At 47.2% G+C, this 60,948-nt stretch overlaps 3 protein-coding genes and 1 pseudogene across 5 annotated transcripts in view; 1 reads left to right on the forward strand and 3 right to left on the reverse strand.

The window, feature by feature from the left end:
* LOC144733134 (E3 ubiquitin/ISG15 ligase TRIM25-like) overlaps positions 1–1,763 on the reverse strand; it is a 14,547-nt pseudogene extending 12,784 nt beyond the window's left edge. Inside the window, exon 1 of the transcript XR_013588315.1 lies at positions 1,035–1,763. The product of XR_013588315.1 is annotated as an E3 ubiquitin/ISG15 ligase TRIM25-like (transcript). The remainder of the gene's footprint in view (positions 1–1,034) is intronic.
* An 11,315-nt stretch (positions 1,764–13,078) lies between these two features.
* Positions 13,079–21,017, forward strand: LOC144733118 (E3 ubiquitin/ISG15 ligase TRIM25-like). Its single transcript, XM_078614881.1, has 6 exons — positions 13,079–13,713; positions 14,177–14,272; positions 15,310–15,543; positions 15,664–15,686; positions 16,521–16,636; positions 19,832–21,017. Exons 1-6 carry the CDS (start codon positions 13,156–13,158, stop codon positions 20,374–20,376), a joined length of 1,572 nt encoding a protein of 523 aa, XP_078471007.1. The 5' UTR covers positions 13,079–13,155; the 3' UTR covers positions 20,377–21,017.
* A 5,066-nt stretch (positions 21,018–26,083) lies between these two features.
* On the reverse strand, positions 26,084–36,733 carry LOC144733121 (E3 ubiquitin/ISG15 ligase TRIM25-like). Of its 2 annotated transcripts, XM_078614885.1 has the most exons (6): positions 36,046–36,732; positions 35,459–35,554; positions 34,171–34,404; positions 34,031–34,053; positions 33,659–33,762; positions 26,084–27,309 (listed from the first exon to the last, which is right to left on the reverse strand). In XM_078614885.1, exons 1-6 carry the CDS (start codon positions 36,601–36,603, stop codon positions 26,759–26,761), a joined length of 1,566 nt encoding a protein of 521 aa, XP_078471011.1. In that variant the 5' UTR covers positions 36,604–36,732; the 3' UTR covers positions 26,084–26,758. The 2 variants fall into 2 exon arrangements, with proteins under 2 accessions (XP_078471011.1, XP_078471012.1); XM_078614886.1 differs by lacking the exon at positions 35,459–35,554 and having other exon boundaries at positions 36,046–36,733.
* Positions 36,734–40,515: 3,782 nt separating this feature from the next.
* Positions 40,516–48,217, reverse strand: LOC144733115 (E3 ubiquitin/ISG15 ligase TRIM25-like). Its single transcript, XM_078614879.1, has 6 exons — positions 47,377–48,217; positions 46,503–46,598; positions 44,418–44,651; positions 43,580–43,602; positions 43,121–43,224; positions 40,516–41,701 (listed from the first exon to the last, which is right to left on the reverse strand). The coding sequence occupies exons 1-6, from the start codon at positions 47,932–47,934 to the stop codon at positions 41,127–41,129; spliced, it is 1,590 nt and encodes a 529-aa protein (XP_078471005.1). The 5' UTR covers positions 47,935–48,217; the 3' UTR covers positions 40,516–41,126.
* Positions 48,218–60,948: the final 12,731 nt, after the last annotated feature.

Consider the following 60,948-nt stretch of genomic DNA (forward strand, 5'->3'; position numbering starts at 1 on the left):
CGGGAGTGACAGATGACGAGGCGGCGCGGAGTGAGTGGTGAGGCACGATGAGATGTGGGAAAAGAGGATCGTAGCCAGTACCCGGCGATTGGTCGAATAAGTGGGTGCTCGCAGCGACGTCCGCAGGTGGGGTATAAAGGGGGACGCGCGAGAGCACTCGGGGAGAGTTACCCAGTTGAAGACCCGAAGACGGAGCTGAAGACCTAGTGAAGCCGAGTAGCTCAGTGGCGTTAGTCGCCGAGTAGCTAAGTGGATGTTGGTCATCCGAGTAGCTCAGTGGGCGTTAGTCGCCAAGTAGCTAAGTGGGTGTTTGTCACCCGAGTACTAAGTGGATGTTGGTCATCCGAGTAGCTCAGTGGCGTTAGTCGCCAAGTAGCTAAGAGGATGTTGGTCATCCGAGTAGCTCAGTGGGCGTTAGTCGCCAAGTAGCTAAGTGGGTGTTTGTCACCCGAGTACTAAGTGGATGTTGGTCATCCGAGTAACTCAGTGGGCGTTAGTCGCCAAGTAGCTAAGTGGGTGTTTGTCACCCGAGTACTAAGTGGATGTTGGTCATCCGAGTAGCTCAGTGGGCGTTAGTCGCCAAGTAGCTAAGTGGGTGTTTGTCACCCGAGATACAAAGTAGGTGTTAGTCACCTGTAACCAAGTTTGATAAAATAAAGAGTGTGTTACCCGTGAAGTCGTCTCCCGTGGAGTTACTACATTACATCTGTACCGACTCGGACCCAAAGGCTCATGTGCCCACAGCTGTCTAGTTTAGAAGATAACTCAACTAGAATTGTCTATCAGGTGGCTGTGATATCGGTGTCAAATATCTATCCACTGAATTCCTTTACACCAGAATGATGTTTAGTGAGAACCTAGCGTTCAATACATCCTAAGGCTGTTTCCTAAACCAACAAGCAGAAGATGGCTACACAGGCAGAGACAGACAATCATAACAGAGAACATGAAAACACATTTTTTCACATGTTCCGCAGCCTAGTAACATAATTGGTGAGATCGTGTTGCGGTGTCTCACTCTAAGGGCATCATCTTCCGTGTCTCGTGCTCGTTCTTCAGCGTGGTGACATCATGTCCTGTGTGTTTTCCTGCGATGGTGCAAGTTGAGCAGACCAGGCTGCTGTCTACTGTGCAGTAAAATTCCAGCTCCCTGCTGTGCTCCCGGCACTGCCGCTCCTCCCGGATCGCGATGGGAGCCACCAGGACGTGGTCTCTCAGCCTGGGATTCTCCAAGTGAGGCCTCGCGTGCGTCGCACAGAAGGACATCTCACATCTCACGCAGGTCCTCACTGCAGGGGTCTGGCCGTCACCGCAGTGGTCACACACGACGGCCGCGCCCATCCCGTCTCCAACTCGGAGCTGCTACACCAGGTTGGCGAGGGCCACGTTCCTCCTCAGCTGGGGTCGCACAGGGAAGGTCGCTCGACACTGCGGGCAGCTGAAGCTGCTCGCCGTCTCTCAGGCGGCCTCCAGGCACCGCAGGCAGAACGAGTGTCCGCAGCTCAGCGTGGAGGGGCAGACGAACGTGCCCAGGCAGATGGAGCAGCGCATCCCACTGTCCACACTCTCACTGGGAGTCGCGCTCGCCATGACCCATGGCTTCGCTGAGATCGCTCGCTGTGTGGCTCAGAGAGACGCTGGACCAAGACCTCTCTCTTATAGCGACGGTGAAGAAGGAAGTAAAATACTTGAAATGCTTTCATTGTCGTCACTGACATCACGAGACACCGCCTGGAATGTGAACCCGCGCCCCGAGGTGCGCAAACAGCAGCCTCAAGGTGCAAGGCTACTCTACACACCCTGACATTTATAGAAATGAGTGCTGTTGTTAATATAAATCTGTGAGGCTCAGCTGCGGTGGCACATTCGTGCGATGAGTGTCGAGAGATGAACTCATCCCTCTACAGCAAGTTGGTGGCAAGATGTTATCTCCCTCGCCCGGTATATAGGAAGTCGTGGGTTCAATCCCGACCGTGACGCCTAATTTATATTTAAAGTTTGCATCTCTCTCTCTCTCTCCTTGGTCGCGTGAATTGTTCTCCTGTTTTTTCCTCTGCATTCATAATCAACATCACGCGTTTAGAGTAGTTGGCTGTAATAAGTTTCCACGTGATAAGCCACTTCATTGAGCTATCATTTGTGGCCATGTTGTTTCTGTTAAATAGCCACATTGCTCAGTGAGCCTAACCTGGTAAAATAAATAAATAGTTGATATAGTTGTAGATATCTCATGATGTCCTTTAACTCCATCTCAGTGTAATTACCCCATCATTATGAGTTGCTTGAATGTCATTGTAGCATCCTAGATGGAACTTGTCTGTAGACTCCTGTGACCCATCCTAGAATGTTGAGGCTTTTGCTACCAGTGTGAATCTATCACCAACTCTACCTGCTTCCATCACCCACTGTTGGCGATGATACTGCAGATCCCCGTGCCGACCATTCACAGCCGCACCCACCGCTTACTTCACCTGCGTTGTTTCACATTCACACGTACGGCCACTCAACACGCATGCACACGCAGCAACTCAAATGCCCGTTGGCGTTCACCATGATTGTAAAAAGAGAATGCCAATAAAACTAAACTATATTTATTTTACCAGGTAAAGCCCACTGAAATTTGAGCTTATTTTTCATTAGACCTCCTTTGCCAGTACCAAAATATAGGTTTTCCGCCGTTTTTCTGGCAACAAAATGGAAACTTTTTTACGTGGATTCATGTCTGTGTAATGCGAGCAAGGATTGAGGGGGGCGGAGTCTGGGTCACGCGAGGAGAAGGAGGAGTTAGGGTCACGTGAGGGAGAGGATTTAGGGGGAGAACCGGAAGGGATCGGGGAGTTGAGACGGAGTGGAAACGGGAGGAGGCCACGCCGGGCAGTGACGAGAGGGTGGCGCGATTGCCACGTGTTGGGAGGCCACGGCACCATCGGCCATCAGTGTCCGGGGCACAGAAGAGCTAGTGGAGTGTGGGAGGCTAGCCGGGAGCGAGGAGCGGAGCAGCGGTGTGGCTGCCGAGCGGAGCAGCGGTGTGGCTGCCGAGCGGAGCAGCGGCGTGGCTGCCGAGCGGAGGAGCGGCGTGGCTGCGGAGTGCTCGACGGAGGAGACGCGGGGCTGAGTGAGGACGCCGTAGGAGCGAGATTGACACGAACCCAAATAAAGGACAACGGAGATCTACACTGTGAAGGAGTCATTTTATTACATCTGCATTAACCACAATACTTGCAGTCACAATGCAAACAAAAACACACTATGATAATATATGCATTGTCTAATGATGTAGATGCTCACCCCGAGCACTCATTACTCTGATGGTGCATTGACTTTGAGCTGTACGCCTTTTTGCGTCCTCTGGTCGAGCACCAATTGGGTCGAAGCTCAAAAGAAAGCCGTCCCTTGTTGTGGACCAATCAGTTTCAAGGACAATGCATATATTATCATAGTGTGTTTTTGTTTGAAATTTGACTGCAAGTATTGTAGTTAATGCAGACATGAATCCTTGTAAAAGGTTTCAGTTTTGTTGCCAGGAAAAAGGGGAAAACACCTATTATTCGCGTTTTAATGCGTTTTTTCAAATATTTGCTGGTTTTTTCCAGGATATAGTAATAGGTTTTTACCCTTTCAACTGGTACAAAAACTGACACCTTTATACAAGACATCATGTTTGCAATAACCACAACACAAGCAGTCAAAATGCAAACAAAAATAAACAACTCTGATGATGATAATGATATGCACTGTCCTTGAAGATGATTGGTCCACACCCGAGACAGCTTTTCTTAGAGCCTAGTCTCCATTGGTGTTGGACCAGATGACGCCAAAAGGCATACAACTCAAAGACAGCGCACTATCAGAGTATTGAGAGCTCGGGGTAAGCATTTACACTATGAGACCTCTTTTACCAGTGGCAAAATATAGTAATAGGTTTTTACCCTTTCAACTGATACAAAAACTGACACCTTTATACAAGGCATCATGTTTGCAATAACCACAACACAAGCAGTCAAAATGCAAACAAAAATAAACAACTCTGATGATGATAATGATATGCACTGTCCTTGAAGATGATTGGTCCACACCCGAGACAGCTTTTCTTAGAGCCTAGTCTCCATTGGTGTTGGACCAGATGACGCCAAAAGGCATACAACTCAAAGACAGCGCACTATCAGAGTATTGAGAGCTCGGGGTAAGCATTTACACTATGAGACCTCTTTTACCAGTGGCAAAATATAGTAATAGGTTTTTACCCTTTCAACTGATACAAAAACTGACACCTTTATACAAGGCATCATGTTTGCAATAACCACAATACAAGCAGTCAAAATGCAAAAAAAAGAATAAACTCTGATGATGATAATGATATGCACTGTCCTTAAAGTTGATTGGTCCACACCCGAGACAGCTTTTCTTAGAGCCTAGTCTCCATTGGTGTTGGACCAGATGACGCCAAAAGGCGTACAACTCAAAGACAGCTCACTATCAGAGTATTGAGAGCTCGGGGTAAGCATTTACACTATGAGACCTCTTTTACCAGTGGCAAAATATAGTAATAGGTTCTTACCCTTTCGACTGGTACAAAAACTGACACCTTTATACAAGGCATCATGTTTGCAATAACCACAACACAAGCAGTCAAAATGCAAACAAAAAGAAACAACTCTGATGATGGTAATTTGGCGTCATCTGGTCCAACACCAATGGAGATTTGAAGCTTTCGTGACTGCAAGGATTCATACTCTTAGTTCTTTCGGTAAAGTCACGTAGGTAAAAAATGAAATAAAATCTAATAAAAATAAAACAATAAAATCACGACGTTTCGGAGGCAACACAAGTCTCCGTCATCAGGTGGGACCGTCACAGCCAGATTTGCTGCATCAAGTGAGGGAGGGATTCAAGATGCAAGCTCTTAAATACCAGTTAAGGGGGGAGGAGAGGGGGGGAGGAGCTTATCCGAATGTGGTAACCAATGAATGGAACGTATCGGGAGGGGGGGAGCTAAAAGAGGGCACGGGGTATTCGTGGGCATGGGCGTGGTCGTGTTTGTGCGCAAGTCACTGTGGATGCACATGATAGAAAAGAAACGAAAATGCCCATGTTTATACCAGTGTTGGCTGACAATAAATATAGTACTGTTAAACGCTAGGGATGTTAACACTCGGTAAAGTAAAAGAGTGCCTGTCAGATAAGATGGTCCAAAAATGTGTAGTTAAATCTCTTTTGCATGGTTGATAACATATTTCCAATGATTACTAAGTTTGTACCCATCATCACGGTTGAAATTATGTCTGTGTTTGTGTATCTGAATGGCTTCGTGTACAAACCTTTGATGGTAGCCAGAGGGTTTTGCAGAGCACGTTAGTCTCGGAAAAAACAATATCATGAGAGCCCACCGCGTTGTAGCAATGTTCGGCAACGGCAAAATTGAGTCTTCCATAGAGAAAATTCGGGTTATAGATCATTCTCTGGAACCTAACCCTTCCGTAACCCGGGGGATGCCTGTACTTTTGATATAATAAATGTCGTGTTGGAAATACTATCTAGCATAATCATTGCATTGTAAATTGTAGTCTGGATAGGTTATGTATTGAATATATCATAGAAGAACGGAAATATAAATGATAGCTAGAATAGGTGCAACATTATTAATGATAGTCAATTTAAGAAAAGCATACTATTATAAAGGATAGTTATGATTAGTATGACATTAATTATTGTTTAGATGATAATGGGGAATTGTGACTTAAAACTTTTGTGATTGCAGGAATCAATATTCAATGGTTCTTTCGGTAAAGTCACGTAGATAGAAAAAAATAACAATAAAATAATGAAAATGAAAATAAAGTGAATAAAAAATAATGAAAACTATCACGTTTCGATCGCAAAACAAGCGGTCGTTATCATATATATAAATAATGGGGAATTTTGATTATTATTAAAATATATATTTACATAATTTCTAGAGTCACGTGACCACTGGACGAGGATCTTGAAAAGAGGGCGGCCTGCGTCGGGGGGGCAATTGTGACGTCAGCACGTCGTGACGTCAGCACGTCGTCACTAGAGTGGGCCGTTGGCGTCCCTGTGTGCTGGGAGCCGGGCGAATAAACAGAGGCTGTTTTGGACCCTCGTCAACCCCTCAGAATGTCTTCGCTGTGAGTGTGTGGTGTGTGTGGTGTGTGTGTGGTGTGTGTGTGGTGTGTGGTGTGAGTGTGGTGTGTGGTGTGAGTGTGTGGTGCGTGTGGTGTGTGCGTGTGTGTGGTGTGTGTGGTGTGTGTGTGGTGTGAGTGTGGTGTATGGTGTGAGTGTGGTGTGTGTGTGTGGTGTGAGTGTGGTATGTGGTGTAAGTGTGGTGTGCGTGTGGAGTGTGTGTGGTGCGTGTGCGTGTGGTGTGAGTGTGTGTGGTGTGTGTGTGGTGTGTGTGTGGTGTAGTGTGTGTGTGGTGTGTGTGTGGTGTATGGTGTGAGTGTGGTGTGTGTGTGTGGTGTGAGTGTGGTATGTGGTGTAAGTGTGGTGTGCGTGTGGAGTGTGTGTGGTGCGTGTGCGTGTGGTGTGAGTGTGTGTGGTGTGTGTGTGGTGTGTGTGTGGTGTAGTGTGTGTGTGGTGTGTGTGTGGTGTGCGTGTGGTGTGTGTGTGTGGTGTGCGTGTGGTGTGTGTGTGTGGTGTGCGTGTGTGGTGCGTGTGTGCACGTGGCCAGCGTTGGGAGCGAGAGCGAGAGTCGTGTCGCAGTTGAAAAAGAGGAGGATCACGCAGCAGAGCCAAGGAAAATCTACGTTTCACTATGGGTCTTATATGTATATGGGTCTCTATGTATATTTGGCTGACTATCAGCCAATTTGCAGATCTTTCTTTTTGTGGTGGCCAGGTCGTTTCTGAAAAAAATAGCTCCATAGCTCAGTGGGGTCTTACCTGGTAAAATTAAAATAGTTGTTTTGTACAGTTTGTGTCTTGGGCACGGCTGTGTAGCTCTGTGCGATGTTTAAAGCTGTTGTTTAAAGGGCCAACTTTCACACCTCCATCACGTGATACAATACCACTCCAGTCGTCTTACGCGTGCTGAAGTTTAACGCGACAGGCGTGGTGCAGATATATTGCGACCTCATCCTCTTCTCCCCCCCCCCCCCCCATTTAATTATGTAAAATGTAATATATATTTTCAAGGAAGGTTGATTTAAAACATAAATTAATATACAAAGGAAAAAAATGTTAGGGGTCAATTAATTGGGGAGTCACCAGACATCTGGACCACCCCTGTGCCAGGCACGCAATGGGATGATCCCCACAATTTTGACGGCAGTGGCTCTCAACCTTTGTTGGCCACTGCTGTGCCCCCCTTGTTGCATTTAGTTTCAACCGCGTACCGCCCTTGCCTGACCCAACATGGTTCTGAGAAAAAAATGCATGAAGAATGAACGTCAATATTTTAACAAATTGTCAATTTTTAGAGGTATCCTAATTCGCCATTAACTGCAAGCGAATACAATCAATCCTTCTGCCACGCGACTTTCCCCATCGCGGTTTCGATATACCGCGGGGTCGGCATAAGAAATTAAATGGGAACTTTTTGGGGGAATTTTGCAAAATCCGCAGACGACACACAAAACGTCTAGTAACTCAGAAATGCATAAAATACATGTATAGTACTGTAACATAATAATATATTTTATCTTTTAATACCATACCTATACGCCATTTTTTGAAGGTAACATTTCGTAAAAAGTTTAAAATTTGCGAAAAGATCGTGAAGCCAGCAGACGACACGCAAAGGCTCACAGCCCCCCCCCCCCGAACCGCCCGGCTGGAGGTGCGCCCCTAACCCCCACGATGTGGAAGAGTCGACTGTACAAACATTATTGCGGACGCTCTGCATACGTGACGGCTTACGAACAGACTTCTGGAAATCTCACTCGTTCATAAGCAGAGGGGTCCCCGTTTTAGTTGTGTTATTGGCAACTTGCCTGGAAGAGCCATTGCTGAATGGTTCACCTCGGAGGAAGGAGTTTGCGAGTCTTTTTAGAACGACATTAGAAGAAGAAAAAAAGATGTATAAAGGATACAGCGTTGTTTGTTTTTAAAAATGCAGAAGTTTCGTCATGCGAGTGTCAAAATGAAACTCAGAACAAGAAGGTGAAATATTTTCTTCTACTATTTATTTACAAAGTCTTTTTTTTCCTGCTGTTAAAGATGCTGTGTACGTTATAGGAACACTGCTTACTACTTATCGTGTGCATATGACAACAACAACAATAATTGACACTTAGAGAGTTGCGAATTGCATCCGTCGGGTCCCACCACCAACGCGCCCCGCGTATGGAAAGCAGAAAATAGACAAAGCCTGCAGGGGAGACGGACAGGGCTTGGCAGGGGTGTGGGGGGGGGTAAAGGGTGATTTAGCCACTCACCCACTCACTCACCCACCCATTAATAAACTTACATACGGACATACCCACCCACTCACCCACTCAAGCACTTACTCAGCGACTCACCCATCCACACACTTACCCACTCACCCACTTCACTCACCGACCTCTCGCCTACAAACTCATTCCCTCACTCACTCACCAACAGGGTAAACAGGGTAAGGGCCAGTTTAAAGAGGTGAGTTTTCAAAACAGAAAAAAACAGCTCTAACGAATCAGATTATCTGATACGTAAAGATAAAGCGTTGTTTCAGTCTTGGGAGCTGCACATTGCAGGCAACAGCCCCATCACCCATTCACCCACTCACTCATCAACTCACCCACTCAACTCAACCACCCACTCACTCATTTACCCACCCACCCACTCACGCATCCCACCCACACATCCACGCACCCATTCACCCACCCACTCACGCATTCCACCCACCCATCCACTCACTCACCCACCTATTCTCCCATCTCCTCTCACCCACCCACGCACCCACTCACCCACCCACTCACCCACCTCCATTTATTCACTCACTCACCCACTCATCCACTTCCACCGACTCACCCAACCACTTACCCACCTCCACTCACCCACCCATCCACTCACTCACCCACTTACTCACTCACCCACTCTCCCACATCCACCCACTCACCCACGCACCCGCCCACCCTTGGACCCACCCACTCACTCACCCACCCACTCACTCACCCACGCATCCTCTCACCCACCCACTCACCCACCTTCAACCAACTCACCCACCCACTCACCTCCACTCACTCACCCACTCACTCACCCCACGAACAGAGCCTTGACCTCGGAGTTCTTAGAAGGAGGCGACCCGTAGGCCTCAGGGGTCTCGTTGGTTTATGAACGGAGACCGGTCCCTGTAGACAGTGGCTCTTAACCTGGCGTGCACGCAGCCCCTGGGGGTGCGAGATGCCCTTTCTGGGGGCTGTGAGACGTGGCCAGACTTGTTTAGAAGGTAAATCATCTAAACACAAATTAAGCACGGGCACGTAAGTACAACTCCTTTGTTTATCAAACCCTCAGGTATTTATTAACATTATTCAAAATGTTTACGATTGAGAACCAAAGGGGTGCAAGACTGCAGTCAACGTTGCGGGGGCCATCCCCATTGCGTGCCTTGTACAGGGGTGGTCCAGATATCTGGTGACCCCTGTTAAATATTTCGTGATTTAAAAAAAATCTTTTAATATTTTGATAAAACAGTTACAAAAAAAATACGTTCAATATGTTAACGTATGCAATTAATTGTGATTAACTAAAATGCGTGCTAAGTGTAATTAATAATGTGTGAGCGCAGATGTTCTTAATTGCCCCTGGTGTGGTGTGTGTCTCCAGCCTTGGTTATTGTGAAACGGCCTTCCCCCCTCTTTAGGTCGACTCAACCTTAATATGAATTCCTGCTGCAGCATGCAATGACAGCCACTGGGAAGACAAAGGCGGTTGGGCAGGCTCTGGTTACACCCCTGGAACACATATTATTCTGGTCGTGGAGAATTGACATAATTCGTATTATGCGTTTTTTCAGAATACGCTAAATCCAGACATTTGGAGAGAAAAACCCTTTACGTTAAAATAGGCAATATCACTCTTAATATTATTTTTTTGGAAAAGGCAAATATACAACGCAGACGGGACACAGAGGACTTTTTATAGAGATACACAGAATAGAGACACAGACGAGAGACAGATTTATGTACGGGAGTATACAGACGGGACATAGAGGGCTTTATTCAAGCGATGAATGAGAAAGAAAGAGACAGACCGTCGGCCCGTGTGTGAGTGTGTGAGTGACTGTGTGTGAGTGTGTGAGTGACTGTGTGTGAATGTGTATGAGTGTGAGGAGTGGTAGTGTAGCGGTTAGTGCACTGCGCTATGAACCTGGAAACCCCGGTTCGATTTCTGCTCACGGACCCAGTTACAATTATCTTGAACCGGTCCTGGGCCTCCCCTAGGTCGACTCAGCCGCAAATGAGTAAGTGTGTGAGTGTGTGAGTGTGTGAGTGTAACTGAACGCGCAGCCGGGTGTGGGCTGGTTGGCACCCGAGGGGGGTGCTGAGCTGTCACCTAACCAGCTCTCCCGAGACGCTGCGATGATTTTTTGGCTGCAAAACCCGCGGCGGATCGCGTTGCCTGCCTGGCCTGGAACCTCTGCACCTCACTGAGCCGTCGCTGCTGCTGCACCGAGGAATGAGCCGTGGACATCGTGGGAACCCCTTTCGCTCGCATTGGTGACCTTGTAGAAGGAAGCTTTCAAACGCAGTGGATGAGTCCAGGCCGTATTCAGTAGAATCCGGTTCTTGTTTTCCCACAAGTCGGACTTGGGTGGAGAGTCAAAGGCATTCGTTATCTGCTGTGAGTTTAATTTAATTTATTAGGTATAGCCCTGTGAGCTATGCGGCTTTTAAGTCGGGTGCAACCACAACAAACACAATATGAACACAGAACATCTTAATGCGACGACGAGTAACAGAAACATCCTGGAATAAACCAGCAAATATAAAAAAAACGTATTAAAACGCGAATAATAGGCGTTTTCCCCCTTTTTTCTGGCAACAAAACTGAAACCCTTTTTACAAGGATTCATGTCTGCTTTAACCACAATACTTGCAGTCAAAATGCAAACAAAAACACACTGATAAAAAAAGGGAAAAACCCTATTATTATATTTTGGTACTGGCAAAGGAGGTCTATTGATGTAGATGCTCACCCCGAGCCCTCGTTACTTTGCTAGTGGCGTTGACTTTGAGCTGTGCACGCCTTTTTGCGTCCTCTGGTCGAGCACGAATTGGGTCAAGGCTCAAAAGAAAGCCGTCCCTTGGTGTGGACCAATCAGTTTCAAGGACAATGCATATATTATCATAGTGTGTTTTTGTTTGCATTTTGACTGCAAGTATTCTGGTTAATGCAGACATGAATCCTTGTAAAAGGTTTCAGTTTTGTTGCCAGAAAAAATGGGGGAAACCCTATTCATATATTTTGGTACTTCCAATGGAGGTCTAATGATGTATTAAAACGCTGTGTGCAAAAATCCCCATGTGGTGCAAGTCAACAATAACGACCATAAGACAATTTAAATTAACCATATGTTTTCGAATCGCCAAAATAAAGCTATAAAAACAATAGCAACAATAATGATAGGAATTGTGATTCAAATTTAACAATAAACGATATGCATAGCACGTACGACCAAACTTGCAGCCATAGCTGGCAGCATGACACTCCCAGTGTATGATGTGTGAGTCTGGTAGTGCGAGTGAGTGTATGATGTGTGAGTCAGCGTATGATGTGTGAGTCAGCGTATGATGAGTGAGTCGGTGTATGATGTGTGAGTGAGTCAGTGGTAGTGTAAGTGAGTCAGTGTATGATGTGTGAGTGAGTCAGTGGTAGTGTGAGTGAGTTCAGTGTCGGCCACCTCTGCTCGCGCCTCTCGCCCACCACAAACGGCCCAGCCAGCCGCTGGGAGCGCGCGCCTCAGACGGCCATTTTTTTTCATCACGGCCTCCCCCCCCCCTGGCTCCGTCGCCCCCCCCGGCTCCGTTGGCCCCCCGCAGAGCCCAAGAGAGCGTCCCGGGTTCAAGCAAGCGTTTAGAGTTCAGTGTTTAGAGTATTTTGCTGCTATGCATTTCCAACATGATGAGCCGCTTTGTTGAGCTATCATTTGTGATGGGCAGGCCGCTTTGGAAAAATAAGCTAATAGCTCAGTGGTCAAATAAAAATAGTTTAGTTTTATTCGTATTCTCTTTTTACAGTCATGGTGAACGGCAATGGGCATTTGTGTTGCTGCGTGTGCATGCGTGTTGAGTAGCCGTGCGTGTAAATGTGAAACAACAACGCAGGTGAAGTAAGCGGTGGGTGCGGCTGTAAAAGGTCGGCACGGGGATCTGCAGTCTCGAACAAGGTGAGGGTGCTCTGAGACGGTGACATCGCCAGCAGTGGGTGATGGAGGCAGGTAGAGTTGGTGATAGATTCACACTGCTAGCAAATGGCTCATGATTCCAGGATCTTTCACGGGAGTCAACAGACAAATTCCATCTCAGATTCTACAATGACATTCAAGCAACTCGTCACGTTGGGGTAATTACACGGAGGTGGAATTACAGGACATCATGAGATATCTACAACTATTTATTTTATTTTACTAGGTAATGCTCACTGAGCAATGTTGCTATTTTCTGAAGCGACCTGGCCACAAATTATGGCTTATCGCCGTTAAATGTAGTTGGCCAACTACTCTAAACGCATGATGTTGATTGTAAATGTGGAAAGAAAAACCGGAGGGCCCGGAGAAAAATTCCCGCGACCACGAAGAGAGAGACGCAAACTTTAAATATAAAGCAGGCGTCAGGGTCGGGATCAAACCCCACCTCCTCCTGTACACCGGGCGAGGGAGATAACATCTTGCCACCAATTTGCTGTAGAAGGATGAGTTTATCTCTCGACATTCATCTCACTAATGAGCCACCGCAGCTGAGCCTCACCGATTTATATTAACAACAGCACTCATTTCTTAAAATGTCAACGTTTGTACAGTAGCAGTGTTCACCTTGAGGCTGTTTGCGCACCTCGGGGCGCGGGTTCACATTCCAGGCGGTGTCTCATGATGTCAGTGACGACAATGAAAATATTTTCAGCATTTTACTCCCTTCACCGTCGCTATAAGAGAGAGGTCCTGGTCCAGCGTCTCTCTGAGCCACACAGCGAGCGATCTCAGCGAAGCCATGGGCCATGGCGAGCGCGACTCCCAGTGAGAGTGTGGATAGTGAGCTGCGCTGCTCCATCTGCCTGGGCACGTTCGTCTGCCCCTCCACGCTGAGCTGCGGACACTCGTTCTGCCTGCGGTGCCTGGAGGCCGCCTGGGAGACGGCGAGCAGCTTCAGCTGCCCGCAGTGCCGAGCGACCTTCCCTGTGCGACCCCAGCTGAGGAGGAACGTGGCCCTCGCCAACCTGGCGGAGCAGCTCAGAGTTGGAGACGGGATGGCCGCGGCCGTTGTGTGTGACAACTGCAGTGACGGCCACACTCCTGCAGTGAAGACCTGCCTGAGATGCGAGATGTCCTACTGTTTTTCCCACTACAGGCCTCACGTGGAGAATCCCAGGTTGAGAGACCACGCCGTGGTGGATCCCACTGCGAGCTTGGATGAGCGAAGATGCCCTGAACACAGTGAGGAGCTGAAATTCTACTGCACAGCAGACAGCAGCCTGGTCTGCTCAACTTGCACCATCGCAGGAAAACACAAAGGACACAAGGTCCTGACGCTGAAGAAGGAGCACGAGACACGGAAGGTGAGGCCCTCAGAGTGAGACACCGTAACACGATCTGACCAATTCTGTCACTCGGCTACACAACATCTGATGAATTTTTTTTCGTGTGTTCATGCTCTCCCTTTTGAATCTGTCTCTCTGCCTATGTAGCTAAACTTCGGGTTTGCATTTCAGGAAAGAGCCACAGGATGTATTGAATCCTAGGCTTTCATTAAACAATATAAACCACATTATCTTATAAACTAGACAGCTGTGGTCACATGGGCCCATGTGTCCGAGTCGGTATGGACACCAAGCCAGCGCAGCTCCCACCGGCTGCTGCTACAATGAGGCATCAGCTTGCCCACTCCCCATTCGCCATATAAAGGCAGCGTGGAGATGAGGGCCTTCGCTCTGGGGGGGTCGGTGTGGAGGGAAGGGCAGTGTGAGGGGTGGCTCAGGGGGTTGGAGTCTCCACCAGGTGACGTCTTGACTCTCACTACAGACGCGTATAGAGGACGAGACGCGAGCGGTGGAGGAAAAGAGGAAGAAGGCGGAGGAGTGCGTGAAGCGGATGGAGGCCGCTCGCAAGGAGGCAGAGGTACCGTGTCCGGGTCTGGCTCTTTGACCCCGGCGACCTCCACCCAGCGTGGAAGTCGTGGAGGTCAAAATTAATTCAAGTGAAGTTCGTGCAGCTCCATAACTTTGCCTCCTAACTATATTTTTCACTTTCGAACTCAACATTAACTACAGGGGGGTGCACATTTACCGCATTCGATAACCGATTTAGCGAGTGAGGTTGGGTTACTCGGCATTGCGTCTTCCACTCCTGTGGAAAAAACAAATGTAGAGAGTGCCACGGATTGTCGAGGTAGAGCTGTGGTGGAGCTGTGGTGCAGCTGTTGCACTGCACGGGAGGTCACGCACCGGCAAGGAAGCAGAGGCACGAACACCCCACAGCTGCACCTTACGCCGTCCCTAATCACGTCACAGGAGTCTATTTAGACTACAACTATTTTTTATTTTATCAGGAAAGGCCCACTGAGCTATGTAGCTCTTTTTCAGAAGCGACCTGGAAATCACGAATTACAGATCAACCAAATTGCTGATATCATTATCACGTGGAAATGTATAGATAACCATTTTGATCAAAAGACACCCATATAGATACTAGACCCATAGAGATACCTAGACACCATAGAGACACACATTTATACAGAGATATATAGAGACCCCGAGAGAGGCTTAGAGACCCATAGAGACCCATAGACTAAACTAATTTTTATTTTACCAGGAATGGCTCCACTGAGCTATGTAGTCATTTTTTCAGAAGCGACCTGGCTATTACAAATTATAGCTCAATAAAGTGGCTAATTGTAACGTGGAATTTGATAGCAGCCAAATACTCTAAACGCGCGACGTTGACCCTAATTGTGGAGGCATAAACAGGGAGACCCAGAGACAAATCCATACGACTACAGAGAGAACAAACTCCAAATATACAGACGTCAGGATCGAACCCCGACCTGCAGTATACCAGGCGAGGGAGTCAACATCTCCTAGCCACCACGGCGCCCACACGCACACACGGAGTGACTCATGGCTCAAGGAGCAACCGTGGTGCCCGCGTCTCCGCAGGAATCGGTGGCCGGAATCAGGGGTCGCATCACGGGCAAGTTCGCCCGCCTAAAGAAGGCTCTGGACGAGGACGAGAGGGAGGCTCTCCAACGCGTGGCCGTGAAGGAGCGCGAGCTGCTGTCCCGGATAGACGAGGACATCGCTCGTCACAAGCGGGAGATCGGCGAGCTCCAGGCGGCGGCCGCTCGCCTGCGCGCTCTGCAGCACGAGAGGGACTCGCTCGCCTTCCTGCAGGTGGGGAGCGCCTCTGTGGAGAAGCCGTTTGGGTGTCCAGAACAACAGAGCGGCAGTGCAAATGAGACTCGTGGTGCAAGGTTAGAGACGTCACTCATGATCTATCTCTATCTTCCACAGGGGCACCTGGAGGTGACGCGCAGGTACAGATCCATAACGTCTCACGGTTAAACACTCACAACACAGGATGTGTGTGTTAGGCACACGAGCTCTGTGTGTTAGACACTGACTGTGTGTGAGACACTGGCTGTGTGTGAGACACGGGCTGTGTGTGAGACACTGGCTGTGTGTGAGACACTTGCTGTGTGTGAGACACTGACTGTGAGTGAGACACTGGCTGTGTGTGAGACACTGGCTGTGTGTGAGACACTGTGTGTGAGACACGGGCTGTGTGTGAGACACGGGCTGCGTGTGAGACACTGGCTGTGTGTGAGACACTGGCTGTGTGTGAGACATGGGCTGTGTGTGAGACATGGGCTGTGTGTGAGACACTGGCTGTGTGTGAGACACGGGCTGTGTGTGAGACACTGACTGTGTGTGAGACACTGGCTGTGTGTGAGACACTGACTGTGTGTGAGACACGGGCTGTGTGTGAGGCACTGGCTGTGTGTGAGACACGGGCTGTGTGTGAGACACTGACTGTGTGTGAGACACTGGCTGTGTGTGAGACACTGACTGTGTGTGAGACACGGGCTGTGTGTGAGGCACTGGCTGTGTGTGAGACACGGGCTGTGTGTGAGACACTGACTGTGTGTGAGACACTGACTGTGTGTGAGACACTGGCTGTGTGTGAGACACGGCCTGTGAGTGAGACACTGACTGTGTGTGAGACACTGGCTGTGTGTGAGACACTGGCTGTGCGTGAGACACGGGCTGCGTGTGAGACACTGGCTGTGTATGAGACACGTGCTGCGTGTGCTATGGATGCTGAGTGTTACAATGCTGTGGTTAAACGAGGCTGTGTGTGATTCTGTTAGTGGTTGTCCCAGGAGAGAGATCCCAGAGGAATCTGCACCTCCACCTCCCACTTCACTGGACGCCACCACGATCCGCTCCATTGAAAGGGCCATGCGCAGACTCCTGCCTCTCGTCTGTGAGTTCCTTAGTCTTGCACCCGCGTGTCCCGCTCTGTTGCACTGCACTTCTGTGCTCCCCACCTTCATAAACATTTTATTTTACCAGGTAAGGAACCCACTGAACCATGTCACTCTTTTTCGGAAGCAACATGACTATCACAAATGACAGCTCTACGAAGTGACTCATCACGTGGATATTTACAGCAGCAGCCAAATAATCAGAATGCAAATTGATTCTAAACGTGGAGGGAAAAACGCGAGGAACCAGGGAGAAATCCACGCCACCACGGGGAGAGAGACTCAGACTCTGAAAAAGAGCGACCTGGTGAAATAAAATGAGTTTAACAGTTTCAATATTCTACTGAACCCTACTGCTGGGTACTGGGGCAAGTGCTGTTAGCGAGCAGCAGCACCTATGAAGGCCGGCACGGCACACGAGGGAGTGGTTGTCTCCCTCGTGTCAAATGTTTACACATCACACCAGCTGAGGGTAGCGCAGCGTGAACCATTGTTGTACTGCACCTCTACGCTTCCACGTTCACGATCCCCACCATAGCCAACGAGCACCGACAAGAGCGGTGAAGTATGGTCAAATAACCCCCCCCCCCAGGATGCGCACGGCGTGGGGAGGCGCTCATCCAGCAGAGGAGTGACACACAATGTCTGTGTGTGGGTGTGAGAGTGTGCGAGGCTGTGACACACAATGTGTGTGTGTGGATGTGAGAGTGTGCGAGGCTGTGACACACAATGTGTGTGTGTGGGTGTGAGAGTGGCGTCAACATCGTGGTGCTGGCATCATCACCACTGTTCACTAACACTGCACACACACACATGCTCATATTAGTGTAGCACTATTGTTATTATTTATTAAAATTCACTAATTATTATTCAAAATTGATTAGCAGTATGTGTACATTTAAACTAACAATATTAGTATGTGTACAATAACACTAACTAATAGTAGTATGTGTACACTAACACTAACTAATATTAGTATGTGTACACTAATACTAACTAATATTAGTATGTGTACAAATTTCGATTTAAAGCTTTCGTGACTGCAGGGATTCATCTTCTTGGTTCTTTCGGTAAAGTCACGTAGAAGGGAAGTAATAAAATAATAAAAATAAAACATAATAAAACAATTCTCACGACGTTTCGGCCACAACGCAAGCAGCCGTCCTCAGGCGAAGAATGAGAACATTATCAAGCTAGGAGCTTATGTAGGTGTAGCGAGGAGGAGCGCCTTAACAAAAGAATGTGCATATGAAGAGGAATTTAGCATACCAATGGGCAATGAGTAGGAGGTGGGCGGAGGGGTTTCAAAGTCCCATTATGCCCATGCATTATGCAGGATAAACAGCACCACGGGGGGGCGCAAGGAACAACGTTAATAAAGGAAAGGAATGTTAATGATATGTAGCTGCATTTACCCAACAACCACGTAGAAAACCAAAGTAAAAACTACATAAAAAAACTAAAATATAAACTGATACTTACTATACTCTACAATAAGCTGAGTTGCTAACAACAAATAATAACTTACAATTCTACGTCGTAAGAAGTATATAATATACTTCCATCTAAACTTTATTCTCTTAGCATATACAGTACTATATACTGCCATAGATAAACCCAACATTAAATTATATACTGTATTGCTGTAAACCACCCTATACTTTATACATTTTAATATAACACTATGTATTATTCAACTCACCCTAATGTGTATCGAAATGGTTTATTACGTCCTTCCAATGATTGCTAAGCCTGAATCCATCTTCTCGGGTAAAATTGTCTCTGTGTTTGTATATGTGGATCGCCTCATGAACGAATCTCTCATGATAGCCAGATGGCTTGCAGAGAACCTCCGTCTTGGAGAAGTCAATGTCATGTGAGCCCACTGAGTTGTAACAGTGGTCTGCCACGGCTGAGGTGTTTGTCCTACCGTGTTTTAGATCAGCTTTATGTTCACGAATGCGGTCTGAGACGTGTCGTTTGGTTTCCCCAATGTAGCTGCTACCACAGAGGCAACTTAGTTTGTAGACGCCAGGGTACTGTATGTCTGGAATCACATCTTTTACAGACGGTACCAGATCACGGATTTTATGTACTGTGTTGAATCGGACCTGGATCTTGTGTTTAATCAGGATTTTGGAGATCTTTTTTGTGACCCCAGCAATGTAGGGTAAGGTGATGGTCTTGAAAGGCTCCTCAACAGGATCTTTCTTGATGGTTGGAGTGATGGCTTTGCGGATTGTGTAGTCGGAGTAACCATTAGCCTTAAGAGCTTGGCGTACGTGTTTGAGTTCACTGGAAATGTGTTCATGGTCGGAGATGCATTGGGCTCTATGATATAGAGTCTTGATGAGAGAATTCTTCTGGGATGGATGGTGGTGGGAATCCGGTTTTAGATAAGCATCCGTGTGGGTGGCTTTCCTGTAGACAGAGTGGCTCATTGAACCATCAGGTCTCCTTTTGATTAGGACATCCAAAAAGGGTAGCTTGCCATCATTTTCGACTTCCATGGTGAATCTGATGGCTGGGTGTATGGAATTGATGTGGTCGAGAAATTGGTCTAGAGCAGGCCGGCCATGTGGCCATATCATTAACATTCCTTTCCTTTATTAACGTTGTTCCTTGCGCCCCCCCGTGGTGCTGTTTATCCTGCATAATGCATGGGCATAATGGGACTTTGAAACCCCTCCGCCCACCTCCTACTCATTGCCCATTGGTATGCTAAATTCCTCTTCATATGCACATTCTTTTGTTAAGGCGCTCCTCCTCGCTACACCTACATAAGCTCCTAGCTTGATAATGTTCTCATTCTTCGCCTGAGGACGGCTGCTTGCGTTGTGGCCGAATACGTCGTGAGAATTGTTTTATTATGTTTTATTTTTATTATTTTATTACTTCCCTTCTACGTGACTTTACCGAAAGAACCAAGAAGATTAGTATGTGTACACCAACACTAACTAATATTAGTATGTGTACACTAATACTAACTAATATTAGTATGTTTACACTAATATTAACTAATATTAGTATGCGAACACTAATACTAACTAATATTAGTGTGTGTAAACTAATACTAACTAATATTAGTGTGTGTACACTAACACTAACTAATATTAGTATGTGTACACTAATACTAACTAATATTAGTATGTGTACACTATTACTCAGAGGTGTGCTGCTATTACTCACCACAGATGGACGCTCACCGACTCTGGACACAAACTCAGCCTTCGACCGCCTCCAGATTTCCTCGGATCTCAGGACGGCGACGCTGAGCGATGTCCCCCAGGGTCGCCCCCATCACCCACACCGCTTTGAGTGCTGGTCACAAGCGCTGTGCTCTGAGAGCTTCTCGTCGGGTCAGCACTACTGGGAGGTGGACGTGGGGAGCGCGAGGTGGTGTCGGGTTGGAGTCGCGTACGGGACGATCCCACGGAGAGGGGGTGGTGATGAGTGCCGCCTGGGAGGGAGCGACGTCTCCTGGTGTCTACGGAAAGATTTCGACATCTTCTCAGTGTGGCATGGCGGGGTAGAGACGTCACTGTCGGTGCCGCAGCCTCCGCGGAGAGTCGGGGTCCACCTGGACTGGGACGCGGGGCTGCTGTCGTTTTACAGCGCCGACTCCATGGCACTGTTACACTCGTTTAATAAAACTTTCACTCAGCCCCTACACCCTGGGCTGGGTGTGGGGTGGGATGGTGACTCAGTGAGGATCGTGGATCTGAGTGGCGCGTCCTGAGAGAGGTGAACGTGAACAGCGCAGAGGGCAGACGCCACCACGACGCGCGGCGCTCGCCACCCTCGTCACCGCCACGCGCAGCGCCACGCCCGTGACTGGCTGGTGGCTGTCGGTGGCTAGGCGCTGCGTGGCTCTCCATCACAACCGGGGAGCTGAGCGTCAACAATCCTCACAACATTCATGGGGGGGGGGGTGATAAAATAGGTACCGCTCTGTGTGTGTGTGTGAAGCCAACGTGGATGTATTCACCCTGCCAGAGGAGTGTGACTGTGGTGTAGGGTGCAGTGATTAGCAATGGTGAACTGGGATGTGTTTATACACTGGTGGTGTCATGGGTTGTGGGAGAGATACAAAAACAATAATATTATATTCTTTACGTTCTTTCGGTAAAGTCACGTAGATAGAAAAAAGAAAAAATAAGAAAAATGTAATAATAAACATTAAATAACAATGTAAAATGTGAAACCAAAAATTAATTACGTTTTAATTGCAACACACGCGGCCGTCATCAGACAAGAAAAGTTTTACGTCAAAACAATAATATTATTGATTTTAAAAAGTATAAATGTCCGCGTACGACAGTGGCAATGTAACGCTTGTATCATCGATTCTACAATAAAAATACAGAATACAAACAACAACAACAATGTAGTTGTGTACAGCGTCATTCGTGCTCACTGCAGCCCGCAGCGCCGTTCATTAATTAAACACGAGCACCAAATCCTCTACACAGCCACTGCGAAGCAAATTAAATCTACAAATTAATAAACAAATAAAGAGACGGCGCCAAACACAAGGCGCCAACAATGTCCGATCTGTTCGTGTTGTCTGCTGCTGCTGCGACATGGACGTGGTGACGTCACCACGCACACCCCCCAACGCGGTGATGTCACCACAGACGCTCCCCTAACGCGGTGACGTCACCACGCACGCTCCCCCAACGTTTTGACGTCGTCACGCACGTCACCCCCCCCCCCCCCCATCGTGGTGACGTCACGCACGCAGCCCCAACGTGGTGATGTCACCACGTCACCCCTCCCCCTCTCTCCCCCCACGCCCGCCCCTCACCACTGCATCATCTGTGAACACAAAGAGCTTCACAGCTCATCGGATTCCTCCTGCACCACAAACACAGATTCTGACGTTCTGGATTCCCGCTACTGGGGGAGTCCCTCGCTGTGACGTCACCACGTCACCACGTTGGCGACAACAAAAACAGAGGCACTGAGGGGCACCCTGCAGCCTCGCTGCTGTGACCCAGCACTGTGGGGGGGGAGGGGGTTGGTGACGTCACCTCGCTGCTGTGACCCAGCACTGTGGGGGGCGGGGGGGTTGGAGACGTCACCTCGCTGCTGTGACCCAGCACTGTGGGGGGGGGGGGGGGTGACGTCACCACTGACGACTCCCTGCACACAGAGACAAACACATACTAGAAACGCAGAGAAACATCGACATTACTATACACAGACTAGAGAGACACACACACTACACCGATATACACACAGACTAGAGACACAGATACACATCCTACACAGAGACTCACAGACTACAGACACGCAGAATCACGTACAGTCCTACACACAAAGACACACAGACGACACGAGGCATGCACTGTACTACGCACACCGACACAGACTGGGGACACAGAGAATCATATACAGGACTACACACAGAGGCTGTACATACACAGAGAGACTTATATGCAAACAGATTACACACAAATTCCGCCGTATAGCCTCAGTAGATCGTGTGGACAAGTCCCGCTAGCGAGTGGCAGCAGTGCCTAGGGAGGCCGTGACGGCTCACGAGTTGGTGACTGTCAGCACCACAGCCGCCTGGCTTCGCCTCTGCCCAGCAGCGATGTTCACTGCACAGCGCACCAGGCAGGATGCATTTGGTGCTGAGTCGACCTAGGGGAGGCCCAGGGCCGCTTCAGGTCATTGCCAACACTGCTGCTGCTGCTGGTGGTGGTGGCCGTGTACAGTGGCCATGTACAGACAGGACACAGAGGGCTTTATACAGAGACACAAAAGTATATATATATAGTGTACAGTACTCCGTTGGTGGGCATGGAGCGGGGTGGTGGTGGTGATGGTAGTGGTGTTGGTGGTGATGGTAGTGGTGTTGGTGGTGTTAATGGTGCTGGTCTGTGGCCGTTTGGGTCGATGCGGTGTCTCTTGGCCAGCGGTGACGGTGCGAGAAGTTCACTTTCAGCGTGGGCCCAGTTTGGGTGGGGAGGGGAGAGAGGAGGGGGCACGGGGGACAACGCCCCCCCCCCCCCCCCCCAAAAAAAAAACTGGGCACCTTTATTAATTTATTTTCATGATTTACAAATAAAAATAAATTAAATACTCCCGCGATTCCTAATGTGAGGGACAAATATGAAAGTCAAACTCCGCCAATGATTTAAAGTCTTCAACGTTGCCTCATTCGCCGCTTCATTTTTTGGCGCCAAAAGTGTAAATACAAAATGGCGTCGCAGACTCCATTTTTTGCATTTATTTATTTATTTACAATTAACGAGATTTGATAACTTTGTTATGGAAATTCTGAGGTAAATTAATGCGCATATAGCGATCGGAATGCGGTTAAAACGTTCTGAATGGTACGAAAATATAAATAGAGGCAGTTGTTTGTGTAGATTGTTCAATTTAATGTTTTTTTTTAAGTGTTAATGGTTAAAACGTACAAAATGGCTGCCTTCGGGTTGAGCGTTTGTCACGAGCCGAGTTGGTTCCGCGTCTTGGTCGAGATGACTGCAGTGGCTGATTCGGATAGGAGAAGCTTTTTTGTTTTAAATATTCACGATTAGCACGGTATGATGAGATATTAAGATGTATTTATTCATCCAAACTGCACCGGGATTGTCCACCCGACGTCCACAACGCGCCCAGTGTCTCTCAACTCCGTGCTCTGTACAATACGCAGCTACTCACACTCACCTGCCCCTAACAGCCACCATTTAACAAGGCGAAGGGGGGGACCGGTGTTTTATTATTCTTTTAATTTGCTTGTTGTTTATTTTATTATTCACTAGCATAAGTACCCGGCGTTGCCCGGGTGAAAAATATATTTCTTAATAACCTTACATATATACACAGATGGGCTGCTACCCCTGCCCCCCCCCCCGCCACGATCTCCTCGGCCGCTGTGCAGTAATATGTACGGCCTATAGTGTGGTGGGGTGTCGAGGCCTAGTACCGTGCAGAGCCTCCGGCCTCGCCTAAATTGCCCACCCGGCTGAGGCTGGGTACGGGTGCCGTTCCCCCCCCCCCCCCCGCGCTACAATAATACTGTCTAATCGCTATAATTTTATTATCTACCGACCCTATAATAGTAATTGCACACATTGGGGTGGGGGGGGGGGGAGTGAAGAGGACGTGAAACTTTGATGAATTTACCTCAGAGTCGCGTGTTAATGCGTGCGCATATTTTTAACGGGAATTAAAAATGGCGTCCATCCCGCAGCGAATGCGTCGCTACTAGTTGCCAGGGGCAACCACCGCCCAATGAAACTGCGTATGGTCCGGCGACACACAGACAGACAGACAGATTTGCGATTTTATATATATAGATGTATTATTCATGCATAATTTATTTTATTTAAATGATCACATATTTCATAAATATTACTTTCTAATATTATTTATCTAAATTATTACGTTCATTGAAATTATTCATTCCATTATTTAATTTATTATTCATACCTAATTAACGTTATTAAAATTATGAAAACTAAAATTAGTTTTTATGTTATTTTATTTAAATTTGTTAATTCATATAACTTATAAATTGTCTTTATATATATATTTTTCATTTTATTATTTATTCATCTTATAAATGTTATTATTTATTTCCTTAACTTTTTATTCATTTTCTTTACTTATTATTCACTTTATTTGGTACTTTATGTTCTTCTGTTATTCGTTGTGTGCAGTTGCAAATTAACCCGCTGAAGTCGTGACGGGTTTCTTTTGTTCCAATCCTGTTGCTCTGTGGCCCCGGTACCCTTCCCGTGCTGCTGCGATGTGCACCGATGCCCACTTTAGTGAGGGCGACGTTGGCACGCAGACTGAAGATCGATTGAAGATGACAAAAGCGAGTCCCTTCATGTCCAGTCAATGTCGCTTTACTTGAACAAATATGCAAAACATTACCCCATTGCTCGAGGAGTATCCTGAAGCTCATCAAATAACTTAATAATTATGATTAGAATCTCAGCTCCACCGTAACGAAGAATGAAAGCTGTCAATGCTCCTCACATTTCCACGTTCAACTGAAGAAGCTTCAAATCTTGACGATGCTCCCAGCACGTGGAGGGAACGTCACAGACATCGCGCTGATCAACAAGGGGCAGAACCTGAAAGCGCATCGGAGAGAGGCACAACGCGTAATCTGCACACCGCACTCCGACGTGCACGCCGCTCATCAATCCCAGCGCCACAGTCCAGGCTCAACCTTGCGGAGCTTCCGAGATCTGGAAAAAAAAATTCGGCGACATTCCGGGTGGATTTGGCCACAGCCTCTTGTGAAATCTCCCGTGCACTTTCATTGTTCAGCGCGTCCCGCGAATCCCTGCGGTGGAGTGGCAGCGCCCTCGCGTGGCGCGCACCAACACCGCTCCAGGCAGCGTAGGGACCCAAACGGCGTCTGGGAATCGGTCGCGATTCTTGACTCGGTCCGCAACTCTGGACCAACGCCGGCAGTGAAACGATGAACCCCACGTGACCCCCAACATCCCCATCTCCCCCACCCCCTAGGGGTCCTTCCTCTCACGTGACAACCCCCAAGCCCCCCCCCCCAGACAACCCCCCCCCACCTCTACCCCTCCCCCTGGTGGCTGTTGTTGTGGTGGTGGTTGTTGTGGTGGTGGCTGTTGTTGTGGTGGTTGTTGTTGTGGTTATTGTTGTGGTGGTTGTCGTAGTGGTGGTTGTTGTGGTGGTGGTTGTTGTTGCTGCTCTACCACTTTCTCCTGGCGAGCACCACGTGGTCACGTGGCGCCCTCGCGAAAAGTTCCCAGCAGCGTCAGCGGTGACGTCCCCCCCCCAGAGTGCCAGGTCACAGCAGCGAGGTGACGTCACAAACCCCACCCCCCCCCCCACAGTGCTGGGTCACAGCAGCGAGGTGACGTCACCAACCCCCCCCCCCCACAGTGCTGGGTCACAGCAGCGAGGCTGCAGGGTGCCCCTCAGGGCCTCTGTTTGTTTTTGTTGTCGCCAACGCGGTGACGTGGTGACGTCACAGCGCGGGACTCCCCGAGTGGCGGGAATCCAGAACGTCAGAATCTGTGTTTGTGGAGCGCGTGGGGGGTGGGGGGAGAGGTCACGTGGTGACGTCAGCGCGTTGAGGGAGCGTGCGTGGTGACGTCACCGCGTTGTGGGAGTGTGCGTGGTGACATCACCACGTTGTGGGAGCGTGTGGTTACGTCACCGCGTTGGGGAGCGTGTGTGGTGACGTCACTGCGTTGGGGGCGTGAGCGTGGTCACGTCACCGAATTGTGGGAGCGTGCGTGGTGACGTCACCACGTCCATGACGCAGCAGAAGATAACTTGAACAGCTCGGACATTGTTGGCTCCTTTTGTGTTTGGCGCCGTCTCTTTATTTGTTTATTAATTTGTAGATTTAATTTGCTTGGCAGTGGCTGTGTAGAGGATGTGCTCCTCGTGTTTAATTAATGAACGGCGTTGCGGGATGCAGTGAGCACGAATGACGCTGCACACAACAACAACTACATTGTTGTTGTTGTGTTCGGTATTTTTATTTTAGAATCGACGATACAAGCGTTACATTGCCACAGTCATACGCGGACATTTATACTTTTAAAAATCAATAATATTATTGTTTTGACGTAAAACTTTTCTTGACTGATGACGGCCGCGTGTGTTGCGATCAAAACGTCATGAATTTTTGGTTTTACATTTTAAATTTAGATTTAATGTTTATTATTTAATTAATCATGTTTTTCTTATTTTTTTTTATCTACGTGACTTTACCGAAAGAACGTAAAGAATATAATATTATTGTTGTTGTGTCTCTCCCACAACCCATGACACCACCAGTGTATAAACACATCCCAGTTCACCATTGCTAATCACTGCACCCTACACCACAGTCACACTCCTCTGGCAGGGTGAATACATCCACGCTGGCTTCACACACACACAGAGCGGTACTTATTTTATCACCCCCAGCCCCCGTAATGAAGGTTGTGAGGATTATTTACGCTCAGCCCCCCCCGTTGTGATGGAGAGCCACGCAGCCCCGAGCCACCGACAGCCACCAGCCAGTCACGGGCGTGGCGCTGCGCGTGATGGTGACGAGGGTGGCGAGCGCCGTGCGTCGTGGTGGCGTCTGCCCTCTGCGCTGTTCACGTTCACCTCTCTCAGGACGCGCCACTCAGATCCACAATCCTCACTGAGTCACCAACTTTACCCCCCCCCACCAGCAGCCCAGGGTGTAGGGGCTGAGTGAAAGTTTTATTAAACGAGTGCAACAGCACCATGGAGTCGGCGCTGTAAAACGACAGCAGCCCCGCGTCCCAGTCCAGGTGGACCCCGACTCTCCGCGGAGGCTGCGGCACCGACAGTGACGTCACTACCCCGCCATGCCACACTGAGAAGCTGTCGTCAAGTTTCTGTAGACACCAGGAGACGTCGCTCCCTCCCAGGAGGCACTCAGCACCACGCCCTCTCCGTGGGATCGTCCCGTACGCGACTCCAACCAGACACCACCTCGCGCTCCCCACGTCCACCTCCCAGTAGTGCTGACCCGACGAGAAGCTCTCAGAGCACAGGGCTTGTCGCCAGTAATCAAAGCGGTGTGGGTGATGGGGGCGACCCTGGGGGACAGCGCTCCACGTCACCGTCCTGAGATCCGAGGAAATCTGGAGGTGGTCGTGGGCTGAGTTTGTGTCCAGAGTCGGTGAGCGTCCATCTGTGGTGAGTATGAGTGTACACATACTAATATTAGTTAGTATTAGTGTACACATACTCATATTAGTTAGTGTTAGTGTACACATACTCATATTAGTTAGTGTTAGTGTACACATACTAATATTAGTTAGTATGAGTGTACACACACTAATATTAGTTAGTATTAGTGTACACATACTAATATTAGTTAGTATTAGTGCGCACATACTAATATTAGTTAGTATTAGTGTACACATACTAATATTAGTTAGTGTTAGTGTACACATACTAATATTAGTTAGTATTAGTGTACACACACTAATATGAGTTAGTGTTCGTGTACACATACTAATATTAGTTAGTATTAGTGTACACACACTAATATGAGTTAGTGTTCGTGTACACACACTAATATTAGTTAGTATTAGTGTACACACACTAATATTAGTTAGTATTAGTGTACACATACTAATATTCGTTAGTATTAGTGTACACAAACTAATATTCGTTAGTATTAGAGTACACTTACTAATATTCGTTAGTATAAGTGTACACATACTAATATTAGTTAGTATTTGTGGACACACACTAATATTAGTTAGTATTAGTGAACACACTAATATTAGTTAGTATTTGTGTACACACACTAATATTAGTTAGTATTAGTGTACATCTTCTTGGTTCTTTCGGTAAAGTCACGTAGAAGGGAAGTAATAAAATAATAAAAATAAAACATAATAAAACAATTCTCACGACGTTTCGGCCACAACGCAAGCAGCCGTCCTCAGGCGAAGAATGAGAACATTATCAAGCTAGGAGCTTATATAGGTGTAGCGAGTAGGAGCGCCTTAACAAAAGAATGTGCATATGAAGAGGAATTTAGCATACCAATGGGCAATGCATAGGAGGTGGGCGGAGGGGTTTCAAAGTCCCATTATGCCCATGCATTATGCAGGATCAAACAGCACCACGGGGGGGCGCAAGGAACAGCGTTAATAAAGGAAAGGGATGTTAGTGATATGTAGCTGCATTTGCCCAACAACCACGTAGAAACCAAAGTAAAAACTACATAAAAAACTAAAATATAAACTGATACTTACTATACTCTACAATAAGCTGAGTTACTAACAACAAATAATAAATTACAATTCTACGTCGTAAGAAGTATATAATATACTTCCATCTAAACTTTATTCTCTTAGCATATACAGTACTATATACTGCCATAGATAAACCCAACATTAAATTATATACTGTATTGCTGTAAACCACCCTATACTTTATACATTTTAATATAACACTATGTATTATTCAACTCATCCTAATGTGTATCGAAGTGGTTTATTACGTCCTTCCAATGATTGCTAAGCCTGAATCCATCTTCTCGGTTAAAATTGTCTCTGTGTTTGTATATGTGGATCGCCTCATGAACGAATCTCTCATGATAGCCAGATGGCTTGCAGAGAACCTCCGTCTTGGAGAAGTCAATGTCATGTGAGCCCACTGAGTTGTAACAGTGGTCTGCCACGGCTGAGGTGTTTGTCCTACCGTGTTTTAGATCAGCTTTATGTTCACGAATGCGGTCTGAGACGTGTCGTTTGGTTTCCCCAATGTAACTGCTACCACAGAGGCAACTTAGTTTGTAGACGCCAGGGTACTGTATGTCTGGAATCACATCTTTTACAGACGGTACCAGATCACGGATTTTATGTACTGTGTTGAATCGGACCTGGATCTTGTGTTTAATCAGGATTTTGGAGATCTTTTTTGTGACCCCAGCAATGTAGGGTAAGGTGATGGTCTTGACAGGCTCCTCAACAGGATCTTTCTTGATGGTTGGAGTGATGGCTTTGCGGATTGTGTAGTCGGAGTAACCATTAGCTTTAAGAGCTTGGCGTACGTGTTTGAGTTCACTGGAAATGTGTTCATGGTCGGAGATGCATTGGGCTCTATGATATAGAGTCTTGATGAGGGAATTCTTCTGGGATGGATGGTGGTGGGAATCCGGTTTTAGATAAGCATCCGTGTGGGTGGCTTTCCTGTAGACAGAGTGGCTCATTGAACCATCAGGTCTCCTTTTGATTAGGACATCCAAAAAGGGTAGCTTGCCATCATTTTCGACTTCCATGGTGAATCTGATGGCTGGGTGTATGGAATTGATGTGGTCGAGAAATTGGTCTAGAGCAGGCCGGCCATGTGGCCAGATGACAAAAGTGTCGTCTACGTACCTCTTCCATAAGGTCGGGCGTAGAGTGGCAGTCTGGATGGCGTCCGTCTCAAATTTCTCCATGAAGATGTTGGCTACAACCGGAGATAGGGGGGAGCCCATTGGGGTGCCCTCAATTTGCTTGTAGAAGGTTCCATTCCAGGTGAAGTATGTATTGGTTAAGCAGTGTCTCACCAGGGGGGGTACCCCAGCATTTAGTCCTTGATGAACCAAGTCTTCCATGATTGCGATGGTGTCAGGCACAGGCACCTTGGTGAACAAGGAAACCACATCAAAACTGACAAGCAGGTCGTCTGGGGACAGGGCAATCCCCTTGATTGTCGATACCAGGTCAGTAGAGTTTAGTACTGCAGAGGTGGTTTTTCCAGTGAAAGGCCGTAGGATTTCGGACAAAAAACGAGCCAGTTTGTAAGTGGGGGAGTTGATAGTAGAGACAATGGGACGAAGAGGTGTATCTTCTTTATGTATCTTTGGCAAGCCGTACAATCTTGGTGGCCTGGCTGCAGAAGGTTTCAACGAGAACTGTTTGGTCTGATCAATTAATGCGGTTGAAGCAGAAATGATGTTGTTGGTTTTGGAGACGAGGCTGTTGGTGGGGTCTCTTTTTATTTTTGTATAGCTGCCATCGTTGAGTAGTTCTTGAATTTTGTTGTTGTATTCTATTTTGTCCATGATGACAGTGGCATTGCCTTTGTCGGCTGAGAGGATGACAATGTCATCCCTCTTTTTTAATTGAGCTAATTCAAAACGCTCATCTTTGCTGATGTTGCTAGCTGGCATCTTAGCGTTTTTGAGGGTTACAGAGATTTCAGATCTTGCTACGTCTGCAGCGATGTGACTCAAGCCCTTGAGAGCTACATCTACTCGAGCAATTATATCATTAACTGGTATGTGTCTAGGTGTGACTGCAAAGTTTAGTCCTTTAGCTAAAACGGATTTCAAACCTTCAGAAATAGGACTGTTACTGCGATTAATTACGACTTTGTTAACATCTAGCTTTTCAATGTGTGGGTCCGGTTTCTTGTTTGAGAGGCGGTTGAATTTGGAAATCAAGTTGTCCTTACATTTAGTCGACATAGCGGCAGCTGAAGAGGCAGTCATTTTTTCCACGTGTTCCCAATCCGATGTGGACATTGTTGCACTCAAAGATAAGTGTGATTTGTAGAGTGTCTTGTCTAACTGATCTAGTTCGGTGCGCGTAAGTCTGATTTTCTCTGAGATAAGAGCTAAGCTAGTTCTAGACAGAATTCGTTTCGCATTAGAAGAAGTTACAGCAGCAGATGTTAGTGTAAATGCGTTTGGTATTACCTTAGAGTCGCGGCATCTCTTCAGAAAGGTGAGAGACTCGATTAGCTGAGCCTTCTTATCCCGGAGCTTGTTGAAGGATCTCAAAGTTATGTGGAAACCCTCCCCGTAGAGGCGGTTAAATTTCGATTTAAAGCTTTCGTGACTGCAGGGATTCATCTTCTTGGTTCTTTCGGTAAAGTCACGTAGAAGGGAAGTAATAAAATAATAAAAATAAAACATAATAAAACAATTCTCACGACGTTTCGGCCACAACGCAAGCAGCCGTCCTCAGGCGAAGAATGAGAACATTATCAAGCTAGGAGCTTATATAGGTGTAGCGAGTAGGAGCGCCTTAACAAAAGAATGTGCATATGAAGAGGAATTTAGCATACCAATGGGCAATGCATAGGAGGTGGGCGGAGGGGTTTCAAAGTCCCATTATGCCCATGCATTATGCAGGATCAAACAGCACCACGGGGGGGCGCAAGGAACAGCGTTAATAAAGGAAAGGGATGTTAGTGATATGTAGCTGCATTTGCCCAACAACCACGTAGAAACCAAAGTAAAAACTACATAAAAAACTAAAATATAAACTGATACTTACTATACTCTACAATAAGCTGAGTTACTAACAACAAATAATAAATTACAATTCTACGTCGTAAGAAGTATATAATATACTTCCATCTAAACTTTATTCTCTTAGCATATACAGTACTATATACTGCCATAGATAAACCCAACATTAAATTATATACTGTATTGCTGTAAACCACCCTATACTTTATACATTTTAATATAACACTATGTATTATTCAACTCATCCTAATGTGTATCGAAGTGGTTTATTACGTCCTTCCAATGATTGCTAAGCCTGAATCCATCTTCTCGGTTAAAATTGTCTCTGTGTTTGTATATGTGGATCGCCTCATGAACGAATCTCTCATGATAGCCAGATGGCTTGCAAAATGTATAAAGTATAGGGTGGTTTACAGCAATACAGTATATAATTTAATGTTGGGTTTATCTATGGCAGTATATAGTACTGTATATGCTAAGAGAATAAAGTTTAGATGGAAGTATATTATATACTTCTTACGACGTAGAATTGTAATTTATTATTTGTTGTTAGTAACTCAGCTTATTGTAGAGTATAGTAAGTATCAGTTTATATTTTAGTTTTTTATGTAGTTTTTACTTTGGTTTCTACGTGGTTGTTGGGCAAATGCAGCTACATATCACTAACATCCCTTTCCTTTATTAACGCTGTTCCTTGCGCCCCCCCGTGGTGCTGTTTGATCCTGCATAATGCATGGGCATAATGGGACTTTGAAACCCCTCCGCCCACCTCCTATGCATTGCCCATTGGTATGCTAAATTCCTCTTCATATGCACATTCTTTTGTTAAGGCGCTCCTACTCGCTACACCTATATAAGCTCCTAGCTTGATAATGTTCTCATTCTTCGCCTGAGGACGGCTGCTTGCGTTGTGGCCGAAACGTCGTGAGAATTGTTTTATTATGTTTTATTTTTATTATTTTATTACTTCCCTTCTACGTGACTTTACCGAAAGAACCAAGAAGATGAATCCCTGCAGTCACGAAAGCTTTAAATCGAAATTTATTAGTGTACACATACTAATTTTAGATAGTGTTCGTGTACACAAACTAATATTAGTTAGTATTAGTGTACACATATTAATATTAGTTAGTATTAGTGTACACATACTAATATCGTTAGTATTAGTGTACACAGACTAATATTAGTTAGCATAAATGTACACATAATGCTAAATCACTTGTGAATAATAATTAGTGAATTATAATTAATAATAACAATAGTGCTAAACTAACATGACCATGTGTGTGTGAACAGTGGCAGTGAACAGTGGTGATGATGCCAGCACCACGATGTTGACGCCACTCTCACACCCACACACAGACATTGTGTGTCACAACCTCGCACACTCTCACATCCACACACAGACATTCTGTGTCACAGCCTCGCACACTCTCACATCCACACACAGACATTCTGTGTCACAGCCTCGCACTCTCACACCCACACACAGACATTGTGTGACACAGCCTCGCACACTCTCACATCCACACACAGACATTCTGTGTCACAGCCTCGCACACTCTCACATCCACACACAGACATTGTGTGTCACTCCGCTGATTGATGAGCGCCTCCCCACGCTGTGCGCATCCTGGGGGGGGGGGTTATTTGACCATACTTCACCACTCTCGTCGGTGCTCGTTGGCGATGGTGGGGATCGTGAACGTGGAAGCGTAGAGGTGCAGTACAACAATGGTTCACGCTGCGCTGCCCTCAGCTGGTGTGATGTGTAAACATTTGACACGAGGGAGACAAAGGCGGCCGGGCGTGGTGCTAGCCACCCACTCCCTCGTATGCCGTACCGGCCTTCATAGGTGCTGCTACTCGTGAACAGCACTTGCTTCAGTAAGCAGCAGTAGGGTTTAGTAGAATATTGAAACTGTTAAACTAATTTAATTTCACCAGGTAGAGCCCACTGATCCATGTCGCTCTCTTCCAGAGTCTGCGTCTCTCTCCCCGTGGTGGCGTGGATTTTCCGCTGGTTCCTCGCGTTTATCCCTCCACGTTTAGAATCAATTTGTATTCAGAGGATTTGGCTGATGCTATAAATATCCACGTAATGAGCCACTTCGTAGAGCTGTCATTTGTGATAGTCAGGTCGCTTGCCACAAAAGAGCGACATGCTTCAGTGGGTTCCTTACCTGGTTAATTAGAATGAAATGTTGATGAAGATGGGGAGCACAGAATTGCAGTGCAACACAGAGGGACATTGCGGGTGCAAGACTGAGGAACTCACAAGCGAAAGGCAGGAATCTGTTCACGACCCTTTCAAGGGAGCAGATCGTCGTGGCGTCCAGTGAAGTGGGAGGTGGGGGTGCAGATTCCTTTGGCATCTCTCTCCTGGGACAACCACGAACAACATCACACACAGCCTCGTTTAACCACATCATTGGAACACTCAGTAACCATAGCATACACAGCCCGTGTCTCACACACAGCCCGTGTCTCACACACAGCCCGAGTCTCACGCACAGCCCGTGTCTCACATACAGCCAGCATGTCTAACACACACACAAACACACCCTGTGTCTAAAATGCACAGCCCGTGTGTCTAACACACACATCATGAGTTGTGAGTGTTAAACCGTGAAACGTTAAGTATCTGTACCTGCACGTCTCCTCCAGGTGCCCCTGTGGAAGAAAGAGGAGACAGAGAGGGATCATGACCTTGCACCACGAGCCCCTCTGCCACTGCCCGCTCTGTTGTTCTGGACACCCAAACGGCGTCTCCACAGAGGCACTCCCCACCTGCAGGAAGGCGAGCGAGTCCCTCTCGTGCTGCAGAGCGCGCAGGCGAGTGGCCACTGCCTGGAGCTCCCCGATCTCCAGCTTGTGACGAGCGATGTCCTCGTCTATCCGGGACAGCAGCTCACGCTCCTTCACGGCCACGCGTTGGAGAGCCTCCTTCTCGTCCTCGTCCAGAGCCTTCCTTAGGCGGGCGAACTTGCCCGTGATGCGACCCCTGATCCCGGCCACCGATTCCTGCGGAGACGCGGGCACCACGGTTGGCTCCTTGAGCCATGAGTCACTCCGTGTGTGCGTGTGGGCGCCGTGGTGGCTAGGAGATGTGGACTCCCTCGCCTGGTATACAGCAGGTCGGGGTTCGATCCTGATCCTGACGCCTGTGTATTTGGAGTGTGTTTCCTCTGTAGTCGTATGGATTTTTCTCTGGGTCTCCCTTTTTTGCCTCCACATTTAGGATCAACGTCGCACGTTTAGAGTATTTGGCTGCTATCAAGTTCCACGTTACAATTAGCCACTTTGTTGAGCTATAATTTGCAATAGCCAGGTCGCTTCTGAAAAAATGACTACATAGCTCAGTGGAGCCATTCCTGGTAAAATAAAAATGAGTTTAGTCTATGGGTCTCTATGGGTCTCTAAGCCTCTCTCGGGGTCTCTATATATCTCTGTATATCTGTGTGTCTCTATGATGTCTAGGTATCTCTATGGGTCTAGTATCTATATGGGTGTCTTTGAATCAAAATGGTTATCTATGTATATTTTGCTGCTGCTATACATTTCCACGTGATAATGATATCAGCAATTTGGTTGATCTGTAATTCGTGATTTCCAGGTCGCTTCTGAAAAAGAGCTACATAGCTCAGTGGGGCCTTACCTGGTAAAATAAAAATAGTTGTAGTTTAAATAAACTCCGGGGACGCGATTAGGGATGGCGTGAGATGCAGCTGTGGGGTGTTCGTGCCTCTGCTTCCTTGCCGGTGCGCGACCTCCAGTGCAGTGCAACAGCTGCACCACAGCTCCACCCCGACAATCCGTGGCACTCTCTACATTTGTTTTTTTTCCACAGGAGTGGAAGACGCAATGCCGATTAACCCAACCTTACTCGCTAAATCGGTTATCGAATGCGGTAAATGTGCACCCCCCTGTAGTTAATGTTGAGTTAGAAAGTGAAAAATATAGTTAGGAGGCAAAGTTATGGAGCTGCACGAAGTTCGCTTGAATTAATTTTGACCTCCACGACTTCCACGCTGGGTGGAGGTCGCCGGGGTCAAAGAGCCAGACCCGGACACGATACCTCTGCCTCCTTGCGAGCGGCCTCCATCCGCTTCACGCACTCCTCCGCCTTCTTCCTCTTTTCCTCCACCGCTCGCGTCTCCTCCCCTACGCGCGTCTGTAGTGAGAGTCAAGACGTCACCTGGTGGAGACTCCAGCCCCCTGAGCCACCCCTCACACCGCCCTTCCCTCATCTCCATGCTGCCTCTCTACGGCCACTGAGATGGGGGGACTCGGAGTGGGCAAGCTGATGCCTCGTTGTAGCAGCAGCCGGTGGGAGCCGTGCTGACTTGGTGTCCGTACCGACTCGGACCCAAGATCCCATGTGCCCACAGCTGTCTCGTTTAGAAAATACATTTCATAGAATTGTCCATCAGGTGGCTGTGGTATCATTCTCACATCTCTATTCACTTAATTCATTTACACGGGAATTATGTTTAGTGAGAGCCTGGCATGCAACACATCCTGAGGCTGTATCCTAAGACACCAAGCAGGAGATGAAAGGAGAGAGCATGAACACATAATTCAGTTTTTTTTCATAAGATGTTGTGTAGTTGAGTGACAGAATTGGTCAGATCGTGTTGCAGTGTCTCACTATGAGGGCCTCACCTTCCGTGTCTCATACTCCTTCTTCAGCGTGGTGACATCATGTCCTTTGTGTTCACCTGCGATGGTGCAAGTTGAGCAGACCAGGCTCCTGTCTACTGTGCAGTAGAATTTCAGCTCCTCACTGTGCTCCCGGCACCGTCGCTCCTCCAGGTTCGCGATAGGAGCAACCAGGACGTGGTCTCTCAACCTGGGATTCTTCAAGTGAGGCTTCAAGTGTCTCGCACAGTAGGACGTCTCGCATCTCACGCAGGTTTTCACTGCAGGAGTATGGCCATCACCGCAGTTGTCACACATGACGGCCGCGGCCATCCCGTCTCCAACTCTGAGTTGCTCCACCAGGTTGGCGAGGGCCACGTTCCTCCTCAGCTGGGGTCGCACAGGGAAGGTCGCTCGGCACTGCGGGCAGCTGAAGCTGCTCGCCGTCTCCCAGGCGGCCTCCAGGCACCGCAGGCAGAACGAGTGTCCGCAGCTCAGCGTGGCGGGGCAGACGAACGTGCCCAGGCAGATGGAGCAGCGCAGCTCACTGTCCACACTCTCACTGGGAGTCGCGCTCGCCATGACCCATGGCTTCGCTGGGATCGCTCGCTGTGTGTCTCTAAAAGACGCTGGACCAGGACCTCTCTCTTATAGCGACGGTGAAGAAGGAAGTAAAATACTTGAAATGCTTTCATTGTCGTCACTGACATCACGAGACACCGCCTGGAATGTGAACCCCGCCCCAAGGTGCGCAAACAGCAGCCTCAAGGTGAACAAGGCTACTGTACACACGTTGACATTTAAAGAAATGAGTGCAGTTGTTAATATAAATCGGTGAGGCTCAGCTGCGTTGGCTTATTCTTGAGATGAGTGCCGAGAGATATACTCATCCTTCTACAGCAAGTTGGTGGAAAGATGTTATCTCTCTCTCCCGGTGTACAGGAGGTGGTGGAATTTGATCCCGATCCTGACGCCTGCTTTATATTTAAAGTTTGCGTCTCTCTCTCTGTGGTCGCGTGAATTTTTCTCCGGGCCCTCCGGTTTTTACCTCCACATTTACAATCAACATCACGCGTTTAGAGTAGTTGCCTGCAATTCATTTCCACGTGATAAGCCATCATTTGTGGCCAGGTCGTTTCTGAAGAATAGCTACACAGCTCAGTGAGCCTTACCTGCTAAAATTAAAATAAATAGTTGGTGTAGTTGTAGATATCTCATGATGTCCTGTAACTCCATCTCCGTGTAATTATCCCAACGTGACGAGTTGCTTGAAGGTCATCGTGGCATCAGAAAAATAAGTAATATTTAAAAATACTTTTTTTTAAACACGCTTTTATGAAATGTACTAGTAATGGCAGAACAACACGACTCCAGGAAGTGGCCCCGAAGCTTGCCATGACGTAAGGACCGTGGCCAATTACAGCCAATGTCAGTTGACTGTGGACAATTAGACCCAAGCCGAAACATAACATATAAAAATAATGTTTAAAAATATAGATTTTTTTATGATAGAATATAGCATTGTCATCAGTGTGACATAGGTATACCAAGTTTGCAGTCGATACCACATTGGGAAGTGGGTTAAAATTGAGTTACAATATTTGAGGATACAACAACGACAACAGACAGAGCGAGTTAAAAGAAAGCGCGTATTAATAATAAAAAATGTGCGTGTAGCCTCCCGAGACGGATCCTGGAATCTTGAGCCGTTTGCTAGCAGTGTGAATCTATCACCAACTCTACCTGCCTCCATCACCCACTGCTGGCGATGTCGCCGTCTCTCACTCTCACCTTGTCTGAGACTGCAGATCCCCGTGCCGGCCATTCACAGCCGCACCCACCGCTTACTTCACCTGCGTTGTTGTTTCACATTCACACGCACGGCTACTCAACACGCATGCACACGCAGCAACACAGATGCCCATCGGCGTTCACCATGATTGCAAAAAAATACCAATAAAACTAAACTATGTTTACGTAACCAGGTGTAATGCCCCACTGAGCTGTTAGCTTATTTTTCAGAAGCGACCTGCCCATCACAAATGACAGCTCAACAAAGTGGCTCATCATGTTGGATTTGCATAGCAGCCAAATCATCTAAATACTGAACTCTAAACGCTGCAAGAACCCGGAGACGCTCTCTTGGACTCTGCGGGTTGTTCACAGCAGATAACGAATGCCTTGGACTCTACACTCGAGTCGGACTCGTGGGAAAACGCGAACTGGATTTCACTGAACACACGGCCTGGACTCGTCTGATTAGCTTACTAACGGATAAAAACGCGGCACTGCATTTGAAAGCTTCCTTCTACCAGGTCACCAATGCGAGTGAAGGGGGTTCCCACGATGTCCACGGCTCATTCCTCGATGCAGCAGCAGCAGCGACGGCTCAGTGCTGAGTGAGGCGCAGTGGCTCCAGGCCAGACAGCCAACGTGATCCGCCGCGGGTTTTGCTGCCAAAAAAATCCTCGCAGCGTCCTGGGAGAGCCGGTTTGGTGACGGCTCAAGCACCCCTCGGGTGCCGCGCAGCCCACACCCGGCTACGCATTCGGTTACGCTCACTAACTCACTCACACACACTTACACACTCACTCACTTGCACACTTACACACTCACTCACTTGGACACTTACTTTTTATTTTTTTATTTTATTATTTTCCTTGACTTTACCGAAAGAACCAAGAAGATGAATCCCTGCAGTCACGAAAGCTTTAAATCGAAATTACCCCATTGCTCGAGTATCCTGATGCTCATTAAATGACTTAACAATTATGATTGGAATCTCAGCTCCACCGTAATGAAGAATGAAAGCTGTCAATGCTCCCCACATTTCCCCTTACAACTGAAGAAGCTTCAAATCTTGACGATGCTCCCAGCACGTGGAGGGAACGTCACAGACATCGCGCTGATCAACAAGGGGCAGAACCTGAAAGCGCATCGGAGAGAGGCACAACGCGTCATCTGCACACCGCACTCCGACGTGCACGCCGCTCACCAATCCAAGCGCCACAGTCCAGGCTCAACCTTGCGTAGCTTCCGAGATCTGGAAAAAAAATAATCGGCGACATTCCGGGTTGATTTGGCCACAGTCTCTTGTGAAATCTCCCGTGCACTTTCATCGCTCAGCGCGCCCCGCGAATCCCTGCGGTGGAGTGGCAGCGCCCTCGCGTGGCGCGCACCAACACCGCTCCAGGCACCGCAGGGACCCAAACGGCGTCTGGGAATCGGTCGCGATTCGTGACTCGGTCCGCAACTCTGGAGCAGTGCCGGCAGTGAAACAATGAACCCCACGTGACCCCCAACATCCCCCCATCTCCCCCACCCCCAAGGGGTCCCTCCTCTCACGTGACAACCCCCAAGCCCCCCCCCCCCCCCCCAGACAACCCCCCCTACCTCTACTGGTAATTGTTGTGGTTGTTGTGGTGGTGGTTATCGTAGTGGTGGTTGTTGTGGTTGTGGTGGTGGTTGTTGTTGCTGCTCTACCACTTTCTCCTGACGAGCACCACGTGGTCACGTGGTGCCATCGCTGGAAGTTCTCAGCAACGTCAGCGGTGACGTCACCCCCCCCCCCCCCACAGTGCTGGGTCACAGCAGCGAGGTGACGTCACCAACCCCCCCCCCCCCCACGGTGCTGGGTCACAGCAGCGAGGTGACGTCACCAACCACCCCCCCCCACAGTCCTGGGTCACAGCAGCGAGGTGACGTCACCAACCCCACCCCCCCCCACAGTGCTGGGTCACAGCAGCGAGGTGACGTCACCAACCCCCCCCCCCCACAGTGCTGGGTCACAGCAACGAGGTGACGTCACCAACCCCCCCCCCCCCCACAGTGCTGGGTCACAGCAGCGAGGCTGCAGGGTGCCCCTCAGGGCCTCTGTTTGTTTTTGTTGTCGCCAACGCGGTGACGTGGTGACGTCACAGCGAGGGACTCCCCCAGTGGCGGGAATCCAGAACGTCAGAATCTGTGTTTGTGGTGCAGGAGGAATCCGATGAGCTGTGAAGCTCTTTGTGTTCACAGATGGTGCAGTGGTGAGGGGCGGGCGTGGGGGGAGCGCATTGGGGGTGGGGGTGAGGGTGGTGACGTCACTGCGTTGGGGGAGTGTGCGTGGAGACGTCACCAATTTGGGGGAGCGTTCGTGGTGACGTCATCACGTTGGGGGGGGAGCTTGGCCGGTGACGTCACCACGTTGGGGTGGAGCGTGTGTGGTGACGTTTCCACGTTGGGTGCGCGTTTGTGATGACGTCACCACGTTGGGGGAGCGTGCGTGGTGACGTCACCACGTCCATGACGCAGCAGCAGCAGACAACTTGAACAGCTCGGACATTGTTGGCGCCTTTTGTGTTTGGCGCCGTCTCTTTATTTGTTTATTAATTTGTAGATTTAATTTGCTTGGCAGTGGCTGTGTAGAGGATTTGCTCCTCGTGTTTAATTAATGAACGGCGTTGCGGGATGCAGTGAGCACGAATGACGCTGTACACAACTACATTGTTGTTGTTCTGTATTTTTATTGTAGAATCGATGATAAAAGCGTTACATTGCCACAGTCGTACACGGACATTTATACTTTAAAAAAATTAACCCGTAAAAACAAAGTTTTTCACTATAAATCCTTTATATGCGTGGCGGCTCGAGTCCTCTCGTCCTCTGGCTTGAGATGGCTGCCACCTATGGGTCAGATGAATGCCTGCCACCATTAAGCAATTGGTAATAAAATATAAAAAAAAATTCCTAAAAAGTGTAAAATTTTGGAAATTATAAGCACGCAAGCAAGCAAGTGAACTTAATATAAAGGATTTAAAAATCAATATTATTGTTTTGACGTAAAAAATTTCTTGACTGATGACGGCCGCGTGTGTTGCGATACATCCACGCTGGCTTCACACACACACAGAGCGGTACTTATTTTATCACCCCCCCCCCCCATGCAGGTTGTGAGCATTGTTTACGCTCAGCCCCCCCCGTTGTGATGGAGAGCCACGCAGCCCCTAGCCACCGACAGCCACGAGCCAGTCACTGGCGTGGCGCTGCGCGTGGCGGTGACGAGGGTGGCGAGCGCCGTGCGTCGTGATGGCGTCTGCCCTCTGCGCTGTTCACGTTCACCTCTCTCAGGAAGCACCACTCAGATCCACAATCCTCACTGAGTCACAAATTTTACCGTAAAACAACCTCCCAAACCACCCCAACCCCACCAGCAGCCCAGGGTGTAGGGGCTGAGTGAAAGTTTTATTAAACGAGTGTAACAGCGCCATGGAGTCGGCGCTGTAAAACGACAGCAGCCCCGCGTCCCAGTCCAGGTGGACCCCGACTCTCTGCGGAGGCTCCGGCACCGACAGTGACGTCACTACCCCGCCATGCCGCACTGAGAAGCTGTCACCATGTTTCTGTAGACACCAGGAGACATCGCTCCCTCCCAGGAGGCACTCAGCACCATCCCCTCTCCGTTGGATCGTCCCGTACGCGACTCCAACCCGACACCACCTCGCGCTCCCCACGTCCACCTCCCAGTAGTGCTGACCCGACGAGAAGCTCTCAGAGCACAGGGCTTGGCCCCAGAAATCAAAGCGGTGTGGGAGATGTGGGCGACACTGGGGGTCATCGCTCCACGTCACCGTCCTGAGATCCGAGGAAATCTGGAGGCGGTCGTGGGCTGAGTTTGTGTCCAGAGTCGGTGAGCGTCCATCTGTGGTGAGTATTAGTGTACACAAACTAATATTAGTTAGTATTTGTGTACACACACTAATATTAGTTAGTATTAGTGTACACATGCTAATAATAGTTAGTATTAGTGTACACACACTAATATTAGTTAGTGTTAGTGTACACATACTAATATTAGTTAGTATTAGTGTACACACACTAATATTAGTTAGCATTAGTGTACACATACTAATATTAGTTAGTATTAGTGTACACATACTAATATTAGTTAGTATTAGTGTACACACACTAATATTAGTTAGTATTAGTGTACACATACTAATATTAGTTAGTATTAGTGTACACATACTAATATTACTTAGTGTTAGTGTACACATACCAATATCGTTAGTTTAAATGTACACATACTGCTAACCACTTGTGAATAATAATTAGTGAATTAAAAAATAACAATAGTGCTACACTAACATGAGCATGTGTGTGTGTACAGTGGCAGTGAACAGTGGTGATGATGCCAGCACCACGATGTTGACGCCACTCTCCCAGCGTATCTCTAGAAACACGACGCTTGTACCACAGCCACCACAGCCTCGCACACTCTCACATCCACACACAGACATTGTGTGTCACAACCTCGCAGACTCTCACATCCACACACAGACAGTGTGTCACAGCCTCGCAGACTCTCACATCCACACACAGACAGTGTCACAGCCTCGCAGACTCTCACATCCACACACAGCCATTGTGTGTCACTCCGCTGCTGGATGAGCGCCTCCCCACGCCGTGCGCATCCTGGGGGGGGGGGGGTTATTTGACCATACTTCACCGCTCTCGTCAGTGCTCGTTGGCGATGGTGGGGATCGTGAACGTGGAAGCGTAGAGGTGCAGTACAACAATGGTTCACGCTGCGCTGCCCTCAGCTGGTGTGATATGTAAACATTTGACACGAGGGAGACAAAGATGGCCGGGCGTTGTGTTGACCACCCACTCCCACGTGTGCCGTGCCGGCTTTCATAGGTGATGCTGCTCGCTAACAGCACTTGCCCCAGTACCCAGCAATACGGTTTAGTAGAATATTGAAACTGTTAAACTAATTTTATTTCACCAGGTAAAGCCCACTGATCCATGTCGCTCTCTTTCAGAGTCTGCGTCTCTCTCCCCGTGGTGGCGTGGATTTTCCGCTGGTTCCTCGCGTTTTTCCCTCCACGTTTATAATCAATCTGCATTCTGAGGATTTGGCTGCTGCTATAAATATCCACGTGATGAGCCACTTCGTAGAGCTGTCATTTGTGATAGTCAGGTCGCTTCCGAAAAAAGAGTGACATGGTTCAGTGGGTTGCTTACCTGGTAAAATAAAATGAAATGTTCATGAAGGTGGGGAGCAAAGAAGTGCAGTGCAACACAGCGGGACACGCGGGTGCAAGACTGAAGAACTCACAGACGAGAGGCAGGAGTCTTTGCATGGCCCTTTCAAGGTAGCGGATCGTGGTGACGTCCAGTGAAGTGGGAGGTGGGGGTGCAGATTCCTTTGGGATCTCTCTCCTGGGACAACCACCAACAGCATCACACAGCCTCGTTTAACCACAGCATTGTCACACTCAGCATCTATAGCACATGCAGCACGTGTCTGACGCACAGCCCGTGTCTCACGCACAGCCCATGTCTCACACACAGTCAGTGTCTCACGCACAGCCCGTGTCTCACACACAGTCAGTGTCTCACACACAGCCCGTGTCTCACACACAGTCAGTGTCTCACGCACAGCCCGTGTCTCACACACAGCCAGAATGTCTAACACACACACAACACACCCTGTGTCTAAGACACACAGCCCGTGTGTCTAACACACACATACTGTGTTGTGAGTGTTTAACCGTGAAACGTTAAGTATCTGTACCTGCGCGTCTCCTCCAGGTGCCCCTGTGGAAGAGAGAGGAGACAGAGAGGGATCATGAGTGACATCTCTAACCTTGCACCACGAGCCCCTCTGCCACTGCCCGCTCTTATTCTTTGGTTCTTTCGGTAAAGTCACGTATAAAGAAAAAATAATAAATTAAATAATAGCATGCGACGTTTCGATTGCAACACAAGCAATCATCATCAGGTATAATGAAATAGCGACATAAAATCTAACCAGACAAAATTATAGACAGACATATGAGCAGACAGATATCACCAAGATACACAGAGTGGGCAACACAGGTACAGAGAGGGGTGATCGTCTCTGTGGGGTGGCCTTAAATAGACAGAGGGGGGCGGAGGCAGGGAGAGGGAGGGGTTAGAGACAAAATTTACATGTCAATGAGTACAAAAAGAAGTGAGCAGGCTTAGGGAGAGAAAGAAACACACTAAAATTAAATAACCTAGCAAAGTATCGAAATGTTATGTAAAACGACACAGAGAGTTGGTCAATACACAATTAACGCATAGCCTGGTCGATTACGTATTTCAAAGATTGCTAAGTTAGAATTTAAGTGTGAAAATTTCAAAGAAAGACAAAACATAAAAACAAGAGGGACGGAGACACACAGACAGAGCAGAACCTAAGAACGACAAAAAACGAATGTAGACAGAAACGTCGTATGCTATTATTTAATTTATTATTTTTTCTTTATACGTGACTTTACCGAAAGAACCAAAGAATAATTCCTGCAGTCACGAAAGCTCCAAAGTTAAGACTGCCCGCTCTGTTGTTCTGAACACCCAAACGGCGTCTCCACAGAGCCGCTCCCCACCTGCAGGAAGGCGAGCGAGTCCCTCTCGTGCTGCAGAGCGCTCAGGCGAGCGGCCACCACCTGGAGCTCCCCGATCTCCCGCTTGTGACGAGCGATGGCCTCGTCTATCCGGGACAGCAGCTCGCGCTCCTTCACGGCCACGCGTTGGAGAGCCTCCCTCTCGTCCTCATCCAGAGCCTTCTTTAGGTGGGCGAACTTGCCCGTGATGCGACCCCTGATCCCGGCCACCGATTCCTGCGGAGACGCGGGCACCACGGTTGGCTCCTTGAGCCATGAGTCACTCCGTGTGTGCGTGTGGGCGCCGTGGTGGCTAGGAGATGTTGGCTCCCTCGCCTGGTATACCGCAGGTCGGAGTTTCGATCCCGACGCTGACGCCTGTATATTTGGAGTTTGTTCTCTCTGTAGTCGTATGGATTTTTCTCTGGGTCATCTGGTTTTTCACTCCACATTTAGAATCAATGTCACGCGTTAGGAGTATTTGGCTGCTATAACTTTCAATATTACAATCAGCCACTTTATTGAGCTATCATTTGTCGTAGTCAGGTTGCTTCTGAAAAAGAGCTACATAGCTCAGTGGGGCCTTACCTGATAAAAAAACGTATCTGGGTCTCTATTTATATCTGTGTCTTATATATATCTATGGGTCTCCAACGGTCTCTAAGGGTCTCTCTCTATCCTATGAGTCTCTTTGTATCTCTATGTGTCCCTATGTATCTATAGGCATTTAGATTATTTGGCTGCTGCTATAAATTTCCACGTTATGATGATGTCGGCCATTTGGTTGATCTATCATTCGTGATTGCCAGGTCGCTTTTAAAAAAGAGCGACACAGCTCAGTGGTGAATCATGCCCCAGTGACGAGGCGCCCATGGGACTGAGTGGATCCATGCCAAGGGGGCAAGAGGGGCGCCGCTCTCTTCTTGTTTCTCCCCTAGAGGGCGCTGGGGTCATGGATGTTGAGACTCGGGCACTCGGAGGCGGTGGGGGCCCCCTCGTGGGTCCGACGTGATGTGGCGAGATGTTAACTGTCTCGCCTGGTGTACAGGGGTTCGTAGGTTTGACAACGACTCTGATGCCAGCGTGGATTTTTCTCCGAGACCTCTGGCTTTTCCCTCCACATTTAGAATCGGCGTAATCCAGGTCGGGTTTTCCCACAAGTCTGACTCGGTTTTATAATCCAAGGCATTCGTTATCTGCTGTGAACAATCCGCAGGGCCCAAGAGAGCATCTCCGGGTACAAGCAAGCGTTTAGAGTACAGTATTTAGAGTATTTGGCTGCTATCAATTTCCACCTGATATGCCATTTTATTGAGCTATCATTGTGATATTCAGGTTCCTTCTGCAAAAGAGCTACATGGCTCAGTGGGGCCTTACCTGGTAAAATAAACATAGTTGAGTCGATGGGTCTCTATGTATCTATATTTGTCTCTATGTATATCTATGGGTCTCCATATATATCTATGTATCTCTATAGTTCTGTAGGTAAATTTTTGGGTATCTTTGTACCTCTCTTTGTCCCTATGTATCTCTATGGGTCTGCTGCTATATATTTCTACGTGATGATGATGTCAGCCACTTTGTTAACCTGCAATTTTTTGTAACAGCCAGGGTCGCTTCTGAATAAATCTACATATCTCAGTGGGGCTTTACCTGGTAAAATTAAAATGTTGAAGTTAAAATAAACTCCTGTGACGCAATTAGGGATGGCGTGAGATGCTGATGTGTGGTTTTCGTGCCTCTGCGTCCGTGCCAGTGCGCGACCTCCCGTGCAGTGCAACAGCTGCACCACAGCTCTACCCCGACAATCCGTGGCACTCTCTACAGTTTTTTTTTATGCCACAGGAGTGGAAGACGCGATCCCGAGTAACCCGACCTCGCGGCAGACTCGCCAATGCGGCTATCTAATGCGGTAAATGTGCAACCCCCTTGTAATTAATGTTGAGTTTGAAAGTGGATTATTTAGTTATAGTGAATACATCAAAGTTATGAAGCTGCACGAAGTTCGCTCGAATTAATTTTGACCGCCAAGACTTCCACACTGGGTGGAGGTCACGGGGGTCAAAGAGCCAGACCAGGACACGGTACCTGCGCCTCCTTGCGAGCGGCCTCCATCCGCTTCACGGACTCCTCCGCCTTCTTCCTCTTCTCCTCCACCGCTCGCGTCTCCTCCCCTACGCGCGTCTGTAGTGAGAGACGAGACGTCACCAGGGGGAGACTCCAGCCCCCTGAGCCACCCCTCACACCGCCCTTCCCTCCACACCGACCCCTCCACAGTGAAGGCCCTCATCTCCACGCTGCCTCTCTACGGCGACCAAGAGGGGGGAACGGGCAGTGGGCAAGCTGATGCCTCGTTGTAGCAGCAGCCGGTGAGAGCCGTGCTGGCTTGGTGTCCCTACCGACTCGGACCCAAGAGCCCATGTGCCCACAGCTGTCTAGTTTTAAAAATAAATGTAAGAGGATTGTCTATCAGGTGGCTGTGATATCAGTCTCACATCTCTATTCACTTAATTCCTTTACAAGGGATTTATGTTTAGTGAGAGCCTGGCATGAAATACATCCTGAAGCTGTATCCTAAAATGCCAAGCAGGAGATGTCAACACAGGCAGAGACTGATATTTAAAAGAGAGAGCATGAACACACTCTTTGGTTGTTTCGGTAAAGTCACGTTGGTAGAAAAAAATGATGGATCACGACGTTTCGATCGCAACACAAGCAACCGTCATCAGTTGTGAAACAAACACAGCAGGATGACTGCTGTGTTTGTTTCCAAACGTCGTGATCAATTATTTTTTGTCTACCTACGTGACTTTACCAAAAGAACCAAAGAGTATGAATTCCTGCAGTCACGAACGCTTCAAATCAAGAATGAACACATTATTACGTTTTTCATCAGATGTTGTAAAGCCTAGTTACAGAATTAGTCAGATCGTGTTGCAGTGTCTCACTCTGACGGCCTCACCTTCCGTGTCTCATGCTCCTTCTTCAGCGTGGTGACATCATGTCCTTTATGTTCTCCTGCGATGGTGCAAGTTGAGCAGACCAGGCTGCTGTCTACTGTGCAGTAGAATTCCAGCTCTCTTGTGTGTTCTGGGCATCTTCGCTCATCCAAGCTCGCAGTGGGATCCACCACGGCGTGGTCTCTCAACCTGGGATTCTCCACGTGAGGCTTGTAGTGGGAAAAACAGTAGGACATCTCGCATCTCAGGCAGGTCTTCACAGCACGGGTCTGGCCGTCACTGCAGATGTCACACACGACGGCCGCGGCCATCCCGTCTCCAACTCTGAGCTGCTCCACCAGGTTGCCGAGGGCCACGTTCCTCCTCAGCTGGGGTCGCACAAGGAAGGTCGCTCGGCACTGCGGGCAGCTGAAGCTGCTCGCCGTCTCCCAGGCGGCCTCCAGGCACCGCAGGCAGAACGAGTGTCCACAGCTCAGCGTGGAGGGGCAGACGAACGTGCCCAGGCAGATGGAGCAGCGCAGCTCACTATCCACACTCTCACTGGGAGTCGCGCTCGCCATGACTCATGGGCTTCGGTGGGATCGCTCGCTGTGTGGCTCAGAGAGACGCTGGACCAGGACCTCTCTCTTATAGCGACGGTGGAGAATAAAATACTAAAAATATATTTTTTATTGTCGTCATTGACACCACGAGTAACACTCCCTGGAATGTGAACCCGTGCCCCTAGGTGCGCAAATAGCAGCCTAAATGTGACCACGACTATTGTACACACCTCCCTAGATCTAAATCATAGAGCGTTGTTGTCAATATAAAGGACTCAGCTGGGATGGCTTTTTTTCAGATGAGTAAAGAGAGATAAACTCACTATGATATCTCTTTTACCAGTGGCAAAATATGATAGTAGGTTTTTACCCTTTTAACTGGTACAAAACTGACACCTTTATTCAAGGCATCATGTTTACAATGACCACAACACAAGTAGTCAAAAAAGCAAACAAAAAGAAGCAACTCTGATAAGGATGATAATATGCACTGTCCTTGAAGTTGATTGGCCCACACCCGAGACGGCTTTCTTTAGAGCCTAGTCCCCATTGGTGTAGGGCCAGATGACACCAGAAGGCGTACAACTCAAACACAGTGCAATATCAGAGTATTGAGAGCTCGGGGTAAGCATTTACACTATGAGATCTCTTTTACCAGTGGCAAAATATGATAGTAGGTTTTTACCCTTTTAACTGGTACAAAACTGACACCTTTATTCAAGGCATCATGTTTGCAATGACCACAACACAAGTAGTCAAAAAAGCAAACAAAAAGAAGCAACTCTGATAAGGATGATAATATGCACTGTCCTTGAAGTTGATTGGCCCACACCCGAGACGGCTTTCTTTAGAGCCTAGTCCCCATTGGTGTAGGGCCAGATGACACCAGAAGGCGTACAACTCAAACACAGTGCAATATCAGAGTATTGAGAGCCCGGGGTAAGCATTTACACTATGAGATCTCTTTTACCAGTGGCAAAATATGATAGTAGGTTTTTTCCCTTTTAACTGGTACAAAACTGACACCTTTATTCAAGGCATCTTGTTTGCAATGACCACAACACAAGTAGTCAAAAAAGCAAACAAAAAGAAGCATCATCCTGCTTATCATCCTTATCAGAGTTGCTTCTTTTTGTTTGCTTTTTTGACTACTTGTGTTGTGGTCATTGCAAACATGATGCCTTGAATAAAGGTGTCAGTTTTGTACCAGTTAAAAGGGTAAAAACCTACTATCATATTTTGCAACTGGTAAAAGAGATCTCATAGTGTAAATGCTTACCCCGAGCTCTCAATACTCTGATATTGCACTGTGTTTGAGTTGTACGCCTTCTGGTGTCATCTGGCCCTACACCAATGGGGACTAGGCTCTAAAGAAAGCCGTCTCGGGTGTGAGCCAATCAACTTCAAGGACAGTGCATATTATCATCCTTATCAGAGTTGCTTCTTTTTGTTTGCTTTTTTGACTACTTGTGTTGTGGTCATTGCAAACATGATGCCTTGAATAAAGGTGTCAGTTTTGTACCAGTTAAAAGGGTAAAAACCTACTATCATATTTTGCCACTGGTAAAAGAGATCTCATAGTGTAAATGCTTACCCCGAGCTCTCAATACTCTGATATTGCACTGTGTTTGAGTTGTACGCCTTCTGGTGTCATCTGGCCCTACACCAATGGGGACTAGGCTCTAAAGAAAGCCGTCTCGGGTGTGGACCAATCAACTTCAAGGACAGTGCATATTATCATCCTTATCAGAGTTGCTTCTTTTTGTTTGCTTTTTTGACTACTTGTGTTGTGGTCATTGCAAACATGATGCCTTGAATAAAGGTGTCAGTTTTGTACCAGTTAAAAGGGTAAAAACCTACTATCATATTTTGCCACTGGTAAAAGAGATCTCATAGTGTAAATGCTTACCCCGAGCTCTCAATACTCTGATATTGCACTGTGTTTGAGTTGTACGCCTTCTGGTGTCATCTGGCCCTACACCAATGGGGACTAGGCTCTAAAGAAAGCCGTCTCTGGTGTGGGCCAATCAACTTCAAGGACAGTGCATATTATCATCCTTATCAGAGTTGCTTTTTTTTGTTTGCTTTTTTGACTACTTGTGTTGTGGTCATTGCAAACATGATGCCTTGAATAAAGGTGTCAGTTTTGTACCAGTTAAAAGGGTAAAAACCTACTATCATATTTTGCCACTGGTAAAAGAGATCTCATAGTGTAAATGCTTACCCCGAGCTCTCAATACTCTGATATTGCACTGTGTTTGAGTTGTACGCCTTCTGGTGTCATCTGGCCCTACACCAATGGGGACTAGGCTCTAAAGAAAGCCGGTCTCTGGTGTGGGCCAATCAACTTCAAGGACAGTGCATATTATCATCCTTATCAGAGTTGCTTCTTTTTGTTTGCTTTTTTTACTACTTGTGTTGTGGTCATTGCAAACATGATGCCTTGAATAAAGGTGTCAGTTTTGTACCAGTTAAAAGGGTAAAAACCTACTATCAGAGATAAACTCATTCTTCGACAGCTTAGGGCGCAGTGTCTGTCCCGTTAGCGCTGCACTACGAACCCATCAGAGTCCCGAGTTCGATTCCTACTCACGTGCACCACCACCACCATTGGTGACGATTATCTGAATCAGTCCTGGGCCTCATCCCCTAGGTCAATTCAGCCTCAAATATGTAATTGGTGCAGTGTGTCATTAACATCGCCACTGGGGAGACAGAGGCAGCCGGGGGTAGTGCTGTCCACCCACCCCCTCATGTGCCGTTCCGGCCTTCATAGGTGCTAACATCACTTACCCCTACAATCTGTTAAGGCTATATGGGGGATCTTTGTCTTTGTGTTGTATGTCTGTCTGCGTGTCTTTAGTCTGTTAGTCTGTGTGTAGTATTGTGTATGCTTCTCTATGTCTACAATCTGTGTGTGTGTCTGTGAGTAGTACTGCATAGTATATAATTGTGTGACCCCAGTCAGTGTGTTTCTGTGTATAAAACTGTACATGTTTTTTTATGTATCCAGTCAGTGTGTGTCTGTGTGTGGGACTGTACATGCTTCTGTGTGTCTCCAGTGTGTGTCTGTGTGTGGGACTGTACATGCTTCTGTGTGTCTCCAGCGTGTGTCTGTGTGTGGGACTGTACATGCTTCTGTGTGTCTCCAGTGTGTGTCTGTGTGTGGTACTGTACATGTGTAATGCGGGCGTAAATTGGCAGGTCGGATGTGACGATCCGAGAGGGAGGAGTCAGGGTCACGTGGGGGAGAAGTTATAGCGGGGAGACAGGAAGACATCTGGAGCAGTCGGGGGAGTGAAGAGTGGAGACCACGTTGGGTGGTCGCCGTGCCTCAGCCTGGTGGCTGAGGGGCTCATGACGGCACCAGCCAGCGGGGTGGAAGAGAGAGTTGGGGATAGAGACAGAGAGTGGCGAGATCGCCACAGAGGCCACGCAGGGCTGAGGTTGGGGAGTGGCGAGATCGCCACACACGGTAAGACTCGGCACCGCCAGCCAGCGGTGACCGAGCACGGAGGAACGGGGAGCAGCGGTGGAGCTGCTGTGAGAGCAGCCGGAGGGCTGCACCAGGGACCTGCAGCGGAGCTGCAGGAGCGCGGAAGGCTACGGGAGTGAAGGCAGCTGTGGAGCTGCCAAGCGGGGAGGCTCTGAGCGAGGGCCGTGTGGGACAAGTGTAAAGAACCCGAATAAAGGACAACGGAGACAGACCCAGTGATCGAGTCCTTTATTACACATGGTTCTTGGTGTATCCAGGCTGTGTCTGTGTGTGTAGTACTTCGCATGCTTCTCTGTGTCTCTAACACTGCACCTTCCATGAAATACATCTTGAGGTAGCAGAACAAACAGGTAGTTGAGATGTTTGCCGAGTAAGGAAGTGATAAGCTAAAGTATACGATGTTCAACACAATTGTGTTTCAAGTGTGCAACAACAAAGTAAATTAACAAACATAATTATTTGAGACGACTGTTTTTTTGGCCACATCATTTGAGTTATTCATACGCAATCTGAAAATAACATCTTCAATTCAGTCTTCAATTTATTATTCGTAGGTGTAGTATTGATATGTATAGGTACGTTTTCCAGAAGTTTGTACCCCTGCAAGTTGTTAAAGGTAGATAAATGATGCCGTGGACTTTACACCTGAGTTGGACTCTGAACCTGACCTGCACTGCACTAAACACGTGGCCTGGATGTATTTGGTCAGCTTTTAACTGGCATAAGTGTGGCCACGGTGCGTGAAATCGAAACAAAATCTTCCTCGAAAAGTTCACCAATGCAAGCCAAGAGGGTCTCATAACGCCCACGCCTCATCCAACATCTCCACTACCTGGCAAAATTTCCACGTTTGCAAAAATTATATTGACACGTGGCCAATTAAATTATCAAACATTTGACCAATCATTTTGTTTTCATTCTACTTTTTAATAGTGTACATGTAGTGTTGTTTGTCTCTTAAATGTGATTTATTTTAATGTTTTATAGTTAATTTTAATGTTCAGTGAGAAACATTTAGTATTTGCTGATCGCCAGTTGCCCAGGCGAAAAGTGGGCTAGGTATTGCCCAATCCTGGCCAGCTGGCGCAACAAATTGAAAAAGCTAACGAACACAGAGACTCATAGAGGTACATAAAGACTCAGTGAGATGCATGGAGATATAAACAAAGAGACTCATAGAAATGATGACATAGAGACTCAGCGATGCATAGAGACTCATATAGGAGTTTGTCTAATTCTGGCCAGCTGGCCAATATATCTAATCAACTCACCGATGGCGTGATAATTTTCACGACCGAGTTTAACACCAATATACTGTACAACGTGTTTCTCTCAGACTGTGTAGAGCTTCTGCAGCTACAGTTCGCCTGGAATTCGTGTGGGCTGGTTTAGGTGACTGCACTTTAATTACCCCTTTATGACATCATAAACTTTCAAAGAATTAGCGTTTTGGTCCAAATGGGTCATTTCGGTCTAAATGGGGCATTTCTATGGGTTCGCAATTCTGGCCCTGACTACTTTTGATATGTTGATTATATTTAAATAATTTAAATGGACTCCCGCTGAAAATGGGTCAGTTTGTTGCTTTCTTAATTGTTTTGCTTCGTGTTATTATCGGACTAAATGGTTATTATATTGTTACTTATTAGGTTAAATATGTACATACATATCTTAGTTGGGTGGGTTGTTGATTTGTATGCGACTGTGTTTCGTAGTATGGTTTGCATATTTACTTGATATTGATAGCGTAGCGCCATGCAGCACGTCGTTTATAACTGCCTGCTCTGTTATTGACGTTGCTCTTAGGTCTTTCTATCTTACCTTAACGTAGTTTATATAGCGCCTTACCAAAGGTGCTTTATTCAGAACTAACAACGGTACATATGAATGTAATGGTGATGAGGTGAATGCAATGAGGGGAAGCAATGGGCAAAACTTTTATGCGTGAATTTGGTGAAAGCCAAATTGATGACGGTTAATGATGATGATGATGAATTGATTGAATGAATGGGGGAATGAGTGATAGCCATGTCATGAGAATATGCAGAGACCCATGGCGGCTCTCAGGCCACGAGGTGTTCCCAGCCCATAGCAAGGAGTCGGTGGAAATTCAGCTGCCCATGATTTTTTATTCTCTAGTGTCCAGTACTGTATACATGTGTAGTGACTGAATCGGAGACACTAAGAGTTGAAGGAACTCTGTTTAGTAACACGCACCAACGGGCTAGCGCTTCCCTCAATCCATCTATAGTCGATTCTGGTTCCCAGTTAGGACAGCTGGTAGACTGCCTGACTGGCGATGCCGAGATGGTGAAGATGGAGACGACGACGAGAAGAACGGTGAAGACTCCAGCAGCATGACGGGGATCCCACTCCAAACGACAACCCCGAGGTCTCCTCCAGGGGCCCCTTTTATACTGTCTGCGTGGCCTCGCTCCGACCTGGCCACACCGCCTTTCTAAAACCTACCCGCGGGTTCCCAGTGTGCCCCTTCTGTGACCTTTCCCCTAGATCCCCCTCTGGTCTATCACGTGGCCTGCTGCTGTAAGGGCTGCTGTAAGCTGTAGATCCCCTTCCCCGTCAGCAGGCAGCGCTATGCTGCTACATCACTAATTCTATGTCACTACACATGTACTGTATTATATACACTATATTCTTTATTTTTATTTCATTCTGTACATTTACCAAACAATATGTATTGAACACGATAAAATATTAAACATAGTTTAAATTCGAAATACTTAATATTTAACGTCTAGGTGTATACTATGAAATGAAATACGACACCCGCGTTACGAAACATGAACCAAACCCGAGTGTTCCCATTGTCCTTGAGTTTGCCTGTCACGGATTTGCCGTTATCTTTTTTAAAGAATGTAATCTCCGTGATAGGCAAGGGTTTGCTGTACGTGGTGTTGCCACCAAGCAATTACTCTGGGTACAAAGGTCAAAGTTCCTCCCTGATCAAACAAAAAAGGGGGAAGTTGGTGGAATTCATTGGCATGACGAACCTTTACAGTCTTGTGTAATATTTAACTTTGCAGGTTTCCCCTTCATCGCCAAATGTATTTTATTTGTTACCCTTACGTACAACACAGCCTAGTTCAGTACTCATTGCGAAGCCTTCCATTTATTTCAGTACAGTACACGTTGTAGACACCCACTGTGAACCATGCAAACATGACTCCTTGTAAAAAGGTGTCAGTTTTGTTGCCAGATAGAAGGGTAAAAAAAACAATTATCATATTTTTAGTCTTGTCTCTTTGTAGTATGGGTTGGTGGGTGGGGTGGGTGACATTGTGGTTAATATCAGTGGTGATTATTTCTTAAACGTGTGCCTAATACGATGTGTAAACATCCACACTAGGGAGATAAACCTGGCCTGGCATTGCGGGAGCCTCACGTTCCCCATAGCCTTAAAAGGTGCCTGCTTACACAACTGGCCTCTCCTGTCTATGGAGATTACATGGGGGATCATTGCCTTTGTAAGTCTATGCACTGTTACATGTGTCCTTGTATGTCTATGTGTTTGTAAAAGCATCAACGCACACATGCATTCCGTGTTGAGTTCAAAATGTGTAGTTTGCCCTAATCTAAATGGTGATGTTTGTCCAACTCCGTGAATGAGAGAACCCGAGTACCCAGACACATCTAACACGATGGAGCAGGTGGAGATTAATCCACTTGCTGTACTGCCATCTGCTGGCAAGCCAGGCTAAGGTGACTTCAGTGACCAGGGGAAGAGACCGATCCACCTGGATAAAAGGGGATCCCTCCCTCAATGGAATCCAGTGCTGGATTTCAGGCTCGCATCACCACAGCCCGTGCTATGCAGATACAGCACAGTAGGTTGTTGGAGGGCAAGAAGAGGGTTGTTAGAAAATCTGTGGAGAAGTTTATGAATAATGAAAAAAAACTGAAGGCTTTAGCTGGTGGGGTAAAAAGGGGTAAGCTGTTGAGAGAGATTGGTAAAGTTGGGTAGTTCTGCTGTGGACGGAGCTATTCACATACGAGCCACCCATTTCAAGTCATGCAGTTACTCAGAATAAATAATGTATAGTGTCCACAGGCCGTGCGGATCGTGGGGGTTGTTTGGCCATACTTCACCACGCCAGCCAGTACGGGTTGGTGGTAGACGTGATATCTATAGACAGAGGTACATGTTGCAATACAACGTTGGATTATTCTGCCCTACCCTGGTCTACACACATCAATGTCCAGCCTAGCAAACGGAAAATAACTGACTGACGGATGCAAGGTACTTATAGGGCCATACCGGAGGTTTAACGAACCCGCTTCATGTACAACATCTGGCTACTTTGCAGCCTCAGCTACTTTTGAGTTTCACAAATATTCGTGATCCACCAACCCCCCAACTCCGTCAAAAGGCTTCCACTCAGGTGGGCTCCACCGAGTGATGCTGATCAAGATGGTGGTGAAGCCTCTTAAGGCTGTGCGTGTGTTATACTGACAAAGCGCTCCGCTTTACGAATTGTTTCATCTTCATAGTTTTTCAAAACAACTGAACACGTTCATCAATAACACTGCCATTGAAAGAAATGCATTCATATACACAATACGCGTCGATTATAGCAATTGGCATTCTTCTTAAACCCATTATGAATATTATCTCAAGAAGAGCCATTGCTTGAAATGTCACCAGTTGTGCGTTTTCTATTTTCTGGCTGTTTTTGAGCAATATTTGGAGAGTTTATTATCTTATACACAACTGTCAACGTAGTATCATCAAATGATATTAATTCTAAATCTACAAGTTGTATAGGAGGTTTGTTTTACGTTGAGGACTGACAGCCAGCTTAAAGCTCAATGTACCTGCGATCTTTGGAGACCAACTCAAAGTGGAATGATTCAGAAAACACTGGCACAAGGCTCAGCAAAGTTGAGCGTCTTATCTCTTGATATTCTACAGTAAAAATAGTTTAAGCATGAGTTATCACTTCATTATGCACTCTAAACAAAAGCAAACAAATTACTTCTGGGTAACCCTCGTATCTCTGCAACAGGGGTCAAGAGTCACTGCATTGGTGGCAAGATGTTAACTACCTCGCCTGGTATACAGGAGGTCGTGGGTTCGATCCTGACCCTAACGCCTGCTGTATATTTTGAGTTATCACGTATCTCTCGCCTTTGTCGCATGGATTTTTCTCCGGCTCCTCCGTTTTTCTCCTCCACATTTAGAATCAATTTGCATTCAGAGGATTTGGCTGCTGCTATAAATATCCACGTGACAAGCCACTCCGTTGAGCTGTAATTTGTGATAACCACGTCACGTGTGAATAAGTATAACCCGTAAAAACAAAGTTTTTCACTATAAATCCTTTATATGCGTGGCGGCTAGAGTCTTCTCGTCCTCTGGCTTGAGATGGCTGCCACCTATGGGTCAGATGATTGTCTGCCAGTATTAAGCAATTGGTAATTAAATATTTAATTTGTTTTCCCTAAACAGTGTAAAATTTTGGGAAAAAATTTTCACGAACATTAATTGTCTCGCACAACGAGTCTGTGTGCAAAATGTCAGCTCGATTGGATCACGGGAAGTGGGTTAAAAAACGAGCGAAAGATTTGCACGGTCCTAAGCAAGCAAGCAAGCATGCAAGCAAGCAAGCACGCAAGCAAGCGAACTTAATATAAAGGATTTAAAAAGAGCGACTTCTCTCAGTGAGCCTTGCCTAGTAAAATTAAACAGTTTTTGTTCGCATCTTCCCACATGCCACAATCCACCACTCTGCTCAACCCCCTTCCCCCCATGGCCTATTGAACCAGCACTGACTTATAAGACGTACTGCTCTTAAAAAAAATATCCTAAAATATATAGTTAGCCTAATTTTCCTATTCAAAGCCGCTATAATACGGAAATGAAACAATAGTTAGGTGTAATAATAAACACATCTTCATATCTCATCATATTCATTAGGCAAATAATATCGTACTAATGGTGAACTAATAAAACAAAAACGCTTCTCCTTTCGGAATCGGCCTCTGGGGTCATCTCGACCAAGACGCAGAACCAACTCGGCTCGCGACAAACGCTCAACCCCAAGGCAGCCATTTTGTACGTTTCAACCATTAACACATCACAATAATTAATTTTATATTCAACAAGCTACGCCAATAACGATCTCTATCTTTTTGTTGTTTTACCATTCATAACGCTGTAACCGCCTTTCGATCGCTATATGCGCATTAATTTACCTCAGAATATCCATAACGATGTTGTCAACGCTCGATAAATGTAGATAAAGAAATGAAACAAAATGGAATCTCCGACGGCATTTTGTATTTACACTTTTGGCGCCAAAAAAATGAAGCGGCAAATGAGGCAACTTTGAAGACTTAAAATCATTGGGGGAGTTTGACTTCTATATTTGTCCCTCACATTAGGAATCGCGGGTGCATTTGGACAGCACCACGCCCGACCGCCTTTGTCTCCCAGGTACTGGCGATGTTAACACGCCACGGCAAGTACTCATTTGAGGCCGAGTCGACCTAGGGGAGGCCCGGTTCAGATAATCGTGGGCGGTGTTGGCCGTGAGCAGGGATCGAACCCGGGTGGTACAGCGAGCTGATCGCTACACACAGCACACACGGGGGCCTGCGTCTCTCTCTCTCTCTTACTCACCGCTTGTGTGAAGCCCTCTGTGTGTCCTGTCTGTATACCACTGTGCACGATTCTGTGTGTCTCTGTGTAGTACTGTACACTATATACACACTTCTGTGTGTCTCTGTGTAGTACTGTACACTATATATACTTATCTGTGTCTGTGTAATACTGTACACTATATATACACTTCTGTCTCTGTGTAGTACTGTACACTATATATACTTCTGTGTGTCTCTGTGTAGTACTGTACACTCTATATACACTTGTGTCTCTGTGTAGTACTGTACACTATATATATATATACTTCTGTGTGTCTCTGTGTAGTACTGTACACTCTATATCCACTTGTGTGTCTCTGTGTAGTACTGTACACTCTATATACACTTGTGTCTCTGTGTAGTACTGTACACTCTATATACACTTGTGTCTCTGTGTAGTACTGTACACTATATATATATACTTCTGTGTGTCTCTGTGTAGTACTGTACACTATATATATATACTTCTGTGTGTCTCTGTGTAGTACTGTACACTCTATATACACTTGTGTCTCTGTGTAGTACTGTACACTATATATATATACTTCTGTGTGTCTCTGTGTAGTACTGTACACTCTATATCCATTTGTGTGTCTCTGTGTAGTACTGTACACTCTATATACACTTGTGTCTCTGTGTAGTACTGTACACTATATATATATACTTCTGTGTGTCTCTGTGTAGTACTGTACACTATATATACACTTCTGTGTGTCTCTGTGTAGTACTGTACACTCTATATACACTTATGTGTCTCTGTGTAGTACTGTACACTCTATATACACTTCTGTGTCTGGGTAGTACTGTACACTATATATACACTTGTGTCTCTGTGTAGTACTGTGCACTATATACACTTCTGTGTCTGTGTGGTACTGTACACTCTATATACACTTGTGTGTCTGTGTAGTACTGTGCACTATATACACTTCTGTGTCTCTGTGTAGTAAATAATTTACATAACATTACGTATGAATAATACATAATAATAAAAATATTAATAAAATAAACAACGAGCTAATAAAGTAAATAATAAATGCACTGGTTCCCACCCACTTGTTAAATGGTGGCTGCTAGGGGCAGGCGAGTGTGAGTAGCTGCGTCTTGTACAGAGCACGGAGTTGAGAGACACTGGGCGCGTTGTGGACGTCCTGTGGGCAGGGCGTGCTCGAGACGGCTCCTCCCCCCAGCGTCGGGTGGACAATCCCCGTGCTGTTTGGATGAACTTATTCACTCGCACGAACGCCACTCACCCATTGTACATCACATAAAGTACGGGGGAAATCACTGCTGTTGAGAATATATTTTATTTTTAAATCAAATAATCCACGCGTGACAGAACCTTCCGAGTGTAGGCACACGAGCTACAACATCAAAGTGAAGGAGTGTGCGCACGTCAATGAGAATGGATGTGAGGGGTCGTGAGTGACAACGCTGCCGAGCTGCTCACAGCGCAGCTGCTCGAGTGGAGGAGGAGAGGCGAGATTGCTGATGAACCCGAGTACCCAGACACATCTAACGCGATAGAGCAGGTGGAGATGAGTCCACTTGCTGTACTGCCATCTGCTGGCAAGCCAGGGTATGGTGACCTCAGTGCCCAGGGGGAAGGGAGTGCTCCACCAGGATTACAGGGGATCCCTCCCTCCCCAATGGAATCCAGTGCTGGATTTCAGGCACGCATCACCACAGCCCGTGCTGTGCAGGTACAGCGCAGTAGGTTGTTAGAGGGCAAGAAGATGGTTGGTTGGAAAGTTTGTGGAGAAGTTTATGAATGACAACAAAACAACCGAAGGTCTTTAGATGGTGGAGTAAAAAGGGTAAAGATGTCGAGAGAGATCGATAAACTTGGGTATTTCTGCTACGGACGGAGCTATTCATCTACGAGCCACCCATTTCAACGCACGCAGTTGTTCAGAATAAATCATTTATAGTGTCCACAGGCCGTGCGGATCGTAGGGGTTGTTTGGCCATACTTCACCACGCCAGCCAGTACGGGTTGGTGGTAGACGTGGGATCTATAGACAGAGGTACATGTTGCAGTACAACATTGGGTTGTTCTGCTCTACCGTCTTCAACCCACAACATTGTCCAGCCTAGCAACCGAAAATTAACTGACTATCAGAGGCTATGCACTTATAGGGCCACACAGAAGGTTAAACGAACCCGCTTCATGTACAACATATGACTTTGTACCCTCTGCTATTTTTGAGCTTCACAAATATTCGTGATCCACCAACTCCCCTCAAAAGGCTTCGACTCAGGTGGGCTCCACCGAGTGATGCTGATCAAGGTGGTGGTGAAGGATCTTCAGTCTGTGCGCGTGTTCTACTGACGATGCACTCTGCTTTACGAATTTTAATCATCTTCATCGTTTTTCAAAACAACTCAACACATGCCATAAAAGGAAATACGTCTATACACACAATACGCAACGTTTATAGCAATTGTCATTATTCTTAAACACATTTGGTATATGCTCTCAAGAAGAGGCAACGCCGGAAACGTCACCAGTTACGCGTTTTATAAACCATTTCGGATTTTAACTGATTGTGTTCACGTTTATGGTGACTTTCAGACCGCAGTCCACTCACTGAAATTGACTATATATCTTGTATTCTCCGCAAGGAATGGATTCTTTTCTTCACTGCAAGCCTCCTAGTCCCCCATTGCGCCATATTATTAACATTCCTTCCCTTTATTAATTCTGACCTCACTTCCTCCCTTTGATGCTGCTAATCCTGCATAATGCATGGGCATAGTGACTTTAAACCCCTCTTTGCTTGTGCACAACTGCCAACGCAGTGTCATCAAATAATAATTCTAAATCTACAAGTTTAATAAGAGGTTTGTTTCACGTTGATGACTGACAGGCAGCT

Source organism: Lampetra planeri, chromosome 45, assembly GCF_965212315.1.
Source record: "Lampetra planeri chromosome 45, kcLamPlan1.2.h2, whole genome shotgun sequence".
Taxonomy (NCBI): domain Eukaryota; kingdom Metazoa; phylum Chordata; class Hyperoartia; order Petromyzontiformes; family Petromyzontidae; genus Lampetra; species Lampetra planeri.

Excerpts from the sequence above, each read along its gene's own strand:
- LOC144733118 (XM_078614881.1), top strand. The coding sequence starts at position 13,156 with ATGGCGAGCGCGACTCCCAGTGAGAGTGTGGATAGTGAGCTGCGCTGC. Across the intron at positions 14,273-15,309 it reads CCGCTCGCAAGGAGGCAGAG|GAATCGGTGGCCGGAATCAG; the intron begins GTACCGTGTCCG and ends GCGTCTCCGCAG. Across the intron at positions 15,544-15,663 it reads ACTCGCTCGCCTTCCTGCAG|GGGCACCTGGAGGTGACGCG; the intron begins GTGGGGAGCGCC and ends TATCTTCCACAG.
- LOC144733121 (XM_078614885.1), bottom strand. The coding sequence starts at position 36,603 with ATGGCGAGCGCGACTCCCAGTGAGAGTGTGGACAGTGAGCTGCGCTGC. Across the intron at positions 34,054-34,170 it reads ACTCGCTCGCCTTCCTGCAG|GGGCACCTGGAGGAGACGTG; the intron begins GTGGGGAGTGCC and ends TTTCTTCCACAG. Across the intron at positions 27,310-33,658 it reads CAGATTCCTGCCTTTCGCTT|ATGGACGCTCACCGACTCTG; the intron begins GTGAGTTCCTCA and ends TACTCACCACAG.
- LOC144733115 (XM_078614879.1), bottom strand. The coding sequence starts at position 47,934 with ATGGCGAGCGCGACTCCCAGTGAGAGTGTGGATAGTGAGCTGCGCTGC. Across the intron at positions 46,599-47,376 it reads AGGAGCATGAGACACGGAAG|ACGCGCGTAGGGGAGGAGAC; the intron begins GTGAGGCCGTCA and ends CTCTCACTACAG. Across the intron at positions 43,603-44,417 it reads ACTCGCTCGCCTTCCTGCAG|GGGCACCTGGAGGAGACGCG; the intron begins GTGGGGAGCGGC and ends TCTCTTCCACAG.